A 60,948-nucleotide genomic window follows, 5' to 3' on the forward strand; every position below is an offset into this window, starting at 1 on the left:
CACCACCACTGGACTCTGGAGCAGCAGAAATGTATTCTCTGGAGTGATGAATCATACTTCACTATCTGGTTGGCTGATAGACAAATCTGGGTTGAGCATACAAATACATTTTAGATAATTATATACTTCTCACTTTGTGGCAGCAGGTTGGGGAATGCTCATTCCTCTTCCATCATGACTGTTCCCCTGTGCACAAGGCAAGGTCCATAACGACATGGCTTATGGAGGAACTGCAGTGGCCTGCACAAAGACCTGAACTCAACCCCACTGAACACCTTTGGGATGAATTAGAACAGCGACTGCAAGCAAGGCCTTGTCATCTAACATCAGTGCCTGACCTCACAAATGTTCTTTTCACTGAATGGGTACAAATTCCCAAAGATGCACTCCAAAATCTTGTGGAAAATCTTCAGATGAATGGAGGCTGTTATAGCTGCAAAGGGGGGCCTACTCCATATTAACGTTCATTGTTTTGGAATCCGTTGTCCAACAAGCTCATATAGGTGTGATGGTTAAGTGTCCACATACTTTTAACCATATAGTGTATTTTAATTTTGTTGTGCTGATGTTCATTGTTCAACACTGTGGTCAAAAGCCAACTCACCATGTTTGACATGATTTCCTTTCACTATTGATATTTCTTCTGATGTAGACATTTTATGTAAGTAGGTTGGAAAGATTGTCTCGTTCAAACAGCAAAACATTTGCACTCACCTCGTTTGTGTAAAAATATGAATCTTGCTGAAATACTTTTAAAATTAGAAAGCAAAAACTAAAATGTGTTAAGTTGTGCTCCGCTCTCCCCCTTATTGTCATGCTCTCTAAGCAAAAAGGGTTCTTCTATATAGTACTGAAAAAGGGTTCTTTGACTCATAACAACAGTGGAACCCTTTTTGTTGTTGTTGTTTTTTACTGTTGAAGACTAATAGAAATGCTCCAAAATGTCTTCAATGAAAATCTTGTTATATTTACTTACAATGAAATTTTTTCATTCTCTATTTTGGAGATAAGGTTCTTAAACAGACGATATAAAACTGTTTTTTCATCACAGAGAAGAACCATTTGACCATGCAAGGAACCATTTATGCATTCAAGAGGTTCTTTGAGTGCTCACTGTTCTATATAGAACAACTGCCTTAACTAAAGAACCTTTAAGGGAGCTATTTTTAAGAGTGTATACATTGGCATGTATGTTTTTGGATACACATTCACCTAATGAATAGTTGGCCAATGAGAATTTCTTCAAATGTCAATGAGAAGAATTTATAGTTTTTTTATATATAGTTCATTACACACAGCCATGTTTTAGTTCTACTTTATCATCTCTTTATCATCTTTGTTTTTTTAAAAAATGAATCTTACTTATCACATATTACAACCATTAGACTTATCTTTACCAAAATAAATGAGCCAACGGAATATACATTAAAAACTTATTACACCAGCATTATTCATACTTTCGTCTATATCTTTTAAATTAGTCAAGCTGTTTTTTGGCAATGCAGACAGTGCTTTGTATTACTGAGAAGAATGCCTATGGCTTACTCCCTTTCCATCACGGGCTTAAGTGCATTTCTGGCAGTAGTGAGGAGTCACTGTCGGGGAGAGCCTGATTATCCCCCCTCTTTCTCCCACCTGCTTAGGTTTAAGTGTCACACTTCTCCATTATCAACTGTTCAGTGTGTTTAGTGTAAGACTATATGGCCCTGGCATTTACCCAGTGATGGCAGCAGTACACAATGGGAGGCAAGCTTTTCTCCATGAATACCAACAGTTAAAAGGCTTGAATTCATTAACGTGTACATATTAACTCCTTAAACCCAAAGGGTCCATATGTGGGCCCACTGCAGTACATAACTACATTACTGACATATTAGTTTAATAGCAACAGCTGAATAATGCATAGTAGTTACTGCACAGTAAGTCTTAAGATTAATAACTGAATAATAGGCTTAGAGTTTAAAGACTCAATAGATCAGAAGCATACAAGCCATGTAGTAGGGTTATATTAGAAAGCAGAAAGTTAACAGAAAAGATTAGAGGGAATTTGATAGTGGAATACAGCTACAATTTGATCAGATAGTCTTGTTTGCAGCACGTAGAAAATGAACAGTCAGACCAAGTGTTTCAGTGTTACTCAGTAATTAGACTAGTTTAAAGACCACATACTGAACTGTGTACAATACTGTGTAAAGATTTAAGGCTATGTATCTGGACAGAATAAACTTAAATAAGTAAGCAAACCAGAAATTATAGTCTGTGAGTTAGCTTAACCATCTCCAAAGCTCTCCTTAAGGAAGGCCAGTATTTACAGTATTCACCCAATGTTGTTCAATTAGATCATGTGATGTGTTATCAGTGTTTTGATCGACTGTTTCAAGAAACTTGTTTGATGAAGTTAAGACTTCTGCAACTGTTGCAGCTGAGTTTCAAATAAGTTTCAGGATGCTTTACATTATGTCAAATGAAATGTAGTTGCATAAAAGTTTCACATGTGAAGCAAGACTAAGACTTTTGCACAGCGAAAGGCGCTTACTATACGACACATTATTTTTAGATTAAACACCAGGTTTCTGTAAACAAAAAGGCTCATTAAGACAATTTATGCTATACATAGACACATAGATTCTCAGAGAAGACTCTATTGAATATGTCTCCCTGTAGTAAATGTACAAAAAACCTATTGGTTCAAAACACACTTGCAACAGGAGCCAGTGGGGAGCTGCTTCAGTGTGTTTCAACTCAGTTTTTGGTCTTTTACTAAGCACAAGAAAATTATTGCCCAAAGTAATTGACCTTATGCTACAGATGCAGCAGATAGAGATTAGCTTGAAAAACGCTGGTGTATTCCTTTAATATATTTTAGCAATATTAAACCTTTAAATGTTTAAAGTCTGACATAGTGCCCTATTAAGATGAGAATTTATACTGGCATATGATGTGTACAATAACTTCGGACTCTACAAAGGCAGGGGAGGAACCGACCAGATATGTATGTCTATGTTGGACAAGACAAGTTAACCGCTTATCATGCTATATACACCCCCTTCACACGCACACTGGAAGACACTGGGCTCATAGCTGCAATAGGTTTGACCTACAGTAAAGACCAGACATCTCACAAGCCTCCCATCATATCAAGAATTTGTACATATGAGAACTGTGGCTATGTTTTATTGAAGCAATAAGCCACAGTAGGGTGTGCATCCTGGTTTTTCAAACAGCATTGACTATTCATAACTTTAATCAAGAATAACTGTGTCTTGTTCAAAGGTAGGGATAGTGACAGATTTTTCGAATGAGATTTACTGTGATTGGCTATTTCTTTCTAAATAAAGTGCTGAAAGGACTGTTGGGTTTTCACTTGTATTTTCTAGTTGGTATAGATTTGTATGGATTTTATAAAGCAGAGCAGAAGTAAAGTAATGAGTAAAGAGATTTTTCTGAGCGTCCACTCAGCTTGTTCAAAGTTTCAAGTGCATAGGCCTTCAAATTCAGGCTTAGAGTTCAATTTCATCATGCAAGGGTGGCTTTCTGCTCTGGGTAAAATGTCCCTTACTTCTCTACCGGTTTTGAAAGAACACTGTGTATGAAAGCTAAAGTCAACAGAAACACACATCTGCCTTTTAATGCACTGATAAGATTGAAATAGTTGGAGTGAATGTTTGACATTTCTTGGCTACAACTCTATGCTGCATTGGCATGTAGACCATACAGTTGGATATGTGGTGGCACTGAAGAAATAAAGGCCCCATCGGTGAAGGCAGCGGCTAGTCGTTTCTAATCAGGTCATTCATCGCTTGTCACTCTTTTGGACCACAGCACATACACTTTTCTTTCGTCTCTCACCTACTATAAGGTGAGGTCATCACTTCCAATGCTTAGACTGGTTTGTTTAAGTGTAATGTTTGACACAGTGCATTCTGCAATCATGAGCTCAGCTGAGATTTCCATTTCTGAGAACATGAACACTTTAGGCTTTGTTAAACTGCAGGACTGTATGCTTTCTGTGATGGTTGTCGTCTGAAATAAGTCTTGAGTGGGGCTGGGAATGACATGTTGAAGTGCAGGTCTTCAAATCACACCACAAGCAGTACCAAAACACACCTAAATCACTTTGGGTGGTTTTTATTTCAGTAGGGTGAGTGTGAGAACAGGGGTATATCCATGTTTCCAGTGCCCCATATTCACAGGGTCCTATATTTCCAAGCCTCTATGTCTCCAGGGTCCTATATTCCCAAAGCCTTATGTCCCTAGGGTTCTATGTTCCCAAGATCCTGTACTCCAGGGTCCTATGTTCCCAGTGTCCAGAATTCCCAAGGCCCTATGTTTCCAGGGTCCTATATTCCCAAGGCCCTATGTTCCCAGGGATCTATGTTTCCAAGGTCCTGCACTCCAGGGTCTTTTGTTCTCGGTGTCCAGTATTCCCAAGACCCTATGTTCCCAGTGTCCCAGGATTCCTAAGCCCCCATGTTCCCAGGGTCCTATATTCTCAAGGCCCCAAGTTTCCAGGGCTCTATGTTCCTAGTGTCCAATATTCCCAAGGCCCTGTACTCCAGGGTCCTATGTTCTCAGTGTCCAGTATTCCCAAGGCCTTATGTTTCCTGGGCTCTGTGTTTGTAGTGTCCTATATTCCAGGGTATAATGTTTCCATTGCCCTATGTTCCCATGGTCCTATATTCCCTTATTCTTTGTATGGTACATCATACCTCGAAATGATATATTAAGATAAAATAAAAGGGGTTCCTAAAGTAATGGTTAGGGTCATAGGATCACCAAAGCACAGAGGATAACGATAAATAGCAACACACTTCTCTTGGCTAGGTTAGCCTCAGTTAGCTAGTTAGCTAATAAAGCAAACTTTGTAACGCAAACCAATTTTTAAGAAGTCAGAGTGCAGCATACATAAACTTTATCAATGATCAGAATATGTGAATATGTAAGTTTGCACATATATCAGAGGTATGAATGTTCATCTGATTTTTCATGGATGCTTTTTTAAGGATTTTTAAGAATTGAGGCGACATGGGAACATAGAGTTGTTTTCTAGAACATTACAATGAAGGAACACAGGGCCAAGGGAAACATAGGGCTCTGGGAACGTAGGAATGTTTCCAAATTTACAAAGGAAAACAGGGTCTGGGTGGCATAGGGCCCTGGAGTCATAGGGCTGTTTCCATGAGCAAATAAAGGGCTCCTGGAACATAGGGATGACCCTCTGAGAACGCTGGGCTGCTCTCAGTAGGTTTGCCAGATCATTCTGAGCTGGTAAAGGATGATTCTTTTGATTTATCTTTACAATCAAAAGTCTTTGTCCATCTCTCCACACCCTGTTTGAATAGTGTCCAAACAATTGACTTTAAACCAAGTATGCAACATTTTAACACCCCACTAATCCTTCTTATGTCTAGTGACTCTATAAAAACATAACTGCACACACCTGGGCTGGGTGTGGGTAGCCCTTATAATGATCACACAGCTAATCTCAGGGTTTTGATATTGGAATTGTGTTCTGACTTTGCCCTCATAGTCTGTGCTGAACGTACTGTGGGTTTGCTTCAGTAGTGCGCCGCACAGGCAAGTGACCCTGAACTATTACTGTTCTCTCATATGCCTGGGCTGCCAGGACTGTTTCAATTCATGAGATGTTTCTTTCATGATCCAGGCTTAACTTCATGTCCAGATGTACAGAGACAAAGGAATGTGGGAACTGTTCTGCATGAAGGGCTTCAGCATAGTGGTCTACATGAAATAAGCCATTAATCATAGGTGTATGAGTGATGAAATGTGATGTGGTCCTTCCAACCTGAAGGCCATTCTTACACAATGCCAACGGTTTTATCTCAAAGACCTTATTTATGCGTGTAGGCTTTCAGTTCGAAGGGCTTTCAGTTCAAAGGGCATTTGAAGACTATTTCAATTCAAAGAACTTTCTTTGAGTCAGTTCTCATGAATGTGAAATATGTCTCGGGGTGCTTTTGAAGGTGTTCATTATGACGTGTGTCCATTACTGAGAAATTGTCACCAAGTAGCCTCTCAATGACCAGCAAACATGCTGTAGTCAGACAGCTCGCAGCAATACTAAGAACTGTGGACATTTCATCTCATCTGAAGATAAAGAAAAAAGCCAGGGCCAACAAAAGCCTTCAGTCAAAACAGAGGAGGAAAGAAAATGCTGACATCAAGCAAAAGGAAAGAGAAGGAGTGCCATCTAGTGGTGAAAAACGATGCAATTGATTCACCTGTTAAGGCAAGGCAAGTTTATATAGCACCTTTCAGATACTGTTGTCATTCCAAGTGCTTAACAAATGAGAAATACAGAGTCATTTAAAAAGTAAAACAAAAGAGAATAGAAATTAAAAACATGATCAAAACAATTGCTGTAAAAGAGAAAACCATTGAATTAAAAATCAAATTAGAAATTAAATTAGGATAATTAAAAATCTAATTAAAATTAAACATTTAATTAGGATCAAAAGTGTCATTACAGAGGAAAAGCAGCTAGAACCGCTCATATAGGAATGTTTTGAGCCTGGATTTAAAAGTGTCCATTTAAGTTCAGGTGGTTCCATTTAAGAGGAGCATAGCAGCTAAACGCTGCTTCTCAGTGTTTAGTCCGTACAGCAGGACTAACTGACTAGTTCCTATTGATCTGAGAGTTCTGTTCGGCTCATATCACAGCAGCAAATGAAATGAATATGCTGGTCCTGCACAACTGAGCGATTTATAGACCAGTAATAGTATCTTAAAGTCCATTCTGTGATAGACTGGTAGCCAGCATAAGGATTTAAGAATTACTCATAGTGAGACTCTGGCAGCTGCATTCTGAATCAGCTGAAGCTGTTTTATTGTACCATTACAGTGATCAATCCTACTAGGAATAAGGGCGTGGAAGAGTTTCTCCAGGTCTGGTTTAGTCAGAAAATTCTGATCTTCTTGATATTTGCTGGAAACTTACTGCTTTGCCACTTTTATTTAAATCATATTCTTTTAATAATAATAATAATAATAATAATAATAATAATAATAATGTGGAGTTAATCTGTGCTGTTATCTCTGCTATTATCTCATTGCATCCAAACGTACATGGGCACAGAGCGCTATATAGGCATAGACTTTTCGATAAAATGCTGCCCTCTTGTGGAAAGTAAAAGAAACGTGAACCAGAGTTGACTAACCTCAATTCGGTTTCAGTGGGTTGGAAATCAACGATTATTCAACAGTCCTACTCAACGATAAGTCAGCGTTGTTTCAACGTTATTTTGCTTTCTGGGCAGTGATTGATCACACAGGTCATCCAACCGCACAGGTGATCTATTGTGTGTCATTGCAGCTATAGAAGTATTATAGGTAGAATCACTAAACCAGGTTTACGTTACTTTATCCCAAAGGGACAAAACAGCTCAGCATCATTATTTCCATCATAGGCCTATAAATAGTCAAATCCACCTGATCAGGTTGCACAATATGTCCAAAAGTGCTTAAGGAACTTCTATTGCTGATAATACTGGCGTTCAGTTACGCACTCACAGCTTGTATTATCTCCATAGAAAAGCACTGACCAATAGAAAACTCTGGAGCAGCTACATACGATCCCAGGTGTCGGCTAGAGGGGTGTAAGGCCCCCCAGCATTGGGGTGTGGAGCAGTTGAACTGCGTTGTCGGGAGTGATGGAGCTCCTTTCAGTTTTTAGGATGATTTGAAGTGATCCAGCACTGATCGTCTAACATCAGCAGCTGACCTCAATCAAATCCTCACAGCAGTGTTCCAACATAAGGTAAAGCCTTCTCAGAGGCTGTAACTGCAGCAAAGTGGCGATAAACGCTTTACTGATACACTTGATTTCAGAAAAGAACGCTGGCTAAGCAGTGTCTACAAACGTTTGGACAGTTTAACAGAAGAGCAGCAGGTAAGCCTGACAGACGTCAGCGCTGTTTCGCCTGCTTTCATCTTCTCCGCCCTCACTTCGTAGAAAGCGTAGGCAGGTCTTTCCAGTAAGGCAGGTGTTCCGTGCGCTTGATTATTTGCATAAAGTCCAGGAAGTTTAGATCATTTTTGTCTCGCGCAGACACACCAGGACACCACACTCGAGCGCTGCTTCACAACAACAACGTGAAAAAGGCGAGAATAGTTCAAGCTACACTAGTTAGTGTCTTAGTATGTCACTATCATGAGTTTTGTGTGCTGGAAAGCGGTTTTGTTTCTCGTCTTTCTGTCTAAGGTCTCATGTCTTCGCGTTTTAAATGCCTCCTCTCTGAGCTGTGCAGTAGAGGTAAGTAAGCTAAGCTAACCTTTCAGGAAACTCAGCTGGGGAAACGCTGAGAATGTCTAGCAGAATTTGTTTTACATTTGTTTCCCCCACCTCTGATGTTAAATCTGCCTCTGAAAACCTTTCAGGTTTAATAAAATGTTCCAAAATACTTACATTTTTTAGCCTGCACTCTTAAACCAGGTGGCTCTTCAAGGGTTCTTTAGTAAAGACACTATTAGAGCCATGAGTTCTATATAGAACCATTTCATGCATAAATGATTTTTGGTGAAATGGTTCTTCAGATTGATGGAAAATGTGTTGTACATGGTCCTGAAAAGGGTTCTGCTATTGTTATGATGCCAGGCTTGTAATAATAGCAGAACACTTTTTGGTGCTATATTGAACTGGTTTGAAAAAGGTTCTATATACAACCATATGCAACACAATCTCCGTTAATCTGAAGAACCATTTCACCAAGAACCACTTAAGCATGAAATTGCTCTATATAGAACTGATGGTTTCTATATAGAACCTTTACCTTTACTAAGAACCCTTGAAGAACCATCTTTACTTGTTTACCTGTTCCTCCTGTTGAAGTTGACTGTACATTGTACATTTAAGAAGTGGTTTTAGTGAAGGCAGTGTTTACATACAGAGCCATCACAATTCAAAGAACTGTTTGAATGCATGAAAGATACTTTGCATGGTTAAATGTCTTTTTTTTCTCCATTATATTTAAACATCAGGGCTGTTTAAAGAACCTTTTAAAAATGGTTCTATATAGCACCAAAAAGGGGATTTTGTTATCATTGTTACAAGTCATAGAACCTTTGTGGTATAGAGCATTTTTAGAGTTTGCTTCACAGTTATGAATAGCTTTCATTTACAGGAAGGTGAAAACGAATGTATTTGTTCATTCAATATTTTAGCTACATTTGCACAGTTATTTAGCCATCTACTGTAAATTCATATGTACATTCTTTAAAAAAATATGGCACAGTACAGCAGGTGCACATTGCTCATTATGATATATCTCATAGCAATGATATGAGTTATGATATATCCCTCAGCAAAAAGGGTTCTATATAGTACCAAAAAAGTTCTTTAACAATAGCAGAACCATTTTGGTGCTATACAATTATATGATTGTATATATATAAAAACAAGAATATCCAAAAAATGGTAACTTTAGAGGAGAAAGCATTCTTCGCTTTTAATGTAAGTCGGTGTGATGACATTTTTTTCCTGGTTTTTCCTGGTAATTATGAATCATTTCTATTGGTCTGTTCATCATAAAATGTTGACATGATGTAGTGGACATCTGCTCTGACCAAATCATGTAGAAAAATAAAAACTGAAAAAAATGTTGATTCAGGTTTTTTGTTTGACAGTGACAATATATAACCAAATATAACCATATATAACCAGCCTTTAATAAAGAACCCTCTAAGAACAATTTACATTATGATATTTATTGTCGTTTTTGAACTGAAATACTATCACATATTGTGCTGAGGATATCATGTATTTATGTATGTATTACGTATGTAGAAAAGGTATGGTCTGATGCCATATGATATATGCTAGTGTGCAATGTTTATCCCTCAATGGGACTTCAAAAAGGAAGGAAGAATTGGAACACTTTAAAGGAAAGATGGCATTAAAAAGCTTCATTTTGTTTTTTCTTCCCAGGAGGTGATGTGTACAGCTGAGATTAGTAAGTATAAGTTAGTGTGTACTGTATGTATGTATGTATGTATGTATGTATGTATGTATGTATGTTCACAACACAGTAGAACAGAAAGAAAAAGCTTGACTGTGACAGGATGAGTTGTAATTGTAGTAAAGAGTTCATTGCCTCCTTCAGATAATTGCTTCTACGAAGAATGGATGAAACAGCAGGATTATACTCCCACTGCGCCGGTGGACCTGAAGGTGGACTGGGACATCAGGATGGACGAGAATGGGGCCTTGGTGCCTGTGATCGTGGCCCGATGGAAAGTGATGGATGATGGTAGGCATTTAAAATGTTTATACTGACATGACTTGGCTTGACTTGACAAATGAGACCAAAATAGATAGTTATTGTCTACATTTCTGATAATACGTTCCCCATTTCATTGTACTGACTGATAATGATTCCCTTTTCTACTCAGCTCTGACTAATGTGGCCTATTTTGCTATGCTTTATTCTCACACTCAGTTTCAGACAATATAGCCTTTAGGAACTGCATTGATCAGCACTGATCAACTTAGTAATGCTGGTATATTAAGTTCAATAGTAAGTTATGTTAAGTAAATAGAATTCAGAGGGCAAATGATTACAAGTGGTATTTTAAAATGCACATGAATGATATTCGTTTACAGTTTGTTAATGTTTCATATATACATTTGGTTTCAATTGTATATGATCTCTACATTTAACCCATTCATATCCATACCTGGTACACAGGTACATTTTTGTTCAAGGTACAAACAGTGTAAATGTACTCTCAAAGGTACAACAGTGGTTTTAAGGTCCAATTGTGTCCCAGTGGAAAAGATGGAGTGTGTGTGGAGTCAATACAACTCAGAAAATATAATTTCAATGGATTATGGTACAATTATGTTCCCTGACTAAAGGTACTGAGATGTACTCTTGAGGGTACCACCCCAGTGACAGGAGGGGTACTGCCCCAGTGACATTTTATTACCTTTATTTCTGAGAGTGTACATGCCTTCAAAACAGTTCAAATGGGTTCTGTTAGACATTAATCTAAGGTACAGCTACACCTAATTCCATTGCTTTAGACCGTTCAGAACAAGCTCTGATGTGTTTTTCCTTATTGTACTTGCTTACTGATCTTAAATGTGTTATTATATTAAAAGTTGATAATATCCTGGACTGGAGCTTAAAGGAGAAATTACAGGCAAAGTATATGTTTTTTTTTACAGGGAGCATTCGAGATTTGAAAGGAGCTGAGTTTCAAGTGGCAAAGGTCGACACTAGTGAACACTTGTGTATCCATTACAAATTTCGCCAGCAGCTTCCGGGTATGAGGAATCCGAAAGGTGAACAGGTGAGATATAACATTTTTAAAAATTGTCTTTTATGGCTTTTATGGTAGAAATCTTGTATTAATGTTGGTTGTGGTGTTTTCATTTCAGTGGGCTTTGTCTGTGGATCGAATGGTTGTTGACCCAGGCTTCACATACTTTGTGTCTGTTGCCAACCTCCCCAAGCCAAATTTAGGCTACACCAACTACCACATCAATAAAACTGTTATTGTCCCAAGTAAGTTAATGAGAGTTAATGTTCTACAAGATTAACCATGAATATCTGACCTTCGCATCAGCACACATTACAGATAACAACATTTCATTTGGGACTGCTGTTATAATTTGTATCCATAACTACAGATTGCAGTGAGCCTTCCATGAAGCGTACCAAAGTCTGCACTGACACAGGTGAGAGTAATACAAAAATGTTATTCATCCTTAGAAAAAAGCACACACACACACACAGATTTTCTAAACCGCTTATCCTTCTGGGTCGCGGGAGGGTGCTAGAGCTTATCCCAGCGGTCACTGTGCGGAAGGCAGGAAACACCCTGGACAGGTCAAAAGCATATACAGTAAACTGACAGTGTGCATTGCAGATATGTGATAATGCATTGTGCAGACATTCTATTAATTGTGACACTGAATGTGATTGCATTGTTTAAACACCAAAGTTTGCAAACGGTCAGACAACATGATTACAGTCATCGTTTTTTGTTGAGTGTATTGTAACACCTTTGTTTGGTCATTTTCATAAAACTGCCTCAAAACATATCCATAAATACTTAAGTGTCATAAGCGTCATGCAGATAAACAATATTTTTATCATTTAGTAGGTCAGTTGGAGCTCTGTGTGGTACAGCCAGGTCTCTTTTTTTTGCCTTTTTTACCCAAATTCTCATTAGTCTCTGTTTCTTGTTACCGATATTTAGCATTGTTTCACCTTTTGTAATTAGAAAAAAATGAGTTTGTATTACTTTTAACTGATTGATATCTTTACTTCAGTGTTTCTGTTATAAACTATAAGGAGGTGAACTACAAATGTTATATGGCAAGTTTAAAACAATGTCATCAGTGTTTTGCATTAATGAGATAAAGTAGCAAAAGTGTTTTCATAATTAGCTTTAAAATACTTAGTTTAATGGCAGCATATAGATTATGAAAAGAAAAATCGATCGATTTTAGTTTTGTGTGCTTTTTCGAGGCAAATATCACTGTCAAATCAAAAACTCACACCTTTATACTTGAAACTATTTTTTTTTTTTGAAAACACCAGCTGCCCTTAATATGATCTGAAAATAGAAATGGCCCAAAATTACTTTGTCACATTACCATTTTTTCCCTTTTATGAAAATATAAAGTTTTGTTCCAACAGCAATGATATAAATTACACTGATGCCTCAGCAGGTGCTCAGCATATGAGGGCAAGAGTGTTTAAACCTGTCATCAAGGCTAAGATGTCTCTTTTGAAGAGTTTTGATTTAACTCTTTTTTTTTAACACTGCGTGACTCCATATATGACATTTTATAGATTTTATCTTAATAGTAAAAAAAAAATAGTAAAAAATAATGAATTCTGAATAGGTACGTCCAAAGTTCAAAGTTTTGAATGGTACTGTATTTATAGCGTAATGGTTTTACAATTCATTGGCGTGCATTACCACTTTTTTGCTGATGTGCCTCTGTGTGCAATTTTAATTTTTTCTCTGTGCCACAGGAGCGTTTTGGCAGCCCAATATTACCATGGAGCGCACAGCACCAGATGGCAGGACACTCCTCATTTCCTTCAACACAGGAGAGCTTTCTGAAAGATATAATGTCTTTGTGAAATGTGGAGATGACAGACAAACGAAAACGATCCTCAACAAGGTACGGAGTTACATTACAAGAATACATTTAATTTGTATTTGTGTTCTTATGCTTGTATGACCTACAAATCTAATTATTTGAATAAGAAAAGCAATAGTAGTCGTTACATTACAGAAACACTATACTTTTGAAATTATATTGAACTTACTAAACAACATCTTTATCCTCCACAGGACAACAAGTCATTCCTAAATGTTATGTTTGACCTTGAGGCCTGGCCACACACATGCTGCGATTTCAATGTTCAGGTGCGTTATTATAAGAGTTTGCACCAGATTATTTATAGACTGTGTACCACCAATTACACACACGATGACATAGTAACTGAAGCATATCTGCTTGTTTAGATCCAGCCCTTCTTTCAGAAGTGTAGAAATGACTGTCAACGGAAGAACCATGACTTTTACATATGCTCAAGTATGGATCTCCTAATCTAATGTTATGAATGCAGAATTGTGTGTTTCTTTATACATTAAGTTTATGTTAATATTTCTGAACAGAGCAAGACGTCCCCCATAAGGAGCCCAAGATTTGGCTGATTTTTGCTGGTCTCTTTCTCCTCTTCTGTGGTCTTGTTGTTTTTGCTGCTTGTTTGCGCTGCAGGAGGCAGCAGAAGGGTAAGCAATCCGAGATATTTATATCTTTGAGTCCTACATTTTATGCTGCCTGAGACATCAGTCACATGTGTACTTGTTGGAGCCAAATTAAACTGTCTCATCCTATCATTATATACTGAAGCTATAGAAGGTGATCAGTAATACACCATTTGAAACATCTAAAACTATGTAATAAGCTTAATAAATGCACATATTGGATGCAGCGATTGATCCACAATTTACAGACTAGTTACAAATTCTAAGCATGCTGATTTGTAGCCTGAAAATCAGGAGAACAGAAGAAACACTGGCTAACTTTGACCATTCAAAAATCATAATGCAATAAAGCAACATTATCTGCCAATATGGTGAGAATATTTATTAACTAAAAAAGATCTTCTGCTGGAAATTGAAAATCAGTAAATATGGTTAATAGCATTGTGGGTAGATATAGTTAACACTAAATTGATCTGATGTCACAATAACAGTAATCTAAAATTAGCAATAACTAGCACATTAATCTTGTTTTCCATTTTCTTAAAACTTTGTTTGCCCACAATTTCATGAAATGAGAATGTTTGAACACAATTTAAGCTCAACACTAGAGAAACTTTGCTATTAAATAAACAAACATGTCTTTAAATGGTCTTAAATCAATACTGGAGTGCTTAAAATAAGTTAAGATTTCATCTTCATTTCATGTTGCTGTTGCTATGGTTTTGCCATTATCGGTGACAAAGACATTTATCCCATACTGTATATTGCATCACAGGTGAAAAAATATACCCTGCTAAACTCACACCTGGCCTGGTCTGTCCAGTTCCTGCTCCTGAGCGTTCAGTGCTGATCATCTATTCTAGAGACCACCCTAAGTACACTGACATAGTACTAAAGCTCTCTGCCTTCTTGAGGGCCAAATGCGGCGTAGAGGTCTACCTTGACCTACTTGACACAACCTCCATCGGAGTCATGGGTCGCCTGCCGTGGACCGAACAGCAGAAGCGACTGATAGAGCAAACCTCCAACAAGGTGCTAGTACTTTGCTCAAGAGGAGTGCAAGCAAAGTGGGGGGCCATGTGTGGGGGACCCCGAGTTCACTTACGGGAAGACGTCCACTCACCAATGGGGGACATGCTGACCCTCGCCCTGCAACTTATCACCCCCGATATGCAACGTCCTGCTTCTTACGGCAAGTACATGGTGGCATACTTTGAGGATATAAGCAGGGAACATGATGTTCCGTCCATGTTCGACTTGGCGGTCAAGTACAAGCTTATGAAGCACTTCGAAGAGCTTTACTTCCGAATACTGGATCTGGAGAAGTATCAGCGAGGGAAGATACACACCATCGAGGGCATTGGCATTGATGAGTACTTCAACTGCCCCTCAGGCAAAGCCTTGAGGGATGCAATAGAAGTCTTCCAAGCCTACCAACTGGAGAATCCAGACTGGTTTGAGAAGGAGTGCCTTGACGGTGAAGACGAGGAGCTGGCCGTGGAGAGCAGCCCTTTTGTTGATCAGTGCACCCAGCCGATCCTTACATGTGAGCCTGTGCTCAACATTGGACCCCCTGTCTTTGAGCACGGGGTTGAGATACACAAAACGGACCAGACTGAAAGTATATGGACTTCTGAAACACCCCATCTGAACCTGGAATTTGCAGAACCTTCTGTGCTGGGTATCCAACCAGCACACAGTCAAGTTTATTCCCCCCTTCCATCTGTGGAATCACAACCTGGCATACTCCCAGCTGGTGTGTACCCTGCTGTCTTAGAGAGTCACCCCTGCCTCTTGGCTGAACCTGCACTACAGGAACCTTTACTGTCCAACAGAAATGAGGTGTTTGCAAAGGGGGAATCACAAGTAGATGACTACTCTGTGGAAGATGTGGATGCTCTCCAGCAACTGATGCAGCTTCAGCTTTCCCTGGCATCCTCCCAGGTGCTAGCTCCTCCACCCTCAATGGACGATCACAACCAGCCAGAGGAGGTGGAGGAAAGTGAGATGGAAGAGGCTTCAGGAAAGAGACAGTCTAGATGGTCAGATCAGGGTTATAGTTCCAGAGACTCTTTTGTAAGGGAAGAGCCTCCTCCATCCTCCCTTGCTGCTCTGGCCAAGTTACAAGAAATTCTCTACCTAAACAGCCCCATCTCATCCGGCTTCTGCACAGAGACGATGGAGAGCTGATGTACTTGTGATTGTAAGATATATTAGACACTTGGGACCCTCGTCAGTAAATAAGGTACTGTACAGGAACATTTTTGCTCAAGGTACAGTGAAAACACACCCTCAGAGATTCAGCAAGGGGAGTTTCACTGATTTCTCAACATTTCTGCATATTAAATGGTTAAGATGTAAACCAAGCATATCAAACCGGGGACCTTCCGGGCCAAAGTGCTACAGAGATTAGTGTTTACCCTCACCTAGTGCTCTAAATTCAGTTCAGGAAAGTTTGGTAATTAGCTGATTAGCTGAATCAACTGCATTTAATGACGCAGTGTGCTGAAACCTGCAGTGTTTAGGCCCGCAAGCACTTGATCCTGACACGTGATGTAAACAAAGGCAGTCAGAGAGGCTTGATATGAAATGCTAGAGAAATTCTAGAGAAATTGTGAGAATTGTTAACAGTGGTGGTGATGGAAACCGGTTGTCTGAAGAGTTCTCTGAAATCTCCCTTACAGAACGTTTTTACATGAAATGGTTATGAATATGCTTGTTTTACATTATTATGCTGGTATTATATGACATGTTTATGCATATGAATTTGTGTTGTAGACGTCACAACCTCTAGTTACTATCACCACCACTGTAGAGAAATCTGAGTCAGTAAATTTCTCTACAATGAACCAGTTCATATCAAACCACTCTGAGTGAATTTGTTTGAACTGAATGATAGGATTATGCAGAAATTGTGGTGGAAATCCCCTTTAAATTACAGTTGTGTACCTTAAACGAGTTTTAAAAGTACACCGCATTCACGTTCCCATCATTTTAAAATAGAAAAATAAAAGAAACTGACTAGAGTCAAGATGGATTGTATGGAGTCAGTGCAAGAAATATAATTGCGGTGAAATATGGTAGTTATGTTTCCTAAGTAAAGGTCCTGAAGGTGTACCTCACCCCAGCGACAGATAAGTACCTTTGTTTTCTGAAAGCATATGTATGAGTGCTACTCTCTATATATTTTTGTGAAAGCCATAAGTTACAGTAAGCAATGTAGCAAAACCTAATGTCTCCAAAATGTTAACTTTACAGTCTTAACTTGAATGTTCATCAACATAGTGAGATGAATTATACATCAGTTTGGCCCATTCCTCTTTAAATAGCCATAAAATATTCACACTATTTATAGGCAGCTGGCCTTGTGTACAAAAGAACAGAGTTATGAGGTTTTGAAATGACAGCAGTGATATACTGTAGCTATTGTTGTCCTTGTCTGTTGGAATACACAGTAACTCATTATTCATAGGTTTCCACACAAACATAGCCTGCCTCCTTTCCCATAATCTTACATCTGTGAATGCAGGGTCTTAATTAAGACTAATGCAACCGGCTGCTATTGCTGTTAGTCACCAAAAATGGAAGTGTTGCTCATTGCCTCAGCTGGATCTACTTCATAGCTTGATTCTGTATGCTTTTACAATCAATAAATGAAATATGTTCACAGAAACTAAACGAAACAAAAATATATATGGAACATATTTTAATGTAACATGTTATCAGCATACTTAGTGACATATAGATGTTTATAAACTGTACATCTTTCATTTATCATTTTTTACATACAATATTGTACACTGATTTGGTTACATGGACACAGCACAGAGTTTATTTTGGGTACCTCATTTTTCATCACAGGGAAACACACAAGTTTTAATTTACAGAATGTTCATTTCTATCCTATTGCATGTATTTCTCTGTAAATAATAGATAATTACCTTTTCATGTAAAAGTAAATGTATAAATAGGTCAGTAGTTCTTACTCTTCATATAGTTAGATTTATGTAGGTCTGGAAGAATAAGGTGTTCATCACATGGGCCTTTGAATGTACCTAATAACTGCAAACTTAAAAGCAGCATTCTTTGGTTGTCTTTGTTGTGTGCTTTTTTACTGGAATTTACTGTAGAAGTCTGAAAAAGAAAAGAGAAGAAAAACTGTTCTCTCATTCCAGGTTTAAAGAAGAATTCCAACTTTTTTTCCCAAATCTTTTGACACAATTTAATGTCAATGTCAAGAGAGGTTTAATGTGAAATTCATCGTAGAGAAAACTGATTCAGACTTCTTTACAGTGGTGGTGACAGGAAATAAGTGTGTGATGCCTACAATGCAAATAGCCATTTTATTTACCATCCAAAATGATGGTGAACCTACACATCTTCAATGATAATACACATAATATTAATAATGGTAGAACAGTGGTAATTCTGAAAAAATATGTTTTCTAATAATGAAAAACTGTTTTCTTATAATGCCCCTAGCGTACCCATTAAATAAATGGCTAAAATGCTTCAGGCCATAATCAAATCTTAAAACATTCATAAAGCAATATCTCAGACATCTGGCAGTGTATTCGCAACCACTCAAGTTATATCTTTCTGTGAGAGAGCTTTTAGAAAAGCATTAAATTTTTCAGACAGCTGGTTCCTGTCACCACCTCTGTGATCAGCTCTGATTAAGCGCATTTCTCATCAAACCATTCTTAGTTACACGGAAATCTGTGGAATTCCCCTTTAAGCTTTGGCATATTTTGCCATTCCTCTTTCAACAAAAAGATGCCAGGATTTTAGTGCAAAAAATGTCTCATACAAACATAATGTAAATAAACTGAGTATTTTAAAGCCCTTGTGGCAGAGTCTTCTGTAAAACATTTGAAGGTGTATGCACTGCAGATAGAAAGAGAATGAAAAGTTCATATGCCCACAAGTAAACTTCTGATATACACGTTTAATAAATTAGTATTTTAAATATATTCATATTGCACGGTGAGGCACAAAAATCCCACTTTTGTTAATGCACTTTCGGCCTGCATATATAACTCCCCATCCCATCCTTCTCTGATCTGAAAGTGTGAATGATGACAGAGTTAAGATGCACAGTATTTTGTGACTGGTCTAACAATCTGCCTTCATCATCCATTATATTATCGCTGTCGTAACAAAACCTTGTACCTCCAAAATGGTAACTTTACAGGAAAAACATTTATAGGTTAACATAAGAGTTTATTCCAAGTTTGACTTTTTCTGTTGGTCAGTTCGTCCTGAATTGTTCAAACAACGTAAAGGGCAGCTGGCATTTTCAAATGGTGTAAAGAAAATGGAGTTACGAGGTACAGCGATGACAGCGATGATATATTACCATAACTTTTGGAGCTGTACCAACCAGACAGGTTGTGCAAGCACCCTGGTTTGTTTGAAAGACTGCCTGTTAGACGTGTGCAATTACGTACAACTGAAGAGTTACAAAAGAAGGGGTTTTCCATTCGAGTGAGATTTGCTTACATTTCTTTCCTTGCTTCCTGTGACTGACGTACTATGGTACAGCTTGAACCTTAACTGTTTATGAGTTCCAAGCTAGATACAATTTTTTTTGCATGCACAGGCAAATTTATATTGTAACTACTTACATTCCATTGATCTGCTTCTCTGCACAAGAGCAGTGTAACTGTGGTAGCCTAAATAGCCTTCATCTGCTGAAATGAATGATGGATTGGAAACAGAACAGACAAATCAACTGGCTCATGGCTTGAAAAATGAGCAGTAGGATCGTGTATAGAGAGGTAGCCTAGTTCTGGGTAGAGACTGATGAAATGCCACTGCTGTAATACAGCCCGCCGAGGCCACTGTTAGAGGAGCATAAGTTCAAAAGACGGATTACATCTTTACTAGGTAGGTAGCGCTATTCACACAGTAGGTATTAGCAATCGTCACAAGCCCATATCGTACACCTTAATGCATTTTTGTTTCGTTCACAAGTACCACCCTTTGCATTCCTTTCAAATTGGAATAGAGTAAAAAATACAAAAACGATCACTATCTGGAACACACACCAAGTCTAGCAGGGCACAAGGCCTATTTACACCTTTGATAAGTGCATTTCAAAAATACATCCACAGACCATGTGTCCGACATGTCAACGACTGGGAGACATTACCTCACATTTAGTAGAAAATGTTTGAAATGTTAGACATTTTCAATGTAGGTCTAGCAAATAAAGCACTGGCTTTTCCATACAGCACATCTGTAACAATTCAATTCTGACACCATTACTTAAAGTGCCTCACAATACAAGTGCAAATCAAACAAAAAACTGCACTAATGAGCAAAGATTGTTCACGACCACAGCCGTGAAGGTGATCTGGCGAGTTAGTAGGAAGTGGGAGCTCCGGAAGGAGAAATGTGGGGATATAGAGGATGGATTTTGGTACAGAAGAGAAGAAATGGAGCGGGCAGGATGGGGTAGGTTAGGGGTGTATGGGGGTTGGGGTCATTGGCAGCATTTCACAATAAAGTGTATGGCAGAATAATGTCACATCCATCACACAATCCACTGTCTGGATGCTCTGTTTTTAGCTTTGATAACATCACGGTTGACATTAACAGTATATGCTGGCTGTGAGGTAATGCAGCTGAAGTAAAAGGCCTAGTAGTACTTGATGGCATTTCACCATCTTCTTCTTCATTCCTGGCATCAGCTGTTTCATGTTGTTGTCCAATATTTAAAAATGTCAGTGGAGGATTTTGCTGTCTGCATGCTTCTTGTCAGAAAACAGCTCTCCATATATCAGTGCAATGGACATAGCAACCACCCATCAGATTAGAATCAGGCTAATTGCTTAAGCAAATCTAATCCTAGATCAACTTTAATGGACACCTGGCTCTATTTTTTTTTTCATATTGTCACAATGCTAGTGAACTGCAATTGCTACTCTCTGCCATTTGTAAACACTGCCCTTTGGCAGGGTGAGGTGAATAGTGGGGTATGTACAGGGTGGGTTTGGATGCAGAAAGGAACATGCAGGACACGTGTGACCTGACCTGGTGGGCCGCAGCATTTCAGAGTATAGTGTTCAACCAGGAAATTTCTAGTGAGAAAAACTACTACTCTATAATTACTTCTGGGTTTGTCGCTCCCAAGCAAGTCCAAAATGAATGGGTTCCTAGGAGCATTTGTGTAAAATCATCCATCCATCCATCATCTAAACCGCTTATCCTTCCGGGTCGCGGTGGGGTGCTGGAGCCTATCCCAGCTGTCATTGGGCGGAAGGCAGGATACACCCTGGACAGGTTGCCAGTCCATCGCAGGGCAGACACACAGACATACACATTCACTCACACCTAGGGGCAATTTAGCACGTCCAATTGGCCTGACTGCATGTTTCTGGACTGTGGGAGGAAACCCACGCAGACACGGGGAGAACATGCAAACTCCACACAGAAACGACCCTGGTCACCCGGCCGGGAATCGAACCCAGGCTCTTCTTGCTGTAAGGCGACAGCGCTACCCACTGTGCCACCCTGTGTAAAATCATAGTTTGTAAATTCTTAATGTGTGAATCAAAGATTTCAACGCTGCGGTCATATTTTTGAGCTTCAGTTGTACAGTGTCTAACATATGTTCATGACATCAATGATTGCAAACTGCTTTATTCTGCCAATGAGCTTTTTAGCTTGTATCAGTAGTAATGTTAGCTTCCACCTGCCCAAAACCTGTTTGCTGTAGAAATACAGATATATTGCTAAGTTTTCTTTTATTTTTTCACTGAATACATCCTTCTACTTTCCAAAATTAAAGAATGTTCACACATAAATGGCTAGAAGTGTTTTTCATCTTCACATCATCATTCATTCCATTTACTGAGTAATCACTTACAGGCGCCCTCTAGCGTTTTATAGTCTTTCTTTCTTTAATAATGGCATAAATACCAAGTGGCCAGGCTACCATTACACTGGTTATGGTTCTACCTCATTAAGCACACCTGATTCAGCTCATCATCAAATAAACTAGGCCCTCATGAGCTGAACTCTGAGTCTGAATCTCAAATGGCTCTCTCCTATATGCTGCAGTATGCAAGTTTTAAAATTGTGGCTTCTGCAGCCAAAAGTGCATTATTTGTCCAGTATGGAATCATGCACACGTTGCTTAATCTCCATGGCCATTTGTTAGTCATATTATGCAATATTTGGGTGCAGGAGCCAGTGTTTTAATTCCTACGCAGGACACTATGTAGGGAGCAGGGGGCCACTTGAGATTTAACAAGATGTAGCTGATTCCTCAGACATACATTAAGTCTAGTCTCAGCCTAAACTGCAGTGTCAGTGGTGAACTGCCATTGAACTGCCAAATCTTTTAATCTGGGAAAGTGGCCCTAAAAATCTTATTTAATCTAGGTTTAGGCTTAATCTGGGTCTGGGAAGCCAGCCACCAATGTCAGAAGAGCTCTGCAGAGCTGTGGCCCACTAGGAGCAGGAGTTTGAAACCCCTCATGTAGGTGGTGGGTGTAAGTGGTGGGGTATGGCAGGTAGGAGCTGTATATAAGGGGGTGGGTATGGAAGAATGAAATGCAAGGGGGGTGGATGGGGTTAGGAGGGCGGGGCTGTTCTTCGCTGGCACCTCGTGTCGTTTGGTTATAGCACCTGTTGAAGATGTTGGAGCGCGACGTCATCCATAAGGCTGATGTTCCGTGACCTCTGGAGAAGAAAGAAGAGAGCCGGTCGAGTTCCCGCCGCCTCTACGGCTGCGTGCTGACCGCCAACGTGTTGACGTAGCCGTGTGGGCCCATGTCGTTCTCCGAGACGCAGTGCGAGACCTGGGCCGCGTTGCCCGCCAGCCGCCGCGCGCTGCGCGCGTTCACGCACTGTTCGACCAGGTCGAGGCACGCGCAGCAGAGGAAGAAGGCGTTCTTGAAGAGGAAGAGCGACACAGGCGCGCGGTACATCAGCACGAGCACGCACCGGATGGCCAGCAGCGGCGCGTTGACCAATGCGCCGGTCAGGAAGCGCGCCCACGCCCAGCGGCAGCGCGCGCGCGACGCCGTCAGCTCGTAGAGCCACACGACGGGCATGGCCAGCGCCACCACGTGCGCAGCCACCACCGCGTGCTTCACGTAGCGCGCGTCGGCGGGCAACTCGCCCTTGACGAGCGCCTCCACGAGCGCGAAGCTGTCCAGCACGTCCATGCACGTGGCCGTGAAGCAGCCGCGCGAGTGGTGGCGCGTGGCACCGTTCGGGTCCTCCGCCACCGAGTTGATGAGGCAGAAGAGCAGCGGCGCGGCGAGCAGCACGGCCAGCTCGAAGCCCGTGACCCCGAGCGGCACGCGCACCGCGATCAGCTCCAGGATGGACGTCTCCAGGATGAGCACGACCTTGGGCGCGCACGCGATCACGTAGATGAGCCAGGCCAGGTAAGCGAAGGCAAACTCGCCCAGGCGGCAGCCGAAGAGCGAGCCCTTCTGGCGGAAGCCGCAGGCGCGCTCGCGCTTGCTGCGGCTGTTTTTGGCGAAGAAGATGGCCCAGCCGGACAGCACCACCAGGTCCGTGGCGATCCACGAGCACCAGTACAGGTCGGTGAAGGCGATGAGGTAGAAGTCGAGCGCGGCGCCCTGCACGGCGAGCACCACGAAGCACAACACCTTGTACAGCAGGTTCCTGCGCGAGCTCGGCACGAAGAAAGGCGCAGCGGAGGGCGCGAACTCGCCCGACGACGTCATGGTGCGCGAGGCGGCCGAACTGACGGCGGCGGCGGTCGCGGAGGGGACCAGCGGCTGCGTGCTGCCTCCCTCCGGGTTGGCGCTGCCCGTGCTGGTTTGCGTGGGCCTGCGGAGGAAGAGCTGCCCGTGCTCCGGCGCCGAGGACGCGGGCGAGTCCGGATACAGCGCCGCTTCGGCTCGGGGACAGCTGGCCGCGGGATTGTCTTTGGCGATTTGCGCGATCATTGTGGCCGCGCCTCGCCTCGCTCGCTTGTTTTGTCTGCGGCCGCGTGCTGACAGGCGCTCAGAGGAAGGGAGGGCTAAGGGGGGGCGGAGGAGCAGGGGGGCTAAGTCCCGATATGGAGCACATCGGAATGGAGCGAGTGGAAAATGAGACGGTCCGGCAGCGCTTGTGGACTCAAATCATGAGGTTTATATTTGGATAAATGAAAAACGCTTTAAGAGGCTCCTTGCATCTTCTGTGGAATGGAGGGAGAAGAAAAATGACAAAGGAGGCTTGAGCTCTTGTCAAGTGTTTTTTCTACCCTTGTTAAAGGGGAATTCCACCCATTTTTCAAAATTCAGTCATTGAGATGTAAACATTCAAAATGATTTGACGTGAAAATGTGCACTGTACAGACTCAGATTCCTTTACAGTGGTGGTTACAACACAAATATAGCCATTTTATTTACTGTCCAAAAACAGTGAACCTACACGAGTCTCCTGAGTTTTTATATGTAACGCTGATGACGGTAAAATACTCATAGTTTTCTTGAGGACTATTTTGCCTCACAACTCCCTGCCATGAATGGATTAAAATAAATAGATTCAAATAAATTATTATGCAAAACCTGATCACAACACTGTCCTAAAACAATGTCTCAGACATGCAGTGTACGCATTTCATGTAATAACTTCACGGAGCTTTTAGAGGTGGACGTCTGGTTCCTATCACCACCACTGTGAACAATTCTGACTCGGTTAGTTTCTCTAGAACGAAGCATTTCACACCAAACCACTCTGAATGACTTTGTTTACATCTCAACCATTTAATGATGTGGATTTTTTGAAGGCGTTCCCCTTTAAACGGTTAAAGACTTGGCGAGAATCACTGCACTCTTCCAGCAATTTCCAGAAACATCTAAGCGCAACGTTTAAAGGGGAACAACAGCAAAAAAGAGAAAAATAATAAATTTGTTCTTTGCCTCTCGTAATGCAGTCCGTGATTGTACAGTGCGTTTCTGACACGCTCACTGACGACAGCGATGCTTCTCTACATCTGTGGAGACACGCTGTGACGTCACACGGAGACATCATTGGCCTGTTCTGGGTAAGGAAGTGAAATGAACGACTGTTTTCACACCTTTCTTGAAGCTGTTAGGTTTTCTGAACTACACTTATTCTCCGCTATGCGTGCAGATACAGTTGTCCTTGGTGGACTGAGCCACTTACTTGCTCTCTGAGAAGCTCCTACCTGCTGTAATAACACTAAATGCGAGCTGATCCATTTTCGTAGCTCGGAAAGGACTTCGTCTCTCGGCCTTTGGAAATGGACTAGAACCACAACCATTAAACCATAATGTTTACAGTGGCAGATTTACAGGAACCGATGAGTCGTTGTTCTTGGCTTGCTTATGAGCAGGGACATGGAGTTGTGTAACACGAAAAGTATTTTTTTTAAGTATTTATGACTGCTACACCTGAGGGAGTTCAGCCTCCAGGTCCCTCTCGTAACCCTCTGGCCAAATATTGCAACTACAAAGAAGGATATATATTTTTATTTATCCAGCCTCTGACGACATCTGCAGATATTGCTGACAGGTAAGCAGCGAAATATTGAACCACAAACCAAGCACCGCACTGCAGGGGTCAAAGGTCGATACAAGGGTATACTGCATGCAGACATCACCCACACGGGGTCTTAGAATGACATGATTTTGCTATGCACTTGTGTTCTTTTACAGTCAGGTGAGATCAGGATGGATTCGGCCAGGAAAATGCCAAAATGCTTTTAGATTTTGCCATAAATATTTATATTTTGTTATATTCTTGAAGCACATTTATTTGTACTATCTTACTTATAAATAAAACTATAGAATTTGGTGGAATTCCCCTTTATATAGTACTATATTTGGCCTTGCCACAGAATCCTATCCTCACCAAATCAGAGTACATAATCATATATCATTCAGTTTGCAATGTTAGCAGCATGTTTAATTATTCCAATAATTAAACTTCTCAAAGTGAGCCAAGACTTGCACAGCTGCTTCTGGCTGGGTATGGTTATGACAGTGTGCATATGCAGCCAGATCACTGCATAAATCTAATTATACAATATAGTGCTGTGAATGGTATAATTCATTCATGATTTTATATGTATTTAAAGTCAACCTGAAATCAAAATGGACCTTTTTCAGTTCATGTGTCAGGTCATATTAAGCATGATTTAACACAAAGTATTTTTCTCGAGTCTTCTATCAAAATATCACTTTTGCCTCTCGAAAATACATTTTTCAAGTTTTGATTGTCACTATGTACAAGCAGGCACAGAAACACTCAGCTATCTCAGTGATCCTCCCTAACACAGCATTTCATTTGAAAATACAGAAGGAAATTCCGTTACGATTTCTGATTCACGCGGACTTTAAAGTGCTATTCTGGCCTCAAAGAAGCATTTAATATGTTACCGTGTGATGTAGTATGTGTCCCTCAGCCGCATCGTTTTAACAGAATTCACAATTCTGGATAATCCGTCAATGTTCTCTGACTACAATACCCAGCATGCATTATGTAATACAACCACTGGGGATCTCTCATATAGGGTTATGAAGAAATCCACTAATATAAAAGCTAATAAATACAGACGAGATATTTGGCTTCCTAGCAGTAAACTCAGCTTTTTGGCTTCCTTTTGCCTTAGTCAGAAAGTGGGAGGAAAAACAGCCCACCCCAAAAAGTTCCTCCCACCTTCAAGATACATCATCAAAAGCCAGAGGCCCAAAAATCCCCAAAATAACCATCCTATCCAAGGCCACCATAAGAAGATTCTCAAATAAACTCCAATACTTTGTTATGAAAATGTTTTTTATTTTGTGAGGACAAATGTACAAGATAAACTGATACTTTGATAATAAACTTTAATTTTCAAGTTATGTTGGATGGTTCTGGACCATAGAAAACAAGCACATTTCAGTATAAACATATGCAATTCAACCAAGTTCGACAAGAACCGAATAACAACTGGGTTTTTGTGGATTGGCTACTGACAGCCGAGCTTAATATGCAATACTGAAGCAAAACAAAAATCTACAATTAATAGACAGTTAAAGTGATGAAACACTCAGCTTCGTATTTGTATGCATTTAAGTCTGCTTTCGGGAGTCCAATTTCACAAAGGTATCGCTACACGCAGTTCTTAGGAGAGACTTGCCATTTGATACCACAGGTGCTGCTGAACCTGTACAGTTCAGGTAGGTTAAAAACTGACCTTCAGGCCAATTAGAAAGGAGAGAGATAGAGATAGAAATAGAGATAGATAGAGAGAGATAGAAAGAGATAGATAGATAGATAGAGAGAGAGATTTTTATATGTTCAGTGACATGAATTGTCTTTATGAACGTTAAGAGTGCATGTGTGCATTTGACATCAAGGAAGCTCACCTCCGCCACCCACCCAATCAAAGTCAGTGCATGAGAAAAGAGGAATATTCCAGAAAGCATCACAGCCACCACCAGTTACAGTGAAGTCTTACAAAGCTGCTGTATGCTCCGAATCCCGTTTAAGTAGGACCATACCTGGGTAGATGATAAGTCAAACCTATAATTCAAAATAAAACCATTAAGATTTATTAGCGATAATCCAATTTTCTTAAATGTATAACTTAGTGTCTTTTTGTAACTTTTACATTTTTGTAAATTGTTTTTTTTGTATTTTTTTAATGTTTTTCTTTAGAACATAAAGTGGACACAGACAGACTTACAGAATGGAGGAGGTTTTCTAGAAAAGGTTTTAGCACAAGCGCACAGACCTGTTTCTTGTTTCTTTTTCTTTTTTTTTTTTCTTTTTTCTCTTGTCTGGTCTTTTATAGATTTCATTTCACTTTGAACTGAATTCATCATTTTAATGGCCTGCTGAAAGGCACTGCCACAACACATGGGGAAAAAGACGCTACTGCCCATCACTCACACGAGACAGTCCAGTCTAGTTTCTAGTAGTCAAAAGTAATTAATGGGTGTGGGGAAGATTAGTGAGGGAGAGAGAGGAAAGGAAAGAAGACGTTAATGGAGGGGTGCTATAGGGAGAGCTCGTAGTAATCGTCCAGCTCTTCGTGAAACAAGTCCCACTCGTCTTCAGAGTCGGTGACATCGTCATCAGTTCCCGCAGCCAGGAGCATGAGGAGCATTTCGCTGAGTTCAAACGTCACCATCTCCTCGTCATCGTTATCCAAGGAGTCGCTGCTCTCCCGCTCATCAAAGAGGTCCCAGAGCGGAGTACGCCTCGAGTTCTGCAAAGCACGAATGTGTCAGTACAGGTGTTTACAAAGCTTTAACAGCTTAAGAGATGTAGTCACATTTCATGAAATGTTATTAAAATGAAGTTGGCCTGCATAGTTAGTAGGCCTGGGTGAAATCTAAAAATAATTAGCATGATATTTTCTAGTTAAAAAGAAAAAAAAAGGCGATTATCAGGTAAACTTAGCTGCTCTACACTAACACTAATTTTAGCTTATATTTTACTGCAGCGAATAACTATGAGGCAAGCTTAAGTTCCAAATTACATCGGCATTGATTCCATTCACATAAAGACAATTAAGGGGAATCTGTGTGGTAAAGCTAGCATTACAGTGCATAGCAGTGAGAAAGAACACAGACAATTTCTTAACAAATCTCTCTCTTTGTGTGAAACTAACTACTGGTGCACGAGCCCACAGACTTCTTAAACATGAACCACAGTTTTCCCAAATTATTTTCCAAGCTGTTTAGTGGCAAATAAGCCCTCTCCAATTCTCTCTTAGTTCTTTCACCAAAACGTCAATTATCACCTTTTACACATTGCTATCGGGTTACTTGTCCATCATTGACTATATCCGATCACATCGCCCAGGCCTAGTAGTTAGTACCATGACAAAAAAGCTTAGAAGCTGTGAAGAACCAACTTTATATTAGTTGCTGTTAAATCTATGCATATGACCTCTGAACGGTTCATATATGTTCATTATATGTCGTTAACTAGGTCAAATATATGGCAAACAAAAATAAATTACAATGCATTACTGTTAATTCTGTAATGTTAGGCTGCAATATTATACATACATACATACATATAATTTTTTATCTCACCATTGGACAAATGTAATCAGCTGTGGTAGATATGTACATGAACAATATTGGATAATGGCATTAGCCCACAGTTCCCATATCAGTGCATCCCTAAAAAATCATTTAAAGCTTAGTAGTTTTTAAAGAAGAAATACTGAATCAGTATTGGCCGATATTTAGGGTTTCTATTTTTGTATCAGTGTTAGAACATAAAAAGTGGTGTTATGCCATTTTTAAGTTGGACCCATTTTGTAGTTTATTTTATTATGTAGTGCTGCAACTAATGAATGATCTCCATATCAATCAAATCAATGAATTGATTAATCTAGAAAAGAAAAAAAAATGCAGCTAGTAGTCTGTCAATAACCAAATACTGCATGTCATACACAATGTTTTTTGACAAATTAAAAATCCTTTAGCAGAATGCTCTTTCAGACACCTATCTTCTAAATATTTCAAAAAACAGATCCTTCGCTTTGTCCTCAAAAATGCTATATAATGCTATAACTAAGAAATCTTACATGCCAGCCCATACTATGATGGAGGTAGGCTGACTCTACAAGAAGTCTGCACTGCTATTCAAATTATTTCTCCTCTATTGATACATACATATATACACATACATATATACATTAATTAGTTAATCATGTAATCAAGTCTGATATTACTGAACACACAAACAGTCCAGTCATCAGCCCTGTCAGAGACTCAGTATCCCCAAGTATGCTCACCACACAGGAAACAACAATAATCTATCCACATGAAAACACAAAGTTTAAAAAAAACTAAACCTTAGAGTACTTTTCAAAAGCTGTTTTCTCCATTGCCAGATATTTTTTTTATTATTTATCAAAGCTATTTGTAACATCAATTAGTTACCCTATTAAGATGTGTAATTTAGTTTTTTTATTTAGGGATGGGCATGAAAATTTGACTATTCAATCAGGCAAAACAGAGGGTCCATATTAAATTTATGTCAACATATTGTTTGCATTAAGGTTTTTGTTAAAGACTTTAAAGTATATTAAAAATCAATGTTTTCAATCAATGAATTAGTTGTTTGTGGAAAAAAAATCAATTGTTTGTTTTGACCACGGCAGCGAATGTCTATTGGAGGTCATGGAAGCTTTCAGTGAAGCGTGGAGGCATGATGAAATCACCTGGCTGTTTAATTATTATCATGGCAGCCTAAAATAAATTTTAAATATTTTCCTGGTAGTGCTGTTAGTGGCCTATTGACTTATCAAATTCCTTGTTACCGTGTGGTTACTGATAAATGGTAAACTGCCCATGCCGAATGGAGACATTCACGAATACTGTTCCTTGTTTTTAAGATCTTTTGAATATTTTGTATTATTTACAGAAGAGAAAACAAGAACATTTTCTCTCTAAAACAGAAGTAATGAGATAAGCAGTTTGGGGAAGTTGGATTAAATGTCTGGTCATGAAAGGGGAGAGCTTACCCTGTTCCTTCCATTGGAGCCAGTTTGCCTTCGCTGAGACTGGGGCTGATTTTGAGATTGAGGCTGGGCCTCCTCCAGGCGTCCGTCAGGGAAGGCATGCTTGTAGAAGCAGTTAGCTCCGAAAGGACAGGTTCCACGGCCCTCATCAAAATATCGGCATGGTTTACTCCTGGGGAGAAACAAAGGCAGCTTTACTTTAAGCAAAATATCTAAAGATCAGCTAATCTAATTTTTTTTGGGGGGGGGGGTCTATTTTTGCCATTCATGTTATTCCTCATAATTTGACAACTGCCTCTTTTTCAGTTGAACATCCTAGCCCTTATTTCATCAAATTTGCATTAAAAAAAGAACACAGATTTGACCACCTTTAGTGATGTACAAACTGCTCTGCTTCTGATTCATGAAACTGTCCCATGACGTAGAAACAAGCAGAGATGTGAGCGCCAATGATGAATTAGCATCAGTGCATAAAATCAAGTGCGATCAGTACCTCATTAACTTATTTACATGAAGCATGTCCTTATTCATGCAGATGCTTTAGTAGGCAGCCAGTGAAACAACAGCATTCAGCGGCCCATGAGCCAATGGCTGTGCTCGTAGGCGGAGTTTGAAGTCAAGCAGTGAGTGCAATGCTACCCAGGCTGACCAAACTTTATACTGTTAAAATTACAATGGGTGCGTTGACATGCACTCAATAATCCCATAACTGTGAAAAAAACAGATTTAGTCAGTCATCCGATCAACATGTTTACATGCACTTGAGTAATCAAGATAATGGGAAAACTCTGGGTCTATATGAGTCAAGCAGTAATCGGATTTCTGCTTTGCAACCGGCCAATAAACTTACAGAAGAAAACGTGACGTAAACAAAGTAAAACTCAAACCTCATGCTTTTTTATTCAAAACATTGCGCCCCTCCACCTAAAATATGAACATGCATCATCTAAAATATGAATATTTAAATCCTAAAGCATGTATTTGGTTTCAGCGTCGCTTCAAAAGTGTTTTGGGGTGGTGTCAGTAGTATAAAACAAAAGCACAGTGTAATATGTATTTACATAGAACATGGAATAGTTGCAGCATTTGTTTATACCAAATGTGCCTCTAAAATAAGTAAATCCATTTTTGTACCAGACTGCCATGTGCACAAATTACTGGTATTATTGTTATTTTCCATTTGTATTTTTATTAGTATTATAGATGATAATAGTTTTGGTTACTTAACTGCAAATTAAGCATTTTTAAAACTGACTATATGCAACTTTGATGAATAAGGGCCATTGTGATTAATTAGTGACAAGCCTAAAAGTCTGGCTCATCACTAATATGCTGAAAGTAATGTGCTTGTGTGTTTCCTGTGAGCTGATAAGCTACTTTCAACCAACAGTCTGTCTGTACCCCATGCCATCCTTGTACTTCTGGATGAGATTCTGCTTTTCCTCTTTGTCTTCCACCCAATATTCACTTGGGATTACGAAGTTGGACGTGATACGACACTCTGGGCAGGACCTGGCAAAGGACACCAAACTCATATTAGACCTCTTTTGGATGCCACACATAAGAACCTTATTATGTAGTGGCTGGACAAATACAGAGTAATAGCTTATTAATTATACAGCAGTAAGATACATCAGCACAAGATTTACTCTTTACGTCTCTTCCAAAGCACTTACTTTATGATCTTGCTCTCAAACTGCTTGGCACTCCTCCACTTGCGGATGCACTTGAGGCAGTAGCAGTGGCTGCAGTTAGACAGGATGCCGAACCGGCGCTCGCTGGGGTTGGCCTTCTCGAACACCACTTCCATGCACACGCCACACATCATGTCCTTACTGCGCTGAATAGCGAACGAAATCTCCATGTCTTTCTCATGGGCCTCGATACACGCCTACAAAAACAGCACAGAGCACTACTTAAACTGAACTGGACTGTGTTTACTCCAGTTACACCTTTCAAAGCACAATGAACTTTACCAAATACAGCATTCCTTACAAAACAGGATTCAGTGCTAATTCAATGCTATTCATTAATGGTATTCATTATTAGTACTATTATTACTTAGTTAATTATGTATGTTTCTGCTATTAGTTGCTAGCTGACCGTGGTGAAATATCATTCAAGTACTTGAATACTAATCAAATGAATTAATACTATTTGATTACTGATCAAATGAAGACCTAATCTTTTATCCCAATCTGAAAAGTCCAGGCACATTTTGATTGATTGGTATAGACTACATTAAGCCTACTTTATGTTTGATAACGTTCTGATCTTTTCTGAAGCTTTCCTCACATTGTGCACTACTTATGCTACTGTAACAGAGCTGACATTATCCACAAGTTGTGGCAGTGACACAGTGTTTTAAATGTCTGCAGTGTGGAACGATTTAAAGGTGGAATATAAAACCAGGTAAGATAGTCAGCTTCTATTAAAACTAGGGCTGCAAAGAATATTCAGTACAATGCAATAAATTAAATTCAATAAATAAAAATATTCAAAAATGGAAAAGCAACTCTAATAACTAGTGATTTTACACTTTTTAATGAAAGTACTTGTGTCCATTCATTGGTTTTTATCTGTTTGCCCGAAAACAAAGATTTGTGGTGATACTGTTCATTTTAAACAGCAGATTAAGTAAAAATGTTTTCGCTGCTGCTTTGGATTGCTAGCTAGCATGCTCTTCACTTTATTTCCAAGAATAAACAAAAGCATGTTGTCACACAGAGCAGAAACAAATATATTAAAGTGACCCAAACATTAAGACAAATGCAGCAGAGTTTAGTTCATCAGATATAAAGCGGTCTGGAGCAGCTTAAAAGTTTTGATCATATATACTAAACATTTAAATCTTTTTGCTGAAAAGATTTTACTGAAACCCCATAAAACAGGGTTGCCAGTGAAACAGAACTCCAACATTAATATTTGGTGTGATCACCATTTACCTGTAGCAAGGCAAAACATTCTAGGGGGAATCTATTTTTTTTAAATACATCAAACTGCTGTGAAATGGGAGCAAAACTAAGTGTTGCATTAATATTTTTGTTAAGAACAGAATGTAAACATGGCCATCCAATTGCTCACTGACACACTGATCAAAAAGCTGTTTTCAGTTTTTAAGACGTGTTTATAAAGACTGTGTTTTCTCTGCTCTCTAGCTCAAGTTTTATTAATTTAAAAGAATTCTAATAATAATAACAACATCATCAAACAACAAGACAAAAAAATTATTTAAGTGAAATATATCTTGAGCTTCCATATTATATAATATTTGAGCATTTAAAAATAATGTTTATTAATAGAATACTGTATGAAAAATTCAAATGGAAATAGTTTAATGTACATGTGTGCACTGTCCAGCTAAACATACAGAATTCAGACTCTGATACTCAATAATAAATGGGCAAAAAACTTGGGGACATCCATACTGATTTGTATATGTTATCTGACGAGAATCCCTGATAGCTTACGCTGCATGTTAAAAGAATAAAACTTGTCCTGCATACACTAAATAGTCTGAAGCCCCGACTCACTCTGATGTGCTGAGAGCGTTGAGCGGTGTCGGACGGATGGAGCACCTGCAGGCCGCACATGTCACACGCGTCGCCGTGCAGATAGGCACAGTTGAGGCCATAGCGGCACTCACCCACTGCGGCATACGGGCACAGCTGCTTCTTCAGCTCCTTGTCGGCTTGTTCTTTCTCATACTCGTCCTCGATGAGAGGTCCAGGACCTTCCACGAACACAGTGTCTGCTGAGAGCACCACAGGAAGAGACGAGGGGAAAGGGGGCGTATAGACTGTTACCTTTGGTGTATTGAAATTAAACAATTCAGAGTTTCTCATTTTGATTATTACAGAGCTGAACACTTTCAGCAGTCCTGGTTCCAGAAGTAAAAATCATTTTCTCCATAGACATATTGGAAAATCATTATATGAGGAGATTTAAGCACCCAACTGAACCAAACAATAACGAGACAAAACATGAGATTATAAAAAATGATTCAGAGGGGAGAAAAAAGTTTTAAAAAACTGACAAAAAGGCAAAAGTCTGCACTTAACATTTTCAACACACTGCAGAATGACAATCACTTTCCATCTATTTTAAACAGTTTTCAGCCAATTTTTGTAATCACCTGCTTTTTTGTGCATATACAGTACTGTGCAAAAAAGGAGATTTAAAAAGCTATTTAAAAGCTATTTAAGTTAAAATTAAGCTTTATATTCTTAAAAGCAACTACTATTACAATAACGAAAATAAAATTGAGACAGTAAGTAGATTTCATAAATGTTAGTGTGTTCGTTCCTTTCCAAAATTCCCCCCGAGGAAGCTCAGTATGAACTGTAGTCATCATCCAATACCTCATTTGGCCAATCAGCACTTCATTGTGCTGAATCAGGTGTGCTACTGATAGAATTTAATAAATCTATGCAACTGTTGAGCATCCAGGTGAAATCTGGCACCAAAGTTTGTGCTTCAAACTAACTCCCAAAATATCAACTACTTTTTACTGAATGTCTGGTTCTTTGCATTTAGCCCAGTGATATACAGTTGCATGCAAAGGTTTGGACACTAACAGTCAAATTACATGTTTTGTTGATTTTCTAAATGAAAATAATAATAAACATCCTATACAGAGCACAAAAATAAATATGGTGGTGGTCTGCAAATTTTAGTGCACAATTACTATTCATTTGTTCAGAGTTTAACATATTGGAAAAAAAAAACATAACATATAAAATGTGCCATAACTTTTGTTAAATGCCAAGTCATGAAAATAGTGAGCTCTTGCAATGTTTACTTTTTTAACAATTCAATTTACTTTAATTTTACTTCCAACTAATAATAGATATTTTCTAGAGACCAGAAAACAAAGTTTAAATCAGACTTGTCTTCACAGTAATCTACCATAGCCTTTAAAAGTATTATTGCTGTTCCCTATGGCAATTGTGAATGGAACCTGACTGTTCAGCTCTATTGCTCTGACACGTGTTGCACCACACTCACATTAATATTCAAAACAGGTCACTTTGCATGTCATCATACCTAGACTACTAACAGTTTCATCAAAGGTTGCATAACACACTGCTACACAGCTGGATGTGTAAAATAACACCTAAATGCTTTTCCTCAATCTGTGAACAAGATTCTTTAATCACACCTGCAGCGGTGCTTCCACCTAGACTAGGCTTAGTTCATCATTAGTTCATAGCTGCAGACACCAAAAAAAAAAAATCATACGTGTTTTTAAACAGACTGCTATAAAAATGCAACATATTTCCTTCAATTAGGACCTAGATAGAAACAAAATATCCCCACAGAAGTTTCAAAGTGAACAAATTGCCCATTTAGGGTACAATGAGGAATTAGCCTATGACTACTCCAAATACCATGTTTTGCATGGTTTACTGGGAGAAGGATAACCAGCCCAGCTAAAACTAATATAAGGAGCAATGTAACACAGTGGAAGGAACCTTTATTTGTAGTGAACAGTATTACACATGAAAAACAAAACTTTGAGAAGCTCCTAAGTCACTATACGCTTGTATAACTCTGTTCAACATTCAGCCAGAGCAGTTTTCACCCTAAAGAGTACTCTTCTCCACTAATAACATGATTTTGCACTGCTACTACAGCAGTTATTTTAATATGTAAAAACGTGATCCAACAAAGCCAAAAATTTGTGGATTTTTTGATTGTTACAAACTACCAATAAGATTAAATATACAAATAAGGAGAAATATACTCATCTTTTATTGTTACTCTGATGAAACAAATCAAGCCTTTAGCAATCTGAAACCTGCTCTGAATGTGTCTGCATTCTCGCTCAGAAACTATGCAACAAAGCCACTGAGCCTCTGAATGTATTGCTGGCAAGATGTGAGGTATGATAAATAAATAAGTGCCAAACTACTGACAGTATTTAGTGGCTCTTTAAGCATTGTTTTTCCTAGGAATTGCTAAGCCAATGAGACAACCTGCTTTTCCTGACAGTGCAAGAGCATCTGGCTGCTACCCAACACCGATGCAAGGAGAAGAGCACTGAGCTTTCAGCTCCCACTGATGAGGTCACTGTATGAGCAACTTTGGTCTTGGCCAGCAAGAACAAGAGAACACTCTGGTGGACTCCAGCCAAGGGCACACGCTGCGAGAGGTCAAAACCATTTCAATACGAGGCCAATGAATCACAATGCATTTACAATTTAACAATTAGGTTACATGACCTAACGATTTATGCTTTGGGAGAAGTGTGTCAGTATATACACCACATAGTACAAGTCGCGTGAATTTAATAATAATGATTTCCAAACAAGATTTGTAAATGTTTCCTTTTGTGAGCTCTAATATACAACATGCAGTTGAATTTGGATAAATTGCGGGGGGTGGGGGGGTGGCAATATGATATTACTGTAACTGTGACTAAGTTATGTCTCAGTAAACGTTTCTGAGTATATCATGAGCACAATCAGTACTTGTACAACATCAAGGAACTGCCTGTATCATAAAAAAGGACCAATTAAAAAAAGCCTATAAACATCAACGAGTGCAAATTAACTGCATAAACTTCACAGAAATAAGTACTTGACAATGTCATCTCATTTTACCATTTCTCACAGCTTTTTTCCCCATATATAAATGTCTCTATTGTTTTGCTAGTCCATTTTGTGCATTGCAACTTGTTTATCAATCTCAGGAAAAGAAATCATGATAGAATATTGATGTACAAGAATATTGTATACAAGTCAGAGACCACCCTTTCATTTATTTCATTTACAGTCAGAACAGCCATTTGAAGTACAAGTTTCATTTTCCAACAACAACTAAAAATAATATAAAAAAAACCAAACAATTGGCTGCAGTTTCATTATCATTCCGGTTTGTGCAAATGATTTGGTGTGTGAATAGAAACTAGCAACTAATTTACATTGCATCCTTGCAAAAAGACTGCTTCAGAAACTAAAACACTCAGACAAATTTCAGATTTCCCAGCTTTCTCCTGAACATACAGCATCTCCTATGCTGCAGTGAACAATGTGCTGAGGCTAGTAAGAAAGCTAGGCCAGCGAGCAACATAGAGCACAGTGTGATTTATGGGAGTTACTGGTTTATACACACTGGGGAGCCAGCTTGTGGAAAGGCGACACAGATATAATCCAAAGTGGAAGCTTTAGTAAGCACTGCAAGCCCACACCTTGAGTGAATTCCTCATTTAGATGTTATAAACATTTACTATCCTTTGCTCAGTTAAACATTTAAAAGGTTAGGCATTACATAACTAAAGCCTAAGAGTCATTGGCTTACTTAGAGCATTAATCCTGATGCAACCAGCAGTTAAGTTACACATTACAGCTGGATTTGGTAACCATTAGAATAGTCACAGGCATGTCCATCATCACAGATTTACTATTCTAAAGAACTTAAGGGAATGTCACAAAGCACTGTATTTCAGTGATAATTAACAAATATCTGGCTTAGTGCTGTTGTACATCTAGTAAAGCTGCAGAACACATAAATTCACATAGTTTTTCACAGTTTTCCCCACTTACCCCAGATATAGTCGATCAGCTGAGATGTTTGGTGTCCATATACTTCTCCTGCAAGTTAAAACTGGTGCTATAAGGCTAATATTACTATCAAAACACTAAAAGTCAATCGTCACCCATATCTTTTCCATACATACATTCCCAAAACTTCCTAACCCACACAAACCACATCCAGGTCTTCACTAAGGTCCTGCAGACTTGTCAATGTAGTTTGACACAGCATGACTAACTGTGAGCTATAAAACTTAACAAAACTTCACTGTGTAGCTGAACACAGCAGGCAGCCACTTTAGAAAAAGTGTTGTCACTCTAGATGACATTTGCAATATCCGTTTCATTTTATCAACACACATCTTCAATTCAAAATTCAACATTAACAGTTATTAATAAAAAAGAAACAACAGAAATCGCGGACGTAATCTGTAGCGTCTGTATGTCTGCCTACATGCCTGCTGTCTAAAGTGGCTCACAGCTGCATTCAGCTACACGGTAATGTCTGTACATTTTTCTAGCTCACAGTAAATCACACTGTGTCCTAAACCAAAATCAATCAAGTCTGCAAAACCTTAAAGAAGAGATGGATGTGGTTTAAGTGGGTTGAGATAAGTTTTGCGAATGTAATTACAGAAAAGATTTGGGTGACTTTTGGCTTGTAATGTTTGTTAGCAACATTAACCTTGTAGCTTACCTGAAGAAACAAAATTTGGACTCCAAACACATCTTGGATCATTTACTAAATCTGGTGTAAGTGAAAAAACTGTAAAGTGTTTGCGGAATCATTCCTTTAACTGAGTAAACAAGAAAATTTCTGCAGTCATTATCAAGAAGCACCTCAGAAAGCATGTTTCATAAACAATACAACTGCTGCATATTCATAGCCCTAGCCTACATAAGCAAAATATTGTTATTGCCTATCATGGATAATCAAGAAAGACAATCATAAGCAGGATAAGGGACCTCAATGTGCATGTAAAAGCTGCAATTTCAATATGAAACATTCCAAAAGGAGACAGTAAAGAACATCTCACTGCTCTCCAATTATTTGACTCATTACAGAAAACTGAATGACTTGTATTTGCTTTTATTCGAAATATGACCCTACTTCCCAGTTCCACTGCTGTGTTATTTTTTCCAAGTGGTTATTTGACAAGAATCAGACAGCCAGAAAACATAAGCCTAAAGTCTAGTCTGTCTAACAGGAGAAGAGCTAAGGAACATCCTATTGGACCATCCTCATTGTGTCTCAAGTTATCCAGCTTTATTGAGAAGACTTCCCTTGTAAAATACCTTCTTGATGGTGTAATCACCTACACATCAAGGTTAGCCAAAAAAAAGCATGTTTAACTCAACAGAATACCCAGTCAGTGATTACAGAGTCTGCAATGCCACACTCACCCCTCCCACAGTAGGGCTGGCCTGGCACGAACTCAGCGGCATTGACCCAGTCCACTGCCCCGGAGCTGTGGGGCCTTTCCTGGGCATCGGGCGTGCCACCTGGCCCACTGGGCACAGAATCAGGGGCACCAGCAAGGGCAAGGAGGGCAGCAGGAAGCGGCACCGATGGCATGGGGCCAGGGAGTTCCTCTTGTTTGGCCGGTTTGGTGTGTTCATACCTATAGCAAACGTTAACGAAAGATTATAGCCAAATAGTAGATTTATATTACTGTGCCTGCCATGAAATACTTAGACTTAGGACATGTAACAAAAACTACTGTTTTCCATGGGTTTACATTCGGGTAGATGCAAGTCAGATGCAGCCTGGTGGAAACACTGTATGGTCAGCTTCATATTTTATAGATGAGCTGTTTTCATTGGAAAGTAGTAGATAGAAGAAATGACATAAAACATGTCAAAATATCAATTTATGACGACAAAAACATTTCTGCATAATTCAATCATGAAAGCCGTTTTATCTTGTTTTGATGTGAAACAGTCCATTCTAGAGAAACTACCCACTCAGTTTTCTTCAGAATGACTAAAAGGAACCAGGGGTTGCATTGTACACAATGGAAAGAGAGGCACTTTATTGACTATCCTAAATGAAGAGTTTCTACTACACAAGTTTGTATATGCTGATAATGGTAAAATGGCAGTAAATCTGAATATATAACTTTCTTTTAGTACTACTTTGCTTTACAACACCCTGCATGCGCCTCCCCTCCAGCAATGGCTTTTTAAAAAATAGGTCTTAGGCCAAACCTTTCAACCTATCGTAAAACAGTGTGCATCAGGTAATGTTTTCATAACCATTTTGTGTAATAACTTTGCGAGATACCTTTTAAAATGCACTGAATGACATCTGGTTCGTATCACCACCACTGTAAACAATTCTGACTCAGTAAAGCTGGGCCTACTACACTTTTTAAAGATTTCGAAAATAGAGCACATCACACACTAAGCGTCAGTTTTCAACACAATTTCTGTTATTTTGTTGTGAGGACAATATACAATAACGCAAACAGGGGGTTCAGCACACATGAGTTTTGGCTACGAATCTCACAGTTCTCCTGCCATCCTATGATACAAACAAAGCTAACCTGCATCAGACTTGTTATTGATTTTATGCACGCACAAGAAACATTGTGAAAACGCAAACTGGGTGTAAATATGGGGTTGAAACGTAGATATCACAGTCAGACCTGGAGAAATATTTTACTATGAATTGGCTGCCAACTGTAGAGAATAATTAGCCTATTTGCTTGAACTCAACAACCTCCTCTGTCTCCGCGGTCTGAAGCACATACAACAGAGTGTATGCACATCTCTCTCCCCCCTTTTCTCTCTCTTCTTGCTTTCTCATTGGCCTGAATCACTTGTTCAGTTACATCGCTGATCCTCTTAAACTACAGGACTTGTGAATGTTTCGAGTTGTAAAAATGAAACATTTGAAAATATCAGAGGGCTTCTGATTACACCAGAGCTCGACAAGAAGACTAAAGATTGACTTTCACACTACCGAATAATCTGCACAGTCATTCGCTTCTGATCGAGCTCCCAACCTAAAAAAGAAAAATCACTTCAGATTGTGAAAATTTGTCAGAAGGGATAAATCAGGGTTAAAATCAGCCTAAACGTCATGTAGTGTAGGCCCAGCTTAAGTTTCTCTAGAACGATGAATTTTAAATCAAACCACTCTGAATGATTGTTTCCATCTTGGTGATGAAATTATACAAAAAAAATTGTCAAATTCCCCTTTAATCTGATCCAAGAAACAGAAAGTCTCACTCCAAATAAAACTCTGGAAAAAAAAATGAACCTGGTTGTTAACAAACCTTCTAGCAAGTAACCTGTGCAACCTAATATTATATTTCAATGGATGGTCAAAAAGTCTTAGAGCATGTAGCAGTTACAGTTGATGCTGTAATCTTATATCAGTTAAAATAAATAAATAAATAAACCGACTGTGCACTGTGTGTGCGCCTCTGGGTTGGATATCTTTTGTCAAAATGCCATCAAGGTTGCTTACACAGACCTGAGAGAGAAACAGTTTGCACTTGTGGTTGTGTTTGAGGTCAAGGACTTGTCATGACAATCTTAAACTACAGTTAATAATAGTGAGAAGTGTGACCGTTTGCTAAATGATAAGGCTGTGATAAAGATGTGACTGGGCTTAAACCAGGCAAAGACCACAACACTGCTAACAGTACATGGGATCAACAGTTCTGCAAGTGGAATCATACTCATTTCAAACCCAGTTCATAGTCCCTTCCACTTCATTCACTGTCAGCGACTTTTAGCGAAGAACATTTCTCTTATTCTGAATATTTTCTCTAACTCTGAATTGGCATGGCGCACAATGCTACACTTCTAATAATGCTCATCAGACACCTGTTTCAGCTCACACAGCAGAAACAAGTACACAAAAGGCTCGCCTAAAATGTTTATGGCTGATTTTAGCTCATTGATGAACTTCAATGTTTTTAACAACATGAATTTGGATTCTGATGCATTTTTTTCCTGTATATGCAGAATTTACTTTGATTATTTTTATTTATTCACTTCCTTGAGCCAGGCTATTCACTACAGCACCCGAGGAAGGATTCAGGATGTGAATGATTTAAACAAGGGAGGCTCCACTGTTGGCCCCTGACTTCAAAAACAGCATTAACTGAGAATCTGGGAAAACACCAAAAACTCTGTACTGAGCTACAACTATATCAGAAGCTATACGCTCTATTATTAAATTGTTTTTTCCAGTATCGAGCAAATAGCTTTTTCATGATTTTCTATACCAACGACAGACCTAAACTTCCTCTAAACAGGAATGCACCAACTGATGCCAATACAATCATTTATATTAGCATTACATCCAATCATTTAAACATTACAGAGAAAGGTAACACTTATTTATATCAAGTCACACATACTGTAATATGAATGAAATGCAGATGTTTGTAGGTACAATAAATAAGCCAATCTAAATATGTCAAATCTACACATTTGTCTCATGCTGATCTAATTTTTTAAGCAAATATCTACTAATATAGATCACTGCAATATCATTCTGCATCCTTACAAAACAGGACAAATACAGACCTGCACTTTCGCAAAACTTGCATTGTTGCATACAAATTGCACTGCATGCACAGCCTAAGCTGGGAGCATTTCCATTCTAAAACACACAGGACATCAGATCACCAACATCCTCAATGTAGCACTGCCAACGTTACTTTACATCTGATTCTTCATTCAGTAAACAGGGTACAAAAATATGATGACCATCACAATCAAAAGACGGCAAATATACAGAATAACAGAAGCGGACGCGATGCACTGATGCAAGCTGACAACGGTGACAGCACTAGTGTAACCAACGTAGTAGATGTGCTTCTTCCTTCCTCCTTCTACAAAAAAAACATTTCTCTTGAACTTCTAATGAAACTCCATCCCTATTTGTGTATGTGATGGTGGTGGTGTTGCTGGAGGAGGGGGACAGGGTAAAAATACATGACGGACTGGTGGAGGCAGCTACTGCAGAATGGCGGAGTGAACTGGGTGAACCCAGCAACAGCAGTAGTGAGGGGACGGGAGGGGAGGGGGAGAGAGAGAGGGAGAGTGAGAGGAAAAGAACATGTTAACACATAGGGTTATGTAATTTCAATGCAGGCTGCAGTATGCTCTGTCTGGCCCCCAGGGTTTTAAAGGATGGGGGTGGGGGTACTGAGACCCACAAACAGAAAGAGACAAAAGACAAAAATAAAGGCAGAATTCATCCATAATGAAGTCAGGCATAGCCTAGATGGCCGCTGGGCCGCTGTTTCTACGGCCCCCTTTAATGCAAGCTGGTAGACTCCCTCCCACCAAGACAATAATGAGGACAGACTCCATATGAAGGGGGGGGGGTTGACTGCAGCTGAGCAGAGGAATGCCTACCTACCCTGACAACAAAGCCCCGTCAGACACATGCAGACGTCGTCAGACGACCCAAAACACAACCTCCGCTGAGTGGGGGGAGGTGGAGAGAGAGTGAGAGAGAGTGGTTGACATTATGCGATGCTGTCATAGAGTGGGCCACAGCACACAAAGGCATTCCCTCGCTGCAAAGCTGCTAGCAGCAGTTACTATGGGGATGCACTTGACCGCAGACGGATACGAGGCAAACACTGCCACCGCTGTCTGGCTGGCAGGCTAATTCTCAGCTTCTACATCCATCCACTTCACGGTGATTGCTTTCCAGCAAGAAACACTTTCTGTATGATTTGTGTCTCAGCAACATAGCAGATGTAACTCTTCGACATTGGGATTTATCAGAAATAGCGCCGCACTCTTGCATCTCAGTCGCCAACAACCAAGGCCAGGTTGACAAGATGAGAATAACGTTAATTCGACATAAAAAAATGGAAACTAAAATGTTTTCCTAGGCGACCTGTAATACAGGGTCATCACTTAAAGCAAAGCCTTCTATCACAGTAGACCACAGTGAAGGTGTTAACCTGTGTAGGCCAGCAACGTCAACCAGTCCCTATTGGTAGGCTTGAACACGCAACCTCCAAAAATACGTTAACAGTAAAAGAACGCATCTCAGATGTCACAGGCTGTGAAGCAACAGCTCGCAGAAACCTCACAAGCAATTCATTCCTGAGCATCTGCATGCAGGACAGCGCCGGCAGAACTCTGATACATAGCAATAATACAGCATGTTAGGTTTGATTTTTCATCAGTTTGGCCAAGATAACAAATTACAACATGATATAAATTATGCCATCTGAGCAGCTTTCAGCCAGCATCCATAACATGACACAAAGGCCTGAATCCAGGGTGATGTTTTATAAAAGAAACCAACACAAATCATTTTATACAGGACGCAACATGACAACTACCAAGTGAATGAGTCCAGCATATTGTCATTGCATCAACATATCAACAAATACTAGAAACTCAACTTCCCTTCAGACCTCATTAAAATGTAAATGTAGCTCAATATTTGCCAAATGCACCAACACAGTTTACAGAAAACACTGTTAGCTTTGTAATCTACATTCAAAATATCACATCTTACCTGCAACGGTCTCCAAACGCACAGCAACCCTTCTGAAAGAACTTGCAGATCATGGCTGGCTTGCTGCTGCTACGGTCATGAGAGTACCGACAGTTGTCTCCCTCTTTGCAAAGACCATGCATGAAATACCTTTTAAAATAAAAATAAGAGGTGTGTGTGACAACCAGAAGAAACTAGGATCTGGTTTTAATATCCTATTGCACATCCATGTTAACGTGCAGGTATACAGCACACAACCTGCTGGGTCCGGCAGGAGAAAGCTAGTGTACTGTAAATGAGTCAGAGATGCTTTGCGGTTTAACCTGGTATGTTTTGACTTTATGGATCTTCTGGATCTTTAGACGACAACAAAACTCTTATTTCTATCTTGACTGCTACACCGTCGATGTCGATGCACATTCTAGCGAGACACTTAGCACTACAATTTGCAACTCGTCTTTATACAAGTAGTGCCATTGTTCAATGTGTTACTAGGTAAATAAATTAATACTTCTAACAGAAATGAGAAAATGACAATGATTCTGTTCAACAAAAGACGCTGTAAGGACTCAACAAACATAATTGGCTGCTACTACTGTTAGCCGGTGGCGGAACAGCTAAACAATAGGGTCCTGCTAAGCTAGGACTAAGACTAAAAACTTAGTCATATGCAAATTTCTGTAAACGAACTGACTGACGACGACCAAACTGGTTTCAGTATCGTTTGTTATGGTCTGCTGGTGCTCGGAGTGAGAAGGAAACCGCACTCAGCCATGTTCCCTTCACTGTTTTAGCTGTCCACACACTGCAGAAGCCTTGTTTACTTCGAGGCGCCGTGTTACTCCAGTGAGGCTCGCTGACTATCGGGTTATCACAACAACAAACACATCCACTTCTCCTCCCCCGACAAAAGACGATGTTGTCGGCGTCTCTCTACGGCGAAGACACGACGACTCCACATAAAATACACGGCCATTTTGAAATTAAGACTACACCTGTATTTCGAGGGGTTTAACCGACCTGCAGGTTACGTGTTTCGTCCAGCCTCCCGCCGCTATTGGAGCCGCTGTAGGTGCCGCCGCTGCCTCCGCCATTGCTGTTTATGTTGAAGCCCAGCAGCCGGATGTTCCGGCGAGCTGCGCTCCGGAGCGGAGGCTTCTCGGAAACAAGAGGCGAAACACCGACCAGCTCTCACCGCCAGAGGGCGACAAAGGACCGCCTTCAGTACACCAGAAACGCTTGCTTATTTTTTCTTTCTTTATTTTTTGTTTGTTTGTTTGTTTGTTTGATGTAAACAAATATATTTGTGTGTTAAACAATGACACAAAGAGCAATGTGATCTAACAACTAGCAAGAAAGAAAAGGTGAGGACGAAAGAAATAACAAATTAGATAAAATATGATAATATAAATTTGACAAAATAATCTGGCAGCTCTTACTCACTGTTTACTAAAGGGGCTTTAGGGGCATGGTGTAACGGTATACCACCATGTTAGAGACTTCTGTTTGTTGTTTGTGTTGTTGTAAATGTTTATTTCAGGGTGCTCAAGCATCTAAAGATGCGTGTATGTGTTTATTGTGGTTTATTGTGTTGGGTGGTGGGGTTAGTTTGTGGGTTCGTGTGTTAACCCTAAAGAGAAAGTGTATGGCTAGAAGTGACCTGCCTGCTGCTCTGGTTGCTTTTCAGTGGCTTTTTCTCCTTTACTAGTAAAATAGCAAATCTTGAAGCAGAAAGTGGGATTTGCCGCCGAGCTAGAAAAGGCCAAGCAGAAGATCAACAAACTCACTGATGGACGGAGAAGAGGATGAGAAGCTGGCAGAAGAGAAACCGGCGAAAAAGAAGACCGCGAAAAAGACCACGCAGCAGCGGCCTGCGGCAAAAGAGACATCGTGGCAGTCGCTGACTGCCAAAGAGTCGTTGTGGCAGCGGCCTGTGGCAGAGCCCCTCTAGTGCCTGCCGCAGATGTGCCTACCTGAGGTCAGCACACACAAGTAGCACTTAATCCATTAGCATCAACTATGGGATGAGGGGGTTGCAGAAGGCGTGGATGGCAGCAGCGGTGAGTATAGAGCAGGTTGGCATGACATTAGGGGTGGGAGCTCCTGTGCCATTACAGCGAAATATTCACAGCTACAGAAAAGGACTGTACATGCACAGACTTAGTACAACATGGTTACATTGCCCCATTTCAGCTCAGCTCTCACTGGCTTCTGGCTTCTAAAGGAGAAGGAGATAAAGGAGATGGTGGCGGCAGGCGTCACTGAGCCATCGAGTAGCCACTGGTGGTCCTAGCCAAGAAGTATGGATGGTAGCTGGCGTTTCTGTGTTGACAACCAGCCCAACTCATATCCGGTGCTGTGTATCGACCACATCTTGGATCAGCTCACCGACTCCATGATATTCAGCTCTTTGGACCTGCGAAATGAGTATTGGCAGATGGTACTCGCTCTGGATACCAGGGAGAAGACGCCATTGACACTGGGCACCAGGCTACAGTAATTAACAGTAATGGCATTCAGCCTCTGAAATGCACATATGACATTCATGGAGCAAATGTTCAATGGTGTCCCCAAAAACCAGTGCATCATCTGCCTCTACAACATACTGGTCCATGCACCCAACTTTGATGGTGAGGAGCTCCACAGCTACCAGGGTGTCAATTTAGGGTCAGCAGTCATGGCCGAGGTATGTAGTCAGCTGGGTATTCACAAAACTCTTGAGTACGCTGTTCCATCCCAAGAGCGACAACCTTGTGGAGCGTTTCAATCAAATGCTCACTACTCAGCTTGCCATCGTCGCAGCCCAGCACCAGGGTGATTGGGACTGACACCTACCTCTGGTCCCGTTGGGTGAAACTCAGCTCTTCTGATGTTTGGCCACAAGCTCAGGGCACTCAGCGAGTTAGTCTTTGGCCACCTACTGGAGTCAGAGGGGCAGACAGTGCACCCAGAGCAGGGTATGTCTCAATGCCCCAAGCTCTAGAAACCACCAGGGCCAAAAACAGGCGTCCAACTCGCGCTGGCAAGGGCAGCCCCTTTGGCCTGGGGTGTGGATGCGGCTATAAAACCTGCACCGCAGGAAGGGACACTGCCAGCTCCAGTTGCCATGGGAGGGCCTCTGCATGGCGAAAGAGTGCCTAGGCAACATAGAGTGTCAGGTCTGGGCGTGGCAGCGGACTGTTGTGGTCCATAAGGACAGACTGGTCCCGTACTGTGTGTGTACAGTCATGCATAAATGCCAAAGTTTGAACACTGCTGTTGAATATAAATGAACAAATTCTCTACATGGAATAAATGTAAATATCACACTTTTCTGCAGATTTGATTGCACATTTTTTTTTTTAGTTTAACATATTGAGAAACAGCATAAAACACTCTCTATAGAAGATGTGTACTTATTCACTTTCACACACACACACACTCACACACACATATATATATAATTTATATTTTTATATATGCATTGCAATAAAGCTATTATTGCTATTATTGTAACAGCATTATTATTATTATTATTATTATTATTATTATTATTATCATGGAATGCTATTTCCGACTGCTTTATAGGTCCGTCAACTATGCCTTTGTGTTTCTTCAATAAGATTTACAAAACCAGAAATGACTGGTCAGTTTCTGAATACTGGAGTAGTGTTATTTGGGTGGTGAGATCTGAAACTCACTGTTGAGAACGAGCCACACTCTTAAAAAAAAGATGCCACAATGGGTTCTTTGAGCAATGCAATAGAAGATCCCTATAGAACAATGCTTGTAAAAGAGATTTGTGAGTGGGAAGAAACTTTTTAAGGTTTGAAAAACCTTCACTGAATGTAAAAATAACTATTTAAGCATGGTTCCTAGAACCTTCACATCATATGAGGGTTCATTAAACTTTAAAAAAGCTCTTTACACTCACACATCTTGTTTCTAAAATGGTTCTTTAAAGAACTATCCATGAAAGATTTTTTAGGGAACCAAAAACACTTAAAGAACATCTTTTTTTAAGAGAGTAGGGCTAACACAAATTATGCATGGTGTTTCTTATAAAGTAGCCAGAGAGAGTATACATACATATTTAAGGGTGTGTGGGTGTGGGTGTGTGTGTGTGTGTGTGTGTGTGTGTGTGTGTGAGAGAGAGAGAGAGAGAGAGAGAGAGAGAGAGGTTCACTTATGACATTTGTTTGGTTTTATGTATTAAAAACAGTCATAGTTAATTTCGCATGACCATTTTCCAACCTTGCTTTATCTCTTAGAATTAAACAGGCTATTGCATTTTTATTGCTGTGTTAACTGATATATGTAAATATACTTTGTTCTGATTGGCTGCTCTGTATTGTGCCTCAATCAAAAAGCAGTTCAAACTGCAACACTCTTTATAACTTCAGCATGCTGTAGGCTGAATAGGTGGATATATGTAAACCTGTTGGTTCTTCATGACATCACAAGAACAGTTAACTAAAACTAGCTAGTTTTTTTCAGCCATGGCATATATGAACAGTATGGACTGGAGAGTGAATTGTACATTTTGGAAGGTTAACAATGTTCACAAACTACATCAAAGTCTTTTCAATCAAAAAAGCGAGGAACATTCAGTTTTCCATAGGGGCCCTTTAAGAAAACTGTTTTCTGTTTTTTTAACTAAGAGCAAAATTACTCTCTGAAGGAGTGGGGCTGAGTACGGTTCAGAATGTTTCAGTAGCAATAACCAATACCAGTACTTTGGCTTCAATGCTGATTCTTTTTTTGAATAAATATTATACATATTATTTAAAAATAAAAAATAAATATTATATTAAAAAATGTATCTCTATATCTTTAGGAAAAAAATAGTTACAAAAAAGACATTTGTGCATGTATTTTCTTTCTACAAATCTGAAGTTTTAATATTTTTTTCAGATTCTTGGTATTTTACACACTCAACAAAAAATCTGATCCAAAAAGTTTTTCATAGTGGTGTATACATCAGTCTTGAATTTTGAAGATCATAGTTATGTTTTGTAGTTAATTTGTAGTTATTTTGCATCTGCAATCAAACTGAAAGTGTGTGTGGCTTATGCATGTTACTTAGTCAGCCCGTCGCCAGTCTAGATGTCATTGATAAGACTAACTATGTATGAACTGAAGTTTGGGATTGAATGACAGAATTTTTTGATACTCCTAGTATTGAAGTAATTTGGTCAGTATAATAAAAGTGTTGAATTTTGATACCCAGCCCTGTTACTGAGGTAGTTAAATGCACTCTGAGCTTGTAAAAGCATAACAAAGCAGGCAGTCATTAAAAGAACATGCAGACAAATGTGTCATTCTGTGGGATCATCACCGTGAGACTGTGGGAACCATGCTGCTGTGGGGAAGTAGGAAGGTTTTCCACCACAGCTGCTCTGTTGCTGTGTTTTGTAGATGTGACATCCACTGTTATACAATATGTCATCACACACCTGTTCAAATATTACCTGTGTGTCCCTGTGGCAACAGCCGCTCACTGTTTAGCAATGGCTCTTATTAAAAGAGACCAGAAGAACCAATTAGTCTAAAGTAATCTCTGAAAGCGGCGTCTGTCTGCTTCATAGTTTAAACTGCCAAGTGTATTCATCTCATTGTTCGCTGATGAGGTGCAAAGTAAAGAAGCACTTAGACCTCTTCTGCAGCTTGTACTATTTCTGGGTCAGAGGGTTTAATATGCTCTGTCTTTCTGATGGACACATGTATGAAGAGTAAGCAATATGACAAGTTTTGTAATGCTGCACAGCCTTTTTATTGAAAGCATTAAAAAACCTGATCCTGAAATGTCAATAGGAGAGAGAACACATTTAAATTTTTGCTAAAGTATTTTAAATATTTGAGAAATCACCAAAGATATGTTTGGAGAGAAAAATGGAGCAGCATTGGATGAAAAGAACACCTTGCCAACTGTTAAACATGGGGGTGGATCTAAATATGTAATTTGGCCAGGGGTGTCCAAGCTTTTGCATGCAACTGTTGGCTTCAAAACAGTGTTACAACCACCAAAAAGGGGATTTACAAATTATAGGTGTAAATTCTGTGGCTTATATGAATAATTCAGTAATCAGAAAACACAGTTACTTTTGTGGTACAAGAGCGGTTTTCAAGATATATCTCGAGAAACGTCTGTCAGATAGGTGTCACGTTGCTATGGTAATAATAGAAAGTGACCAGAAGCCAGTTTTATTTGAATCTGTTTAAATAGCTACTTAAAACAATCCACGTTTCATGGAGCCTATCCCAGCAGTCACTGGGCGGAAGACACGATACACCCTGGACAGGTTGCCAGTCCATTGCAGGGCAGAGTTTATTATATATCAAAAGTTTTTGTGAACTAGCTGACTAGCTTAGCTGGCTTGTGAATGAAACTGGATGCTGGTAACCTGCTTATGCATCAATTTGCCACCCAGTTAGCTTATAGCTTAAATGACTTCTGTAAAGTGTTGCTGATAACATTAGCTGGTAAACTTATTGTATATTAGTAGCTAGATTTTTTGCTACCTTTCTTTGGTTGCTTATCCTCTCATTTGCAGCTAAGCTACTTTTGTCCCATGATTTTTCCACATTATAGCCTCTAGTAGTAAAACAATACAGCAAGTTTATTTCATACTTGTAGATAAGAGCTAACTGTCAAGGCTGGCAACTCTCAAGGTTTTGGTGTGAGACTCACACTTGGGTCTTTTTCTCAGCTCAGCTACCAATGTGCTGGAGTTCAAGTTCCTGTTTGGTATAACTTGTTTTTTGTTTTTTTTTCTCAGCTTTTAATGCTATAACTCTCCTTCTGTCAAAAATGTCTCTTTGTATCAAAGACTTTATTTCATCATCAACCAGCGTTTGTAATGATCTGGTGGGGAAAGACATTTGCACATTATCCATGTTGAGGAAACGCAAACGTTGACTGACTACTGTTGTTTTTGATGCTGGTGCTTCAGGTTGCTTGTGTGTCGCTCCTGGTTTAAAACTGGTGCTAACATAGGACAAGGTTATTGCGTAAACTCTGATTGAGAATGAGGAACATGGGGTAGACACTTCGTAAGTTTTCACTCTTGTGAACCATACGGGAGCTGGGTTGAGAATCTCAGGTCTACATACTATAAGCTGTAGTTCAAATCAAATGAGTGTTTTCAGTAGTTTAATGTGCACTTGTTTTGAAAATTGGAAATCTCACTACAGTCTTACTTCTGTCACCTCACCAAAGTTCACAACTGGCAGGAATTAGCTACCTAGAATTTTATACACAAAAAAATAACTGCACATATGGCCAAGAGGATTAAAAATGATATTGGATTGGAGTCAGTGTCCCATCTCTCCACACAACTTCTGTGTTCAAAAAATGCAAACAGCTCATCTCTAATTGGCATCACTCCATGCTCTGGGAAACTTTATCTTTTATATTATACCTTTTGACTCTATGTGACTGATGTCATCAGAAAAGTATATTAGGACAAGATATTATTTCCTAATCTACTCTATGAATGCTTATATTTTTGTGTCGGTGGCACCTAGAAATGGTTGGCAAGGCCTTAGGGTCATGTTCTGACAGGGTGATGTTTTGGTGAACATACACACAGTCTCCTCTGAAAGTGTTGGAACAGCAAAGCCAATTCTTTTTTTTTGTTATACACTGAGGACATTTGGGTTTGAGATCAAAACATGAATATAACGAGATAGATCAGAATTTTAGCCTTTATTTACATCTACATGTGTTATTTCCTATATTTACATCTACATGTGTTAACTAACTTAAAACATGACACTGTTGGTGGCAGACCACCCAGGTTTTTCAAAAATATTGGAACATGTGACTGACAGGTGTGCTCTGTTAGATCGATTGTTTAACACTCTACTGCACGCATGAGTAATGGATAAAAAATATGGACTTTTCTTCAATAAAATAGACCTGATTATTAAGATCAAAAACATTAAAAAAAAACAATGTGTGCAAGGGTGCAACACACAGGGTGTGTTGCCTTGAGGCAACTTTGTGTAACACTGGAAAGCAATGGTACAGACCTGTGTTCCCTGAAGTTGCTGCATAAGTAACACTTTGCTTGTGACTGACTAAATCCATTCCACTGTCACACAATTTTGCTTCTAGGCATAACATATTTCTGCAAATTCTCATAACAAAAAATATGTATTTGATACTGAATGTTAAAAAATTAACTTCACACTCCAGTGAATGTTTTTGCATGAAAATAATAAATATTTGCTTTTCTTATGAAAGTTGTCTATTGCATAAATATGTTTCATCCACAAGCTGCACCATCCAAAAAAAAAGGTTTAAAAATGCCTGCTGAGAGATTGTATGACTAAGTCCATGCTTTTATTGGCTTACTCAAACTCTTCCCTTTATTATTAACCCTGGCATTATCATTACAGATGTATAATGTCATTGTGAAGTGAGCAGAATGGGTTTGTCACCTGAGGCAAAATTGTGCAATAGAGGGTTAAAAAATTTATACTGAAACAGATTTTTTATTTTGATTACTTAAGCTGAACATTTTGCTGTTGTCGGGACAAAACTATGAACCTCCGTTTTTGTAATATTTCATTTTTTTTGACATCATTTGAAATTGCCAATTGTCCTTAACACTGTGTAAAACTTTCACAATGAATAAACAATAGAAATAGTTCAGAATGACTTGGAATAAATCATTTCTCCATTAACTTCCATTAAAAGTTAAGAAAGTTTTTTTTTTCTTCTACTGTAAAGTTACCTTTTTGGTGATAGAAGGTTTAGTTCCAAAAGTGACAATTCATCACTGGCTTTACCAATCACTAAGGACACTTAGGCTGGTTTTTCCTTGGAAATGAGATTGTATGAGTGGGAATGTCTTATTTCTTCCAGAGCTGGTCCAGGGCTGGTTTGTTGTGGCTCAAAGAACTAGATAGAGTGAACTTATCCTGTCAGTCACTCAGTGCCCTCCATCAGCATTCCCCTTCCATCATTTAGACTGAGGATTAAAAGCCAAAACCCTGTGCCTGGTTACCAAACACACATCACCACTCATGGACCAAACACACAAAATGTTAGAGCACAGGAATGATGTCAGATTGATGTTTTATTAAAAAGAGATATGCCTTTGATTCCACTGCAAATAAAGGAACACACTGCAAATGGTTTGTTCACTAATCCAGCATTAGTGTGCCACACAGCTTTGTGATGTTTTCCCGTTCCATATTCCTTTATTTATTCATGGTAACTAATAAATGTTGTAAAGCAATGGTCTGTTTTGTTTTCAGTACATTGAAGGCCTAATTATCCAGGCTTAAGCCAAGAACAGATAAAAGATGCGGTGCTGGTTAGCGTGTATAAGTGGTTTAGCGTTGTTATTGCATTTACCAGTTCCTGAGCAAGAGTTTGAGGCACTACAGCTCACGAAAACCAAGAATGACTCCCAGCTGTGTTCTTTTCCTACTCTTGACACAAGTAACTGCCAGCTTTGAGTGGGTCATTAGAGTTCAGAAAGGTGGCCGTATTGGGATGTGTGATGGTGGCTTTGCGTTGCTAAGAGGAAAGCACATACGACGCATTTCTGATCAACCTGAGTACATCGCCAGCGACTTTGAAAGAAGCAGATGGACCTTTGATAGGACCAGTTTTGATAACTTTGGAGGTTTTGGCTCAGGACAAGATAATGACGTCCACAGTCAGCAACATGGTCAATTCACCTCTGACATGGTAAGGATGAGTTATTGTTGAATCAGTTTGAAAAAGTCAGACTGATACTTTGCATATAAAGCATTTATAACTAACGCATTTGCATTCTCAAAATAAAGTTTCTAATAAGGGTTCTCTAAAGGAGATTTCAATGCATAGTTCTTTTTAAAGTTTAAAGAAGGTTTTTCCTAGAACTGTATGTTCAAGCCAAAACTCTTTATTTTTAAGAGATTGAGATTCACACATTTAGGTTTTCTTGAGTAGTTAGTTTAAGTTTTAGATGCGATAAATATCTGGCGTAGGGCGCATTTAGAGCATTTGGAGTCATTTCTATTCTGTCCTCTTTCATTGCAGTCGGGCTGCCGTGGGATCAAGTCATAGAGGTGCAGTGAACCATCGGACTGTGCTGGATGTCTGGGTCTCTATTCCTGCAACATCTCCATCAAAAAGTGCCAACTAAAGGGACTGTCACGCATGCCCAGTAGGTCATCATCTCATTTTTTTGGCAAATACATTATATATCACCATGATATTTAATAAACCTAGTTGACTGTAATACTATTAAAATTGCCAGCTAATTATAATTTAGTGACTTAAAGCTGCACTATGTAAGATTTTTTGGTTAAAACTGGAAGAAGCAGTATCACTGAGTCAGGAGAAGGAAAAAAACACACCAAAATATGGTGTTAATGCACTGCTGCGAGACGCCCTGTACAGACTGAATGATTATTTAAAGGTCAGAGGTGTCGAGTTGGTTTCACAGTTCTTTGGAACAATTATCATACGTCTTTACATATTAACGCTACACACACAGGGTCAAGCTCGATGTTTAGGTCTCAAATACAAACTCAACATTACACTGATATGAAGACAATAGTAAGTGATTCACTGCCACCTTCAGAAGACACATACATCACCAAGTTTTAAATACTCTTTCAAACATTCATTCCCTTGGAGAAAGGGTCCAGCCACTACATGTCCTTCCACAATTACACATTTCCACCAGTGATCCCCAAAACCTACATGGTGTAGCTTTTAATAAAGCTATTAATTAAAATATTATGTTGAATATGCAATTTTTCACCTTGAATATGCTGTAATGTGTATGATTCTAACAAATTTTATGCTTATTTTTCTTTACAGGCAGATTCCAAAAAAGCCTGGAAAACATCTGAAACCAGCACACAAACCCTTACCATTTTAAAGATAAACTGATCATGCTGTCTTTCGTTTTGTATATAGCTCCTTTGACATTTGAGTCTGAAATACACAGTTGCATCAAAACTGTAACAAATTGTTATTCCTTCTCTCTGCAATACTGTCCACTTATAGTGAAACTCTGGGAATTCCTCTTTTTGTAACTCGTGGCATTAACAGAAAATTTTGCCAAAAGTTTCTCAAAAACTTTTTTTATAGCAGTCAGATTCACCGGTTGAAGAATGTTATTTTCATGTGTAATCTCATTTTTGGAAATAAAAAAGCTTTGATATACTTTGATAGACTGTGTACTCTTATACAGTTGTATGCAAGTTGAAAACATAAAGGATCAAATGAGGCCTGTGGAAAAGTTCTGGCACGTTTTATATTCTATTTTTTTCCCCAAAATGTTAAGCGCATCAAAGTGCATCAAATAGAAACTCATCAAATGTGCACTAAAATTTGCAGAAAAATGCCATATTTAAGCTTGTTCCCTATAGAGGATACATTTTGCATATGACTGTGATGCTGGATGTTCTGTATACAGCCATGAAGAATGGACTTAAATATTGCAGTATGGACTTAATGTTGAAGTTTCTCTTTTGTTGATGATTATGTAAAGAAAAATGTCTTGTGTTTGAGAACTTCCTGATTTCAAGGGTGCCATGAAAATAACAACTGCTTCACACACACACACACACACACACACACACACACACACACACACTCTTCCTCAAAACAATGGTGCAATACAGGAGATTTACTTGACAGTTTATAAAGGCAGAGGAGGGGTGAAATGTTCAAATGCAGAAGCTCAAGGAAAGAATAAAGAACCCCTCCATCGCTAATTGTAGTGATTAACAGTGGCTCATTTCAGATGCTTCAAGCAAGGCATTAAGGTAAAGGAACATTTTAGAACAAAATTGTTTTGTTAATGTAATAGATACATACACATTTATGATTCTGTGCTCTGAGAAGTTCAGATAAAAGTAAACAATTTTGACAACCACCTTTAGAAGATGACAAAACATGAAACAATACAGAAATTCAGGTTGAAACAGTGGATTTTTGCATTTTCGTCAGTGTCATAACACATTTTCACATATAATTTTATTGCTAACTGTAATTAGCTAATGTAATTCATAAAGTATACTTTAGGCAAAAATACCAGTTTTATTCATGCCCCACACCTGTAATTTCAGTCTTCAAATAAAGAAGTTACTGAATTATAAAATGACATCTTTGCAACTGAAACTATTTTATACAAATGTTAAAACACATGATCGGTCATTCATGTCATTTTTTCCATAACTATGTATGTTCCCACATCTCTGCTATGATACTGACAAAACTGGCAAAATGTTTTTTTTTCGAAGACAAGCAAACCTACTTCTGATGGAAATATAAATTAGCCAAAAAATAAATGCATAAAAATGTGGGAAACTTAAACTGGATGTCTCTGGACTTACAGAAGGCAAAGTATTTAGCATCTTGTTCTATTCCATACTTTCTGCATGTCCTTGTTGTAGAGCTTGTAAGTGTGTGTTTTGAAGTAGACTTTGAAAAAATGATAATCACATTTAATTTAAATATATTAAAGTTGTCTGCTACAGTTAATGTAGCAGGTCATGCTTTTTGCCATTTATGCTCAAAAACAGTAAAGATGTATTTACCATGACCTTACCACAACAGCTCAGAACATTGATGATTCAGATTAAGCTTTTAAAAATAAAAGGAAATTTGCATGTTAGCTCACTATTTGAGTTACAGACTCTAATAATTAAATTTTATTTTTATTGTCCATTAAAAAACATATGTACAGTCAAAAGTGCCTGAAGTCCAGTCATATTAGTGCTTTCCAAAAAAAAAGTCTCTTTAGTTTTGTTAATTTTTATTTTTCTATACCATTTGATGACAGCAGCTGTCCTTTACATTGTGCAAAAAATTGTGATGAATGGACAAATAGAAATGCTCCAAAATTACCTTACATGATTACTAACTTACATGAAAAGTTAAGATTATTTTTACCTTCTCCTATATAGTTACCATTTTAGAGATACTTGTTTTTTTCTTTTTTGGGGCAGCAACAATATATAGACATTACTTCAACTTTGTCTCAAAGGGTCTATGTTCTATTTTCTTCTCATATTTTATTTTATTATTCAAGGTCAACTTATGAAATTATGAGTGGTTTTATGTACCTAAAACAGTCATTCATTTTTATATGACCATTTTCCAAGCTTTTCTTTTAATTACTATGTCTTTAAGACTGATATAAGCAAGTGAGCTCTTTGCTGATTGGCTGTCCTGTATTATGCCTTCAAAAAGCAGTCCAGGCTGAAACACTCCTTACAGCCTCAGCATGTGGTGCTAAACTGCTGCAAGTTGAATAGGCATGTTTATAAATGTGTTGGTTTTCATGACATCACAAAACCAATAGGTTCTAAATTGGCTGGTTTTGCAGTTCACTTTCCATATATGGACTGCATGGACTGGGGAGTAAGTGATACATTTTATGATAATAATAATAGAAGTTACAATTATATAGCACTTTTCACAATCCCAAGGTCATTTTACATAAAAAGGAAGTTTTCATCAATAATTTAAAATTCAGTTCATTATGAATCCTTTAAAATAAAAGAATACCTATGAATTGACTAACATTGTATGTCGTTCTTCTTTTTTACAGCATGCCAGCCACCTTATGGACAATCACACTTCCATCTCTGTTATTCTTTGTGGTCAGACCCACTGTTTCGGTAAAAGAAGATGGCATTTTTCATGTCTGTTCCTGTATGAGGAAGAACTGGAAGGACTTATCAAACCACAACTTGAACAGGATACCATCAGACTTATCACATGACACTGAATGCTTAGACATGTCGCATAACAAAATTTCAAGTATTGTCCATGGTGACCTTTACAGGATGACTCACCTCTGTTTCCTGACGATCACCCACTGCGGCCTTCAGTTTATATCCCCTGATGCCTTTTATAATAACTCAGAACTTAGGGTTCTGAACGTCTCCTACAACCAGCTGACTGTTATTCCATATTTACCTTTGCTACAGCTTAGGATCCTAGATCTTTCCAGTAACAACTATGACAGCTATGGCCTTCCAGGCTTTTTTAACAACTTAACACATCTAAGTGACTTTGCAATAGGGAGTCCTAGAGCAACTTCAGTGTCCATTAATGATCTGGCACCTCTTCAGAATGCACCATTAAAGCGATTAAGTTTTGGAGATGCTTCTAAGTTGCAAAAGTACGAAACTGGATCTTTTGCTCAGCTCAGATCTTTAGAGAAAGTGGCTCTGAGAGTAACATTCTGTCAAAGTTTTCATATTTTCAAAAAAATGCTCATGGACCTCGACCATACACGTACAAAGAAAGTCAAGCTGGTGAAGCTCTTTCCGCAACAATGTACTGTCACAGGTGATCCTTTTGACAGCCTTCCTAAGCTCCGCTTCATCAGCGACTTAACCGTTGAGGACACTTGGATGAACAGCTCTGTTATGGTCAAATTAATACTTAACATTTGGAAATCACCTATTGAAAAAATTGCATTTCGAAGTATAACTTACAACGAGGACACTCCCTACGGATTTCAGTTCCCTAAACAGAACTGCACAACCAGATTACGAGCAATTGTTTTTGATGGTGTGAAACATTATCAATACCAGTATCCTAAGATCAACATGAGCACAGAGTTAGTATCTCAGCTGACATATCTGAAGTTCTCTGGAACTGGAATGAACATCCTTCCATGCAGACTCATTTCAGTTATACCGTCACTGCAGATCTTGGACCTGTCGGACAATCTTCTGGATGATACCGGGTTCTGGTGGTTCTCCTGCTCATACGAAGGCGTGTTTCCTGCTTTGAAGCATCTTTCACTCAGCCATAACCGCTTCTATGACCTGGCATTTATTTCTAAGAAGACTCACGAAATGAAGGTCCTAACATCCCTGGACTTAAGTTTCAATTCAATTGTCATAAAGAAACCATGCTCCTGGCCTTCTCACCTGACCGATCTGAGCCTTAGCCATAACAACTTAGGCAACACTGTCTTTAAGTACCTGTCACCTTACTTCCAAAAGATCGATCTCTCCAAAACAGGCATAAGTGTCATCTCCAAAGATGTCATCTCACGGTTTCCCAGACTTACACATCTCTTCTTGAGCTTTAACAGCATACAGTCTATCCCTTCCTATCTCCATGCACCTGCACTGCTAACCTTGTATGTCGATCAGAATGCGATCACCTCCATTGACCACAATGTGCTAGAAGGCCTCCCCAGTCTGAAGACTCTAAAAGCAGGTAATAATCCATTTGTATGCGATTGTGACTCTTTTTGGTTTGTGACAGCATTAAATAAGACACTTCTCCTCGACTGGCCATTTGATTACACTTGCAGCGCTCCAGAATCACAAGCAGGAATGACCCTGCAGAAGTACCAGCAGAGTCAGCAAGGGACACTGTTCTGCCAAGCCGGACTCCAGGCAGTGGCGGCTTTGTCAGTAATTATTGTCACAGTAACTGTCTTGGGCATCACTTTCTATACCTGTGATGGCGTCTGGTACACCAAAATGCTCTGGGTATGGATCAGGGTGAAAAGGCGGAAGAGCAAACATGCTGACAGATTGATGAATGCCACTTTCCATTACCACGCATTCATCTCCTACAGCCAGCATGACTCAGCCTGGGTGGATTCTCAGCTAGTTCCAGCTTTAGAGGGCTCCGGGCTGTCCATCTGCATTCATGAGCGAGACTTTGAACCTGGCCAGTGGATTGTGGACAACATCATTAACTGCGTGGAAAGCAGCTACAAAACCCTATTTGTCCTATCAAAGAACTTTGTTCAGAGCGAATGGTGCAACTATGAGCTCTTCTTTGCTCAGCACAGAGCTATCAGTGTGGAAGATGACTCTTTGGTCTTCATTCTGTTGGAGCCCATCCCGGCAGACTCGCTGCCCAAGAAGTTCCTGAAGCTCAGAACCTTGCTAAGGAAGCAAACCTACCTGGAGTGGCCGAAAGACGATCAGAAGAAGAAGTTTTTTTGGTCTAGTCTCAGGTCCATCCTACAGACTGCAGACAAAAGCATTATTCTGAAGGAGATTGCTTTAGACATGGCTGAAAATTGTTCTTTACTGGGTGCTCAGGGGTGAGATTCCCTATTCACTGGCAGTGGAACTTATGAGGAACTTATCAGCTTAGAATTAGGCAGGGTGTTATTGTTGCAGTGCCTTCAACTTAACTTCAGAGTGAGTGGGTGGAGATAAACTGCTGTAGGCTAAACAGGCAGATGAATGTATATATGTTGGGTTTGGTGACATGATAGAAACTACTAATTTGCAGCTTAGCTTCCATGTATGGACTGAGGAGTGAACAGTATGTTTTGAAACTTTAGCAATATTTTATATGCTACATCAAACTCTTATCATAAATTTTTTTTTCCATGATATGGGCCCTTTAAGTTATTGATTAAAGCAGCAAATATTTTCAATAAATAGAACCCAAAATGTTGTTGCACATAATAAAACTTTTAAAAGTAATTATTACTATATTTGTAATTATCACTTTTTACACGAGTGACTACTCAAATATTTTGTGGAAACAAATGGCTTCAAAATAACTGGAATCATGTATTTTAGGGGATTCTATTTAGACCTGAATGATTTATTAATAATCATTTTCTATTGAAATCACAGTTTCAAAAAGTTCAATTCAAGTCAGAAAGGTGACAATTTTAAGTACATCCCACATATCAACAACATTGTCTTAAGTTTTAAGTGGGGAAATCCTAATAACACAGAGCTTGTGAAATGCCTGTGGATGAGTTTAA

The 60,948-nt window shown here is 39.3% G+C and overlaps 4 protein-coding genes across 5 annotated transcripts; 2 read left to right on the plus strand and 2 right to left on the minus strand.

Annotated features, from left to right (window-relative positions):
• Positions 1-8,044: 8,044 nt before the first annotated feature.
• il17ra1a (interleukin 17 receptor A1a) lies at positions 8,045-17,727 on the plus strand. The gene is made up of 11 exons (XM_036577580.1): positions 8,045-8,272; positions 9,944-9,968; positions 10,119-10,265; positions 11,186-11,310; positions 11,399-11,525; positions 11,651-11,698; positions 13,008-13,159; positions 13,333-13,407; positions 13,507-13,576; positions 13,660-13,776; positions 14,528-17,727. The coding sequence occupies exons 1-11, from the start codon at positions 8,171-8,173 to the stop codon at positions 15,940-15,942; spliced, it is 2,403 nt and encodes an 800-aa protein (XP_036433473.1). The 5' UTR covers positions 8,045-8,170; the 3' UTR covers positions 15,943-17,727.
• Positions 17,728-22,484: 4,757 nt separating this feature from the next.
• tmem121b (transmembrane protein 121B) lies at positions 22,485-23,687 on the minus strand. The gene has a single exon (XM_036575369.1). The coding sequence runs from the start codon at positions 23,685-23,687 to the stop codon at positions 22,485-22,487; it is 1,203 nt and encodes a 400-aa protein (XP_036431262.1).
• A 2,821-nt stretch (positions 23,688-26,508) lies between these two features.
• mkrn1 (makorin, ring finger protein, 1) lies at positions 26,509-45,393 on the minus strand. 2 transcript variants are annotated; one of them, XM_036577582.1, is made up of 8 exons: positions 45,263-45,393; positions 44,264-44,392; positions 39,160-39,377; positions 33,754-33,971; positions 31,897-32,111; positions 31,622-31,732; positions 30,224-30,392; positions 26,509-27,946 (listed from the first exon to the last, which is right to left on the minus strand). In XM_036577582.1, the coding sequence occupies exons 1-8, from the start codon at positions 45,334-45,336 to the stop codon at positions 27,734-27,736; spliced, it is 1,347 nt and encodes a 448-aa protein (XP_036433475.1). In that variant the 5' UTR covers positions 45,337-45,393; the 3' UTR covers positions 26,509-27,733. The 2 variants fall into 2 exon arrangements, with proteins under 2 accessions (XP_036433475.1, XP_036433474.1); XM_036577581.1 differs by having other exon boundaries at positions 33,754-33,974.
• Positions 45,394-55,916: 10,523 nt separating this feature from the next.
• LOC118811389 (toll-like receptor 1) lies at positions 55,917-60,496 on the plus strand. Its single transcript, XM_036575561.1, has 2 exons — positions 55,917-56,002; positions 57,793-60,496. The coding sequence occupies exon 2, from the start codon at positions 57,794-57,796 to the stop codon at positions 60,269-60,271; it is 2,478 nt and encodes an 825-aa protein (XP_036431454.1). The 5' UTR covers positions 55,917-56,002; position 57,793; the 3' UTR covers positions 60,272-60,496.
• The last annotated feature ends 452 nt before the right edge of the window (positions 60,497-60,948 follow it).

Source organism: Colossoma macropomum, unplaced genomic scaffold (assembly GCF_904425465.1).
Source record: "Colossoma macropomum unplaced genomic scaffold, Colossoma_macropomum, whole genome shotgun sequence".
Taxonomy (NCBI): Eukaryota; Metazoa; Chordata; class Actinopteri; order Characiformes; family Serrasalmidae; genus Colossoma; species Colossoma macropomum.

Coding starts and splice junctions, on each gene's coding strand:
- il17ra1a (XM_036577580.1), top strand. CDS start 8,171: ATGAGTTTTGTGTGCTGGAAAGCGGTTTTGTTTCTCGTCTTTCTGTCT. Junction 11,526..11,650: donor TAAAACTGTTATTGTCCCAA/GTAAGTTAATGA, acceptor CCATAACTACAG/ATTGCAGTGAGCCTTCCATG. Junction 11,699..13,007: donor CAAAGTCTGCACTGACACAG/GTGAGAGTAATA, acceptor TCTGTGCCACAG/GAGCGTTTTGGCAGCCCAAT.
- tmem121b (XM_036575369.1), bottom strand. CDS start 23,687: ATGATCGCGCAAATCGCCAAAGACAATCCCGCGGCCAGCTGTCCCCGA.
- mkrn1 (XM_036577581.1), bottom strand. CDS start 45,336: ATGGCGGAGGCAGCGGCGGCACCTACAGCGGCTCCAATAGCGGCGGGA. Junction 31,733..31,896: donor TTTGAGAGCAAGATCATAAA/GTAAGTGCTTTG, acceptor GTCCTTTGCCAG/GTCCTGCCCAGAGTGTCGTA. Junction 27,947..30,223: donor GCTCCAATGGAAGGAACAGG/GTAAGCTCTCCC, acceptor CGTGCTTTGCAG/AACTCGAGGCGTACTCCGCT.
- LOC118811389 (XM_036575561.1), top strand. CDS start 57,794: ATGCCAGCCACCTTATGGACAATCACACTTCCATCTCTGTTATTCTTT.